The following is a 72,089-nucleotide window of genomic DNA, read 5'->3' as shown; positions in this document are numbered from 1 at the left end:
GCTGAGCTATTTTATACAAGACTGAAATTTGCTCCTATGCAAAAGCGTACAAAACCTAGGAATGTGCAATGCGGGGAGGGGGGGGGCAAGGCAGTGCTTCAGTTTTCTGTGACATATCAGGGGCTATGCTGTAAAATATAGGGGACAAAAATTAAATTTAAATTACATTTATACATAGGTTTTTGGGTTGGTTTTTTTTTTTTTGTGACTTCAAGTCATTGTGGCTCCTGGTTACTGCCTGGACCAATCCTTGCAGTTTTCTTAGCAAGATTTCAGAAGGGGTTTGCCCTTGCCTCCTTCCTAAGGCTGAGAGAGAGTGACTAGCCCAAGGCCACCCAGATGGCTTCATGCCTAGGGTGGGACTAGAACTCATGGTGATCCAGTTTCTATCCTGATGCCATAAGCATTACAAAACTGGCTATTTTAGTTAAATTTAAATATAAATATACAGTCAGGCCCAGAAATATTGGGACATCGACACAATTCTAACATCTTTGGCTCTATACACCACCACAATGGATTTGGAATGAAACAAACACAATGTGCTGTAACTGCAGACTGTCAGCTTTAATTTGAGGGTATGTACACCCAACTCAGGTGAACGGTGTAGGAATTACAACAGTTTGCATATGTGCCTCCCACTTGTTAAGGGACCAAAAGTAATGGGACAGAATAATAATCATACATCAAACTTTCCCTTTTTAATACTTGGTTGCAAATCCATTGCAGTCAATCACAGCCTGAAGCCTGGAACGCATAGACATCACCAGACGCTGGGTTTCATCCCTGGTGATGCTCTGCCAGGCCTCTACTGCAACTGTCTTCAGTTCCTGCTTGTTCTTGGGGCATTTTCCCTTCAGTTTTGTCTTCAGCAAGTGAAATGCATGCTCAATGGGATTCAGGTCAGGTGATTGACTTGGCCATTGCATAACATTCCACTTCTGTCCCTTCAAAAACTCTTTGGTTGCTTTTGCAGTATGCTTTGGGTCATTGTCCATCTGTACTGTGAAGCGCCGTCCAATGAGTTCTGCAGCATTTGGCTGAATGTGAGCAGATAATATTGCCCGAAACACTGCAGAATTCATCCTGCTGCTTTGGTCAGCAGTCACATCATCAATAAATACAAGAGAACCAGTTCCATTGGCAGCCATACATGCCCACGCCATGACACTACCACCACCATGCTTCACTGATGAGGTGGTATGCTTAGGATCATGAGCAGTTCCTTTCCTTCTCCATACTCTTCTCTTCCCATCACTCTGGTACAAGTTGATCTTGGCCTCATCTGTCCATAGGATGTTGTTCCAGAACTGTGAAGGCTTTTTTAGATGTCGTTTGGCAAACTCTAATCTGGCCTTCCAGTTTTTGAGGCTCACCAATGGTTTACATCTTGTGGTGAACTCTCTGTATTCACTCTGGTGAAGTCTTCTTTTGATTGTTGACTTTGACATACATACACCTACCTCCTGGAGAGTGTTCTTGATCTGGCCAACTATTGTGAAGGGTGTTTTCTTCACCAGGGAAAGGATTCTTCGGTCATCCACCACAGTTGTTTTCCGTTGTCTCCTGCATCTTTTGGTGTTGCTGAGCTCACCAGTGTGTTCCTTCTTTTTGAGAATGTTCCAAACAGTTGTTTTGGCCATGCCTATTGTTCTTGCTATCTCTCTGATGGGTTTGTTTTGTTTCTTCAGCCTAATGATGGCTTGCTTCACTGATAGTGACAGCTCTTTGGATCTCATCTTGAGAGTTGACAGCAACAGATTCCAAATGCAAATAGCACACTTGAAATGAACTCTGGGCCTTTTATCTGCACATTGTAATTGGGGTACTGAGGGAATATCACACACCTGGCCATGGAACAGCTGAGAAGCCAATTGTCCCATTACTTTTGGTCCCTTAACAAGTGGGAGGCACATATGCAAACTGTTGTAATTCCTACACCGTTCACCTGAGTTGGATGTACATACCCTCAAATTAAAGCTGACAGTCTGCAGTTAACGCACATTGTGTTTGTTTCATTCCAAATCCATTGTGGTGGTGTATAGAGCCAAAGATGTTAGAATTGTGTCAATGTCCCAATATTTCTGGACCTGACTGTAGTTTTTTCTTGAATCATTTTAAAAATTACTATTTGATAAAACACTTGGAGGTCGCACAGGCCACATCCAAGACTTTGGAGGACTAGTGTTTTGTAGTTATTTTAAATATGTTATTTATCACTATCATGAAGGGTGAAGAAAACCCTTATCCCCCTTCTAGCCTTTCAAAATGTTTTCTGGGACTGGTCTCTTAATTTTACCTCAGGCCACAGTGCCTCTTTGCTTACATGAGATCTCTCTACTCAGACAAGTTTCCTCATTTATTTCAACAGAGGCAGTCAATAGCTTGAGTATATATTCTTTTTCTTGCACAGTTGGCTGTCTCTAAATCACGACTTTTAAGAAATCAATCTCCATCTTCCTCAAAATCATGAAACTGACTTAGCGATTTGAGAGAAAATGTTCTTTTTTGCCAGTTTTGTTTTTCCAAATAAATTAACAAATTTGTCAGCACATTGACTTGACAATAAATTTGATTGAACTCTCTGTTATGGTCCAAAATCAGACTTCAAGGATATTTACACAAATGCAACATAGTTAAAATGTAAACAAACTATAATATCCCATTTTTAACAAAGGAAGAACTTCCTTTAAAATATCCTAATGGATTCTATAAACCTGCACATAACAGTTAGCTGCTTTGCAGGTGATATAAAGCTTCTTGACCACTAAAAGTGACGAAACATTACAAGGTTCTGAGCACTGGAAAGTGTAATAGAAGAGGTGAAATAAGTCCACATGGAGATCTCTGGCAAAGCACATGACCAATGGTTCTGACCATTTCTGATCCATTGAGGACAAATGTTCGTCATACATTATTTTACTGAATTTGCCTCTTAGCAAAGCAGATGACAGGCAGCATGCAAGGGCACCACCAGAGGCAAACTCATGCCTTTCATTTCATTTCCCACTCTTTACCTCCATAATTTTAGGGAGAATAAGGTAGTGACAGGTCAAGAATCAGGAGCAAGGTTCTCTGAGTTTCAGGAGCCCCAGAGAAGAGTTAGTACTCCCCCCCCCCCGCCAAGGGTCAGCTTAAAGGACATTTAAACCTGTCTACCCACCATCCAACTCTGTGGGGACTGCTTTAGGAAAAGTTCAGAGAAAACAAAATAAAAAAAAAAAAAAGATGAGCAGACAACCAAGGTACTCTTCCTGCTTCTGGAGTTCTAATGTTTTATTCTGTTGGATCTATCACTTTACAGCTCGACACAGTGTGTGCTAGAAACAAATACTGTATATAAACAATGTACTTCTTCTATAGATTAAGCTGCTGGAGGAACATCCAGACATTCTGTAAAAGTATGCCTTTTGCCATAGATATCCCACTGATATCCAGTATAATTGTAACCCCCAGAGAGATGTCATTTTTTAATGTCAGCAATCATTCTGTACCTTCTAAGACTTTAAAAAAAAAAAAACCTCCCTAAACCAGTACTTTCTGTAGAAAACAAACTGGCAGTAATTCCAAATCTGAATCCCTTCCCCATTGACAGTAGATCCTTTGGAGCATTTTAAAAGCTTATTTGCATGTTATAAGTGGCCCTTTAAAAATTAGTCTCTGTAGAAATCAACTGACCATGTGTTGTAGTGAGAAGCAGGCAAATTAAATTAGGAAGGCCTCCAAATAGCCCTTAATTATGTGCTAAAACTCTTCATGTAATTGGAAACTGTAGTTCAAATGGAGTGGAGAAGAACAGATTTTGACCCAGTGTTTACGATCATTTAAGAATCAGGTGGGAGTTTTATAAAACACATTACATGTTTTAAAAAAATACAAGTTATTTGTGCAAGGTGGCTTCTACCACCTCACTTAACTCTGTGTCTCTGTATTATTGTGCTGAGTTCTGAGCACCCCACTTTAACATGGAATTAGATCAACTGGAATAGGTTCTGAGAAGAGCAAAATGAATAATTAGGGAGCTAGAAAATAAGTCCTCTGAAGAGAGGTTGAAGAAGATGTCGTACAGAAGAACCTCACGTCCTATTATTCCAGAGTGCAGAAAAGAGAATAGTGGATTTAAGCTACAGAAAGGCAGATTCCAATTAAGTGTTAGTGAGGGGGGAGGGAAAACCCCACCCTTCTTAATACTAAGAGCAGCTTGGCAGAGAAACCAATTACCCAGAAAAGTGGACGCTCCTTTAATAGAACTGTTTAAGTGGAAGCTAGACAATCATCTGCCTGGAATGCTTTAGTTTTGAATCCTGCACTGAGCAGACAATTGGAAGTGATGGCCTAAACAGCTCCTCACAAATTTATGAATCTATGATTTTCTGGTAGCTAATTTTTTCCAACTGGAGAAATTGAAGCTGTCCTTCCTCTCGGCTACCTCAGTGCTTCCCCATAGTAGTCTTGCTATAAACCTTACAGTTACGTAGACCAGCAAAAACTCATCTCTTTCATCAAGTTTTTAACTGTTGGTTGAGCTGTGCCTTTTTATTTTATTTTATTATTTTATTGATACTGAGCTTAATTTTCCCTTAGCTTTAATTCTATTAGTTTTATTCTTAGGTTTTACAGTATGTATTTTGCTATAAACTGCCCTGAAAGTTGTATAGACAGGAAGATAGAATAGATATTTAAACAAATAAATAAATTACACATATAATATAGGTAAAATATGAAGTGTTACATTCATCAACTGGGGGAATGGATCCATGCTCCTCCATATATCCCATTTATCTGTTTTTTCCCAAAAACATTAAAAAGGCTCATCTATCACTGTAGTCTGATGTATGTTAACTCTTGAGCAAGCCTAATAAGCACAACTGCAGTCATTTTCAAGTAAACATGTCCAGGATTGGGCTGCAAGTGGCATAAAAAGTGGAGCATTTGGAAGCATGTAGTCAGTATGGAAAATTAAGCCTTCTAAGCACATAGCTGATCTTGGCTAAACGAAAAACAGGTAGACAGGACTGGAGCTCATTAGTACTTGGATGGGAGACCATGAGAACATCTCAGGGCTGTAGGATGGACTGAGAATGAAGAGGAGGAGCAGCAGCAGGAAGATGAAAAAATTATTTTGACATTGTTGCAAAGAAAACTACTTGGATGTGCCCATGTAATTGCCAGAAGTCACATAACTTGAAGGACTCCCTTTTTGAAACTTTTGGATTAATGTAATATTAATAATAATTCATGGAAAGAAAATTTATGCAGAGATTTCTTTGCAATTTCTTTGCACTCCTTCTCTCTTTTTCAGCAGGAATTCCCTCCATGTTTCAGGTCATTGGGTTCATAAGATGAGCGATCTACAAAACTCACGTTCCATCTTAAACTACAGAAAGTGGCCAAACCAAGGGACCCAATATCATGATCGGAAAGCATTATAAGTTGTTCAATGTGACTGCCTAAATTTTCTTTTGGATAATTTACACATATGAATCAAAAGGAGCTTGTTGGCATATATGCTTATCTTTGGGTTTCTGATAAGAAGAGGATGAGCACGGTTTATTGAGACTGTTCAAATTTGCCAGCAGTACATATTCTACAGAAATATATAGACATACACTTGGACATTATTATTGGAAAAGGGATAGTGGGTTTTCTTTGCATTATTAGAAGCCTACATCTTCAGCTCTGTTCCCGAAAGCAATTTCTATACCATCTGCTATTTAATAAAATAACTTCTGTAAACCCCCAAATCCAGCAACTTATCTGATACTGCATCATGAATTCATAACCAGTTGCTCATTAAGTAGTCTGCTGGTAAAAGGAATTGAGATTATAGTTTTGGGCAAAACTGGCTCCTTGACAAATTGAATTGCTCTCTTCAGCCCTTTGCTCCAAGTTGAATTAGGAATACTTAATTATTCTTGCATGGGAACGATAACTGGCAAATTCAGGATTTGTTTTAAAAAGTTTTGATATCTTATGGGGCCTGGTAGAATTTAGACTTGAGAAACCAAAGCTATCAGGCTACCTGATTTGGGGAGACAGTTTGGTCTAGTGGTTAAGTTCTAGTCCCGCCTTAGGCATGAAAGCCGGCTGGGTGACTTTGGGCCTGTCACTCTCTCTCAGCCCAGCTCACCTCATAGGGTTGTTGTGGGGAAAATGGGAGGAGGAAGGAGTATTAGGTGTACAGTATCTGCTGCCTTGAGTTATTTACAAAAATAATAAAGTCGGGTTAAAAAAAAAAACTGTTGCAGTTCTTTTAGGAAAGGTTTCAGCTAACTTTCTGGGTTGGTGGGCATATTGTAGAAACCTTGGATGCCAAAAATGGCTGCCAAAAAGTGATGGACATGACTAGTGACAGGAGGAGAGCAGCTAACCAAGATTTCCTTTGCAGAAAGCTTCAAAGTTTGGGAACAGCTATGGAGAAATGGTCGGTGAAGTTGACAGACTTTGCTGAAATGGATAAATTGACTTCTTTCATTAGAGAAAATACACTATCTACATTTATTGGTGACTGGAAGTCTCTTACGGATTTTTTGCATAAAAATGAAAAAAATGAACTTGTGATTTATGGTTTTGATGATTAGACAGGATAGATTATAAAAAGAAGAGTAATATGATGTAACATTAGAGAAAGAGGTTAAAATATATTTGTACTTAATAACTGCTGTGAAGAGTATCAGAAGCCCGTTCTTTATATCTTTTTCTTTTCTATTCTTCAACTTTTTTTCTTTTCTTGCACTTTTTGCCTTTTTTTATTTCTTTCCTTTTCTTTTTTCTTCCTTACTTTATCTTATTTTGTGTTAGTTTTTATCTTCTTGTTTTAAATTATATATACACACACACACACACACACACACACACATATATATATACACACACATATATATATACATATATAAAAACACAGTTTGGAAACAGCTTAGGATTCACCAAACATGTCATTGATGATAGGAAGACTGGGAAAGACTTACCCTGTAGATCTTAAAAATGGTCAGAGAATGCAACATTTTTTTTTAATTGGTCCTAAAGCATGTTAGAGTTTTCAGAACATATTAACACTTTATGCTTAGTGTAGCTGTCTTAAGAAGACAATCACATGATTGCTATAAGCAACCCTGAACAACTGTTTGTTAGTAACAGGGCACTTTAACATTTAGAGGTACTGATAAAATGTAGAGGCTGACTCTTAGCTACAGATCCACCTCATATCTTAGATTGCACTTACCTAGATGCCTGCAACAGAAGTTTCTCATGTGAGGCTATCATAGCACATCCTAGTTTGTTCTATAACTGGTATATACAAAGTCTTCAGATGCATAACTTGCTGAAACCAGAGCTGTAGATGTTAACATCATGCCCAATTGAATATATGTATATTTGTATATTCTTGCCTATATCTTTGCATTAGACTGGGTAAACTAAACGTATCTCAAGACTGTCCCCACCATTTATCAGAAGGGGGTAATTCTGGTTGCCATGAAAGGACAATGTTTATTTAAATTTTGTTAAAATAAGGCTTGTATATTTTACTGCTAGGGATCTTTTGTCTCCAGTGTCAAAATACCTTGGCTCACTTTAGATACAATGAACCCATGATTTTGCAGAGGGAGGGAACATCATTTGCTGATCCACCCTAGACAGTATAGTGTCATGAGCAAGATGTACATAAATTCCATGGCTGCACAGCATTCCGGACCCCCCGAATTCACATGGCTCCTTTAAGAAGTCGCATGCAGTTGCTATATTTGATTTCTGACATCCTCCAAAGCACCATTTGGAGATTGAATCTGAAATGCCGCACAGCCCTAATAACTATATTTTAAACAATGAGTATGATATCAGATAAATGTTCCCATAAACAGTTTCTTCTGGACCACCCTGGCTGCTGTATGGTCTCCCAGCCACCTTGCATCCACTTTGCTTAATCTTGCCTACTCTTTGATGCTGCTTTTCAAAATAGGTTTTTATCCTTAAAAAAAAAAAAAATTGAATTGTTTTATGTGTGCTTGTAAATTGCCCTGGGAGTAGAATGTAAGCCTTATATAAATAACTACTATCTTTCATTCTGAAAGCCCTGTGAATGGAGGGGACATAATATGATATATGAACTGTAACTTTAATGACGAAATACTGAGAACAATCTCATGAGAAAGGGCTTTACAAATGTATTTTAAAACCTACTTGATTGTAAGGAATTATTGCTCTCTTAATGGTAATTTATGGTTTATTAAATGAATTCCTTCACTGCGGGATGAAAGGAAGCTAGGAAAAATCCTTTTCCCAAAGGACTCCAATATGTTCACTTCTGATTAAAACTGCTAATACAATTACCCAGTGATCTCATTATCTTTGTCAAATTAACAATATTACCAAAAAATACACTTATAGAATATTGGAAGTTGGAAGCAGAAACCATCTGTGCTGATGGGTTGGTTCCCATAACTTTCTATCCCACATTTCTTCAAGCAGCCCCATGTCCATCTCTATTTGTGTGATTCTGTGTTGAATCCCGTGGAATGAATTTAACATGGTAGGGAAAATTATGTGAATTCTATGCCTATAACAATGTTTGTTCATATAGCTTATATTCCCACTTGCATCCAACCAGAACACAGTTACTCCTTGACACCAGCAATTTCCCTCTTGGTTCTACAACACTGCCTTGAACTCATCCCCAGTCCAGTAGTAAAATATTCTTAAATTGTCTCTAGCTACAGTGGTATGAGAGTAATATTTTCCCACTTATTTAGATATCATTCAAGGACTGCCTCAAGGTATGGAAAATATGTAAGGGTTCATCACCAAGTACCTAGAAGGAAAGTCAATGACTCGGGACAGAGGCAATAGAGGCAGCCTGGGGATTGACCATGGGCACAGCAAATTGCATAGCAGCATCCTGCTTATGGATAGACAGAAAGACAAACAGACAGATTGAGTCCCAAGCCCCTTCATATAATCTCTTTCCAATGTTCTGTTGGGTTGGAAAGAAAAAAAATTCCAAACTTAAATGGGGCTTGTAAGTTTTTAAAACCCAAGCAGCCTTTCATAGGGTTTGCTATCAAAACTTGGCCCAGGACTTTTTCCTCATCTGAGGACCCCTGTGACATATAGATTAGAATTTCATTATTAAAAATAAATGGTATAATTTTTTTCTTGCCCGGTCTTAATCTCCATGAAAGCATTTGTTTTATTCCTGGATGGCCATACTAATTAATTTTAACAGTCTGCAGTATCACAATGTTTAAGAAGCCCTGCGGAAGTCTTTTCACATAGAGGAATTACTCTAGCTGCATCTTTTCCAGCTCTACAATGTCCTTCTTAGAAGTAAGGTTACCTGATGTCCTCATATAAATCTATGGTGTTGCCACTATCTGCACCATAGATTTATGTGAGGACATTTTTAGACCGACAGTCATCAAAGTCAATTCAACCTTGTCATCTGATTACAGAAGGGTTAAGAGATTCATCCTATATATATTTTAGTCACTTCATAAATTGAAAGTTAGAATTAGGATCAGAATACAAGACCCTTTTTTAAAAAATTCATTCAGTGCTGGAGGTGGGGGGACGAAGCATGTGTAACCAAAACTGAGATAGTGATAAGTGGGGATTCTGTATTTTTGGAGATATGCATTCATGGTAAAGCTAAAAAGCATTATTTTTCAGTATGTGTCCTTCCTAAACAATAGCCTACTCCATAAAATTTGATGATGCCCTTGCTGATGGCTATGAGAAAGGCAATTAAAACAGAACCATTTTAAAGAGCATCTGATTTTTTTTAAAGTTGCTGAATGTGGATTCCAAAGGGATGTATTATTTAGTTAGGGTTTCATGGACTATTTGAATGAAGACTCTATAGTTTCTATTCTTTGTGAATACATGTAGAGTTGGCAATATAAAATATTGCAATAAATAAAATGCATAGAATAGAAATGTGTTGTACAAATAAAATGGGCACCAAGTTCTTTGTCCCAATATGTAGCACCTGTGCTTGACAGAGGGTGAATGTTGGAAAGGGATACTTTCTAAAGTATGTTCTGTAAAACATTTCTCTCACTGTTTGGAGGCCACAAGTAATTAGGTTGGTCTATCAAAGCCCAGGACAAGGAAGAGAGCAAACTCACAGAAGAACAGCCTGGTCAAGGTACTGGTGGGGACCTTCTTGCTTGCAGAAAAGGGAAGTGAGGCACCTCTAAGAGAGTAGCTTGAGAGGAACAGGAGACAATACACTGAAGATATTAAGTGCAGTTCCTGGGTACGCTGTAATATGTATTTATGTATGTATGTATGTGATTGTTATCCTGCCTTTAGTTTTTGTTGAGGTAGTTTACATACCTAATGCTCCCACCTTCTATTTTTCCCTCAATAACCCTGTGAGGGGGGTTAGGCTGAGAGAGAATTGACTGGTCCAAAGTCACCCAGCTGGCTTTCATGCCTAAAGGAAGACTAGAACTCACAGTCTCCTGGTTTCTAGGCCAGCACCTTAATCACTACACTAAACTGGCTCTTGTATATAATAACAAATAATAACAAAGCCCCTATACCTCATTAAGATGGGCCCATGGCCATAAATGTTCCTGCTCTGTTTCGTTTTTTGTTTTTTGCCTTTTATAGGATTATGATGTGCAGAAAATAATGAGGTTCCCAAACATATATCCCTTAGAATATACAGTATAGTACACTAGTGAGATGAAAAGTTGGCAACCTCTACATTAGAGGATCCAAATTGGGAGCTGACTGCAAATCCAAGGAAGGAAGGAAGGAGGGAGGGAGGGAGGGAGGGAAGGCAGGCAGGCAGGCAGGCAGGCTAGGCCTTTATTTCATTGTACCACAAGCTTTCCTTGCAACTGTTGCCATGGTAATAGAAATAGCTGTAGATTTTTGTGATTCCCCCCCTCTTTTTTTTTTTTTTTGAGGACAATGACTGCACAGTTTTGAGAAACATGCTAGCAAATGTAGAGGAGGCTGAAGAAAAGAAAGCAGGCGGGGGTGCTCCCCACCTCCCAATAGCCTCTTTTAACTTCCCATCCTCATGCTACATTGAATCCCTCACCACCCCCCTGGAAAACACAGGATTTGCCTCTAGAAAACATCTATTCCTCCCTAAACTCAGTGAATGTATTAAGCAAAGGCATCCTCTGGGTATTTGCTATTTGAAAAGCAAAAAATGTCAATAAAAATTAACATGATATTTAATTTGGGTGATACCCCCCCTTATTTCTAATCTGTACTTTTCTTATCTTAAACTCTCTAAACAAGATATTATTTGGACACAACTGTGTGACCAGTGGATAACAGAATACTCTGCAGGCATGTAATTAGTGCTGTTTACTTAAGGTTTCTTTCTCATGTTTCCCTCCCCCACCAAATTTATGAACGCTAATAAGTAGATCTCACTATAATTATATTCGTTCCCTTGCTTCAGCTCTTGCCCTTATTTGACGTTCAAGATAGCTTGGTTTTTACAGATAAAAGGCCCCACCTACTACTTCACTTCTGTCTGTCCTCTTTCACCCTTTTAAACAGTTTTTACCTAAAACTCTTCTGCAGTCCTTCTGAGGGCAGCAACATTTGGAGAAAATTCTTGATTGTATCCAAGAGAGTTTGGCAAAAATGGCCTTTCTAAATTGTCCAGCAACTTTGTGGGCAGAGATATTGGGTGGATGATTTCTCCAAATGTTTCCTGGGGAGGAAGACATTCTCCCATAATTTCTCAAGGACAAGGCGCTTCCATCACTGTGACCACAGTACTGCTACAAAACAAAATAATAATAAAAAAAAGTCAACTGGAGAGACTGTATGTGTGACAGACTTGAGCATAAATCTCAGAGCTATCATATTATAGGTACTGTATCTCCAAGTTGTTCTGTGAGCCTTTTTTGACTAACAAACAGAGGGGAGAGATGTGTGTAGGATTTACTGCCTTAAATTATGCCAGAATAATTTAACTGAGCCTTGGATTTTAAGCATCTTAATAGGCAGGGAGGGCTGGACCATTTGCTGTAAAGGCAGAAAAATATCTTGAGCAAGGCTAGAGTTTTCCAATCATTGTTTGGTGCCACTGACATTTTTTTGGAGGGGGGGTACCCAAAAAGTCAAGATGGCAGCATGTGATCCAAAGCTCTGCTCCTTTTTTACATGCATCACTAGTACTCTATTCTAGTATGCAACTGGTATTCTATTACACAGAAACTGGTCCACTCTATCACAAATGCATAACATTCTGGTTTTCAGTAGTATTCTAGGGGCCATACTTCAAGAAGTAGCTATGACCGGGGCAAAAACTAAATTGAAATTTAATTTAAAATGACTTAAATTACATTAATTTAGTTAATATGACCATTCCCTTTGGAAGTATTGAATTTTCCCCTCAGTCTTACTGAAATTTACAGTGCAGTATACATTTTGGAATAGCTTGGGAATGGCAACATTTCATTCTGGTCTCTCAGGATGTTCTGGATCCTCATGATCTGTGCACATCTCCATACTGATACACTTTCTATGTTACTGTATTTCATGGAAAGACACTTAAGTTTAAAGATAGGTTTCAAGATTGGAGACCTGTCCTGTGGAAGTTTGCCCCCTAAGATTTGGATCGCCCTATCTCAACTGGCCTTTCTAAGGTTCTTAAGACCTGGCGGTTTCCTTTGGACATTGGGCCAGAGTGTTGAGTGAGCCCATCTCTAGGAAGCATAGTAGTGTATTGGTTAGCACCTTCAGTTGCCAGTTTACCAGTATTGATAAGGACTGTTATTTTCTTTTTTTTTTTCATTTGTTTGTATGATGTCCAAAGTCTCTGTGAGTTGGACAGCCATACAAGCTGAATGACTGACTGAATGACTGACTGACTGAATGAAATAATAGTTGAGAAATTAGCAACATGGTACTTTCAGATGTTTTGCACTACAACTCATTTACAACTCTCATCATTAATCACTGGCCATATTTAGCCCAAAATGAGGTCACTGGGAAGCAAGCAATAATTACCAGTATATATAGAGATTTCTGAGCTGCTATTGTCCCCAGAAGATAAGGGGACTTCACTCTGCATTTGATCTTGATACGTTCCAGGGCTAAAGATATTCATTCTCTTTAAATGCCTTCACAGCTAGACCTGGCCAAATGACTGAAGCAAAAGAAAAGAAAGCTATTACTAAGCAACTGTATGTTGCTTTCTGGGGAAATGAAGATGTTTCATTTGTTCTGTAGGACAGAAAGTAGAAGTAACACTAGGAATCTAACAGTGAAGAATTACCACAGGCTACTCTTCCAGAACTGGTTTGATGCTTGTGAACCATCTTAAGACACAGCTTGCAATTAAACATTTTTGATAAGTCTGTCAGAACAAAATGAGCAGCTTCAATTAGGTTTCTGATAACAGAACAATAATTCTTTTCCAATCATTTAATTAGCACAGACACCGGGCCCATGATACATAATGTCATTGGTGTTGAAAAGAATTTCACTTCCCAATGATTGTTTATCAGTGGGTAATTGCAATGCAACTAGCAACTGCTCTTTGTTACAAACAGTCTCCTTTCCATGCCTTGGATCTAGAGGCTCTTTGTTTTAATTTATTTTGTTCTTAAATACCTCCCGCTATTTAAGCAATAATTCGCTGTAAATCAATTGTTAGCAGCAGTTAATGACTGGTTGGGTAATTAATAGCTGAAAGCAAAGCTGAGGGTGTTCAGTGCTCCAAGAATCCAGCAGGCATAAACTGTAGTATTACACTAATATACCCTATAATCAATGGTTTCTCCCAGCTTCAATTCTATCTATATTCAGAAAAACGCCAAATGTTATTGAGACACTCATGCTTTTAGAGGGAAGGGGGGAAATATGTTGATTAAAATTTGTTTGTCTTTATATCCTTCTCCCAGTTTTTCACCCTGTTATCATACAGTGTCATTTAGGACACTTTTTAAAGAAAATATTCTACAAGAGGTTCCTGAAGGGAGACTTGACTATAAGCAACATGATGCTTACTGCTATTCCTAAGGTTTGGTTTTATGCTTGTTGATTTACCTCAGCAACAGCAAATGGATTGGCAATTTCTATACCGTGCTTCATGGTTTGCACTGCCCCAGACTGGAGGGGTGCAGCTGCAGTTCTGTCTTCTGGCCCTCAGAGCTCATTGCACACTCTGTTGACTTTTAGTGGTACAGCTTAATGCTGACTCTGAGAAGTGTGATTTGCCATCAAATATCAGTTCATAATCATTAGAAGGGAAACATTAGTAAATGTTACTATTTGTTTTAAATTAATTCCTTTTCAACAACATTTATTTTTACTTGATTTTTCCTGGCCTTGCCCATTTATTTATTGATTTGGTCTGGTTTTGTGGGTTTTTTCCATTTCATTTTATTTTACTGTAACATATTTAATAGCCCAACCATAAAGAAAGGAACAAGAAGAGAGAGAGAGAGAGACAGATAGACAAAAAGAAAGAGATTTATATACTGTGTAAAATCCTGGCCACTTTTATATCTAGTTCCCACCTCTGCAGTATGGGCTCTACCATCTGCTTATGTGCACTTAAAAGTTTGCCAATCTCTACTCAAAGTGAGGATAATTCTGGGGCATTTGTGAGTGTGTAATGATGGAAAAGAAACTAGTTAAAATGCCTATGGATAATATATTTCTCTACTATAAGGAGATGGCGTAAGAATTGTTGGAGAAAGGAATATTTCCATATCAGGAGTCAGAGAGATTACACAACCTCTGCAGAAAACTGAAACAACACATCAGTAGCCAATTAAAAATATATCAATTAAAAACAGGCAATTAAAACAGAGTTTCATAAAATCCAGACCTGAAGTCTTCTAAGATTTTAAGAATGTCTTTTGAGAAAATGTAGTACCTTGAATTCAGCCTGAAAATGTGCATTTTCTGAATCAGTAAGAAAGATGAGATTTCTGATCAAGTTCAATTTGAAATTGACAGAACATGCAAGAAAGATGTGCTGCTTGTGATTGGAGACTAGAAGGTAAAGTTGGAAATATTCAGAATTTCTTCATAGCTAACATTGTCTTCAAACAATCAAAACAGCACCTGTATATATAGACATCACCAGAAGGAATGCACAGAAATCAAATAGACTATATTTATTTATTTAAAAGGTTTGTATGGCCACCCACTTTAGAGCACAACTCTGGGCAGCTCACAACAACAGAAGCCTCCATAGAAAAAGAAATGCCAGATGTTCAAGCTGGCTTTCGAAAAGGCCAAGGAACACAAGACATTATTGCTGATGCAAATTGGATAATTGAGAAAGCCAAAAAATACCAAAAAGGCATCAGTATCTACTTCATTCATGGTAGAAAGGCCTTTGATTGTGTTGATCATGTCAAGCTGTGGAACATGCTTAGAAAAATAGGAATCCCAGAACATCTCATTGTCCTCATGCAAAACTTATACACAGGTCAGGAAGCTACAGTATAGAGAGAACATAGATTGGCTCCAGGTTGGCAAAGGAGTAAGACAAGGCTGTATACTTTCCCCTTATTTATTCAATCTATATGCTGAAGGGAAGCTGGATTGGAAGAAGATGAGCATGGTTTTAAAGTTTGACAAAGAAACATCAATAACTTGTGCTATGCTGATGATACTACTTTGATAGCTGAACTTGCAAAGGATCTGCGAGCTCTAGTAATAAAAGTCAAGGAGCATAGTGAAAAATGTGACTAAAATTAAATATAAAGAAGATCAAACTAATGATGACAGGTATAGCAACCAGTCTTAGAACTGACAATGAAGATTTCAAAATGGTGGATAGCTTCTGCCTTTAAGGATAAACCATCAACAGTAAAGGAACAAGCAGTGCAGACCAGCACTTGGTAGAACAGCAATGAAAGCCTTGGAAAAGATATTCAGAGGTCAGGATATGTCTATACCTACAAAGATCAGAATCATGCAAGCAATGGTTATTCCTTGTGACACTCTATGGAATTGAATGTTGGACTTTGATGAAGGAGGACAGAAAGAATATTGATGCTTTTGAACTTTGGTGTTCTAGAAGGTTCCTGATAATACCATGGACAGCCAAGAAAACAAATGGATCATAGAACAAATCAACTCAGAGTTCTCACTTGAGACACAAATATTGAAGCTCAAATTATCAAGCTTCAGACACATTATGCAAAGATTTGGAGAAGGATCTATTGCTGGAAAGGTGGAAGAAAAGAGAAGGATGACCAGCAGCTAGGTGGATGGATTCAACTGTAGTGGCAATGGGTGTGCCATTGGAAGTTCTGAAGGACCAGGTTAGGGCTAGGTTGTCATGGAGAAAATCTATCTATGCAGTCACTAAGAGCTGACACTGACTTGATGGCACATAATCAATCAATCAAAACCCCAAGAACATAAAATAAGATTTAAGTTATATTCTTTAACCAAAGATTCCTACTAGAACTTGTCAGCATTCTTGAGGTTTCTAGATCTTTCAAGGGAAGACATCTGTAGCAAATGGAATAGCAATCAATTTTAATTGTCATCAGTCCAGACATTCATTTGTAAATCATCAAGTATTGGGTGTTGAAGCAATAATCAACCACAAAAAATATTTTTTGTCTCCAAGGCTGCATTTAAAAAGAAAAAAAAAACATGCTTCACAGGTTAATGTGGGTTATGATGACAATATCACTGAAATCTGGGAGCAGCAAAGAAAGAGGCCAGAGGAGACATATGGCTGACAAATTGCCTCTCCCTGCAATAAAATGTAAATGAATACACATGTCACTGTAAACCCATCAACTCTTCTAATGATGCAGCTTAAAAAAAAATCACTGTGGATATGAAGCTGATCAGCACTAAAACAAATCAAAAAGAAAGTAGGTAAAGTAAATTTTGCTGTCTAATGGAGAAGAGCAAGGGAGTTGGTTTAATGCTGAGCTGCGACAGGAAGTGTTGGCATCCAATTCCCCTTTTTCCCACTCTTTCCCATTAAGAACCAGTAAAGGAAAATTAGATGTATTGATTTGTGTATTGTCTGGATAACTGGCTTTTGTTTCAGGTTGGATTGCCTCTGGGGCTGAAGCATCAGGAAGCAGCAAATCCCATGTGGTGAATAAACATTCTGATGGAAAATATGTGCTGAGTTATTCCCACCATTTGCTGCTGGAATTGAATATAATGGTCAGAAGGAAACAACAGGCCGTGCAGAACTGGACATAACCTTTATATGCAACAATAATAACACCTTACTTTTGTATGATACTCCACACCATAACTTATAGATAATTCACAGCTAAATTTATTAATTTTCTCTCTACCCGTGTTCCTCAACCTGAGAAAGGCCAAATGTGATGGGACTACATTATTGCCAGCAGTTGTACTAACACGCTTTTGAGTTTTCAGTGGTAGGGTTAGGAGTGAGGTTTTTGCACCATTTTATTCCCTTGCTAGAAAGAGCTTCACTTGCTGGATTTTTTCCCCTGACAAACAGAAGGCCTGACTCTGTGGCAAAGAAACGTAATCAGAATAGGATTCTAATGTCTGGGCAACTGTTCCTTCTTCTCCCATTCAAACTCCATGCTGAACACAGAGGCCTGTACACAGTGTAATATATGTGGTTCTTCATATACTGGAGGGGTAAACAGTTCTTTGGTCTCTCAAGTGTCAGTCCAATTAGCAGACCTTAGTTATAAATTTATCATCCTTGTTCTAAAGGCAGGTCCTCACTTGGTGCCACTCACTACTTCATGAATGCAGGAACAGATCATGTTGTCCTCCTCCTACTCTAGTCCATTGAAAATGCACCCCACAGCCATGTTTCCAAGCTTTGATTCAAAATAGTAATTCTTTTTTTTTTTTTTATCCTGAGCTGTCTTAAGCCTCAGGGCAGATAGTCTCCAGTGCTTCAGTCTAGTAGCAGCCCCAGCTCTGACTGGCTGCAAGGTCTGGCACACCCTCTCCTCTAGCAGCTGGTCACTACCTTTGGCAGCCATTTCATCCTTGACTGCAGAGCTGTTCTATTCTCTGCTGTCTGGTAGTTGTTGTTTTTTTAAAGGACAATCTTGCAGTTCATCTAACAATGGCCCACTAAGTCAGTGAACTACCCTCAGGCCTGAAAGCTCATGTTTCATTCAGCACTTATATCTCCTAGCAGGCCCCCTTTGGTTTCTGCCCAGGTTGGGCAAAGCATGCTCCAGGCTGGAATTTCTGAAGTTGGATTAAGAAACAGTTGGAGATGAACAGTTTATGCTTATTCCCCTAAGTATAAAAGATTACGAAGTGACAGCTGAGTCTTTCTTTGCATTGACGGTGGAAAAGCATCTTGCATAGCACCTGAGAGCAGAGGCTATATTGGAGTACACAAGGCAAACCAAATTGCAAACAGTTTCCCTTATCCAAGAAACTTCTCAAAACCTCTTCCTAGTACTTGCTGTCTGAGTAACTGGCTTGTATTGCCACATGATCATCTGGTCTTACTACTGAATATTGACATAAGACTTTGTTCCCAGCAGGATGACCTCAGAATACATTGGAACTTGAAAACTAAATTGCTAATAACATGATATTGTCTAGTCCTGTTCTTCATCCTATTGTTCTGAATATACAAGACATTGTCATTAACTGTCAAAAAGGGTGGTGATGTCTTCTCACATACCAATATAATATTGTGTGAACCTGAAACACAGGTATCATAAATGGAACCAGCCAACACTGAACTAAATGTCCTATGCCATCATGGAGATTTCAGATGTACTTAAAATCTACTGCAGATTTTTACAGATCCAGAGTGCCACCCTTCAAGATCAGGTTTACTGATTATTTCAATAGTCATATTTAGATGAGATATTTGCAACTGCTGTTTGCAAAGCTAAGACTTCTGATCAAAATCCTTGGGTCTTATTCCTCCAATGCTCTATATTAATTTTAAAAAATCAGGATGAAGCTACCAAGAAAAAAAAAAAGCTCCTTTTTTTTGACAGTTAATGTGGATGTCTCCCATCAGCGTGGCTATAATCCCTGAATACAACTTGACTTACTTACTTACTTGTTTATTTATTTATGCAATTTCTATAGCTGCCCATCTCAATCCAAGTGACTCTAAATTGTTAACAGCATGATGTGTCTAATCTTCTCTATCACTAGAGATGTAGCCACTGGTTATATATAAGGACATCAAAATTAATTAGCAAACAAATACATGGGTGCTTTTTCAATCCAAAACCAGTAATAAGAAAATCTCTTAGGGAGCTTAATATTTCTAGAGAGATTTGCACAACTAGGTTCATTATCACCCAGGCTTTCCTACAGCTCTTATTAAACACCAGCTCTGGGCAATGCTAACTTCTGAAAATGAGCTTCCTTTCTGGTAACAGCAACCAGTCCTAGTTTTCACTGCCAATCTGGCCAATCTCCCAGTGAGATGTTTGTGTATGAGTGTGTTTGTGTACTAGCCTAATAAGAGCGATAAACATGTGATTAGTTCCCAGTGAGTCTCTCCCACACCTTTAATTGAGAATAACACCTGCTATTGGTCACTTACTGTCTTATCCCCATAGGATCAAAGATGTGCAACACGCAACGTGTGAGCTAGCATTTTCTGTCAAAGGCAAACTGCTGTTCCTCTTTTCATATAGTTCATCAGTCTTGGAATAGAGTGTCCCAGCAGTGAACAAAGGAGATCTTACGCTAACATTAATAGAGCATTTTTATGGAAGAATCACTAGGTGCCTACTCAGAAGTAAACAGGAATAATATTGCAGCTTCCATGTGCAGAGTATACATGTGAACTTTATGATAACTAATTAACAGTAAGTCCATGAAAACCACCTTGTCATGGGTAATGGTCTTAGTGATCCAGTTAATTCAGCATTCAATGAATTCAAGCATAATAATGGTTTGCTTTAATTAATTGTTGTTGAACAAGCCACAGCTGCCTGCTTCACAAATCCCAATAAGCTAAAAACAAATAGTAGCATCTCAAAATATCCAGTTTGCCTCTTTAAATATACACGGTTAGGTCTGCAAGTCTTAAACTGCATGCCTGGATGCATGGCAAAAACTTTTGTGTTGGCATACCACCGTGAAGCATAACAATACTTCCCTCTGCAGCTCACACCCCACCCTCTCTTGGCTCTCTTCCAACCCTAGGCCATTTTTCTAGCCAGGTCCAATCAAGAGTATCCAGAGGCACTTTTCTATTACGGCATTTCCCCTTGTGAGTCATCTGCCAGCACCCATTTTAGTTGTTTCCTAGGCAGGAAATCCCTCTTCCCTTCTTATGTTCAGTTTTGTGAGTATGTTGGAAACCTTAAGAAAAGGGTTTAGCTACTGCCACAATGCTGAAAGGAGTAGACCTCAATGAGCAACTCAGTCAGCAAATGGAAAATAAATACCACCAGAAGTTATAATAGTTACCCCAAACTAGATACTAGATTCATGCTTTAATTTTATTCATTTATGCGTGCTACCAGAGGTTGGTGGTTAATTCTCTCCCTAGACTAGAATTCTCCCAGCCCCTCTCTCCTTTTCCCTTCTACATTGGAACTGTCCCCCTGAGAATGAGGTCAACTCTTAAGAGGCCATTTATCACAATATGCCTTGTTTTACTTGAAAAAAAAACAAAACTAGAAGAAATGAGAGAATTGTTCTGCATGGAAAGCATAAGCATTTCCACAGATCTATAACCCATCTGGGGAATTACAGGAGATGGACAGCACGTGTAAATTAGAATCAGTTGCTTTCTACTGTCACGGAAAAGAAAACTAATTTGTGAGTTTGGGATTTCATTCTTTTGGGAGTGAGTGATCTGCCTTTTGTAATTTGTACTGCTTAAGTTTGGCAGTACAATTTTTGGCTTAAAACACAGAAGTAAAAGTGAAACAAGGAAAGTGTGGCCTCCAAGCGGAGTTGAATGGATCAATACACTCAACTAAATATAAAGATATTTTTCAGGTGAGATAAATAGAAGGCCATTGCGGGAAGACAGGCAGGAGCTGTTCTACATCTCTGGCTAGGGAAGCTGTGTCAGTAGTAATGGGAGATAAACATGGCCATCCACAGGGATAGGTGTCCATTCTTAATCATGATGATGCCAACATGATGAAAAGTACACCATAATATCTCACAACATGCATTTGGTCAGTGTGATAAAATCTCTGCCTTGCCCTGAAGATACAGTCCAAGACTTGAAAATGGGCCTTGTAAATTGACATTACTAAAGAATTCTAAGCTTAACATTTATACTGCAGTAATGTATCTGGCATCATTATAAAACAAAATTCAACTCATATGCTGATCACTAGAGCTGTGTATAGGCCTAGTAAGTAAGTAAAAGTAAATAAATACAGACAGACCATATATCTGAAACCTATGATAGGTGTAAATCTTAATAAATCTGCAATTAGCATTTAAGTGCTTTAAAATAAGTCCATATTTATCCTAAATATTTGCTTATTTATTTGATAGTTTTATATCCCATTTTACTCCAGGAGCAAAAAGTGACTTACACAGGCCCCTCATTTTATGGCTGTGACAGCACTCCTATGAAGTCAGATGACCTGTGAGGGAGAAGAACTGATCCAAAATCACCCCATGAATTTCTATGGCTGAGGGTGGACTTGAACTTCACTCTCCCAATTCCCTATTCAACATCTTAACCACAATACCACACTGCTTTATTTCATCTGTTTTGTTTTCTCCCAGGACAGAAACATGAGAGCCATCAGTTCATCTCAACTTGTATCATCCACAATTACAAACAGCTCCTGTCCCAGATTTTAGAGAAGGTTCTGCATGCTAAGCATGTAACTGATCACTGAACCATAATGGTGACACCTTCTCTATTCCCTCTTGTCAAAGAGGATGCTGTCCTAAAGTTACCACACTGCCTGGAATACTGGCAGTTGTTCTAACACATCAGCAGAATTCCAGGTTCAAAGCTGGCTGTAAGTTATGTTAAACTACTGCACCAGGCATCAGAAAGCCTTCTCATTTCTAAAATAAAACTGTCAACTCTGTGGCTTGAGACTAACATGATTGGAAGAAAACATAGGTCTATCTATTACTAACTTAATGTGAACTGGTTGGAACAATAAGAAAAATTAAGAGACTAAAAAAAAAAAAAAAAAACACCCTTCCACACTAGGCAGTAAAACTAGTAAGTTAAAATATAATCCTCACATAATTCCCCCACAGACTCCAATTTATCAGGCTATTGACCTCAATGGAGAAAACTTATAGAGAAAATAATTACATTGATATAAAATGCAGAGAGAATGAAAGAGTCCTCAGCTGGATATTCTATTAGAAAACTTCTCAGACTCTTGGAAACAGTTGAAAATTCAAAATGTTACATGTCCAAATGTGAGTTATAAGGGAATGATAACCTGCAAATATTTCCATGTGTTTATAGCATCATCAAATAGTAATGTAATGAGGGATTGCACACCCTGCTTGCTCCGATGTGAAGGTGCCCCATTAACTATTTACTGAGTGCCTGAGTACGCAATGTTGTATTTCTCTCCTCCTCAGCCCACTGTGAAGGTGGCCTCTGCCTATCTTCTCCATATCCAAAGTGATTTTTTTTAAAACTTCAGCTGGCACAAACTATGCCAAGGGAATTGTTCAGAGATACGTTTAAAGATCGCTCGTCTGAGGCTACTGTGGGCATGCCTGCTTGGTCCCTGACATTTTCAGGGTCATTTCCCTTTTGGCAGTAGAGCATCAAGTCTCTCCCACTTTGTCAAAACTCTATTGCTCTGCATTTCTCTTGTCAATCCTTGGGTATCAAGCAAAGCAAAGAGAGAAGGAGGGGAAGTGAATATTTGGGGGGCCAATACTTCTAGCACCCAAAAGGCCTACTTTGGCCCCCCCAGCACACACACACTAAGTTTTCCTTTAGTTAGTTATGCTACATGCAAGGACACTTCCCCCACAGTACAGCTGCCTGCTGCCCTCTCCACAGCTTCAGTGCTGCAACCCGTCAGGTGGCACATGACAAGAATGCCCCCTGTGACTTCAGCAAGGGTGTGCCAAACATGCAAGGGTTTGGGCAGGCCTTGCCCCATGCTTGGGTGCAGCCTGTATCTGCATAAGGGTGCAAGCTACCGAGCTTCTTCCCCAGGCTTCCCTTCCCCAGCTGGGTGAAGCAGTTCTGAAGCCTGAACTCTTGCTGGCAAGGCTGAGAAGTCCACTCTCCTGCCTTCTTTTCCTATGGGAGGAGAGTTGGGGGGTGGGGGGTGGGGCAAGAGAATAGAATGCGCAAGTAGTTCTCTCGCCTCACTTCCCTTGCCAGAAATGACAGAAAAAAGCAGTGGGAGAAAAGGAGAGAAGTGTTGAAGAATGACTCCTTTGATTCCAGTTTTGTGACCCTACCTATCATTTACACTTTTTTGAGCCAGCATATTTTGGGGTGGTTTCTGCACTGCATGTCAGTGTTGATGTGCAGACGAGTAGTAGGTGATATTAAATCTTGCTGCATCTAGGTGAATTAAAAGTGCTTTTCTAATTTTTTTAATTGATATGTTCCCTAAACCTTCCGTATCTCCCCCAGATTTCTCTGAATTTGTTTTTCTAGCTAGTTTTTCTGGGAATGTAGTTGTAAGTAATGCTGGAGCGGTGGGAGGTGGAATCTGTCTTGTTTTCCTAACAAATGTCATTCAGTTTGAAGAAGGAATTTGCTTTAGAATTTTTACCAAAACAGAAAAGGTTTTTTTTTTTTTTAAATAAATGGGTTTAAATAAATTGGGTTCAGATAATTTTGCACTTTCTCAATTAAAAAGTGACCATCTCTCATCACTCCAGTAGTGAGCTGTCTCCCTGGCTTTCCCACACTTTCATCAAATCCCAAGAAAAGACAGGAAATTATAGAGGATTTCCTCCCATTCCTCTCAGTAGCAGTGCAACTAAGTCCTGCCCTTGAGAAATTGTGAGATATTTTTTCTCTTCCCTAGAAAAAAAATGGAAGAAATAGTCCACTGAGTTCCTTTTCCCACAAATTTATTGGATTATTCCAAAATGCCATTCATATCCAGTTCTAGTCTTTACACAGGGCACTTCTAGATAACCACATTTTACATTGCCCCAATCTTTTGATAATCCAGCTAAAATACATCAGGAATTGAGAAGATTTCAACATCTATCGGCCTACAAATACAATACAGAAACAGGCATGTCTTCCAGACTATAGCACTCACAGAGAACTGATAACCAATTACCATTTGTCCTTCTTGGCTAGTATCTAAGCACATAAAATTATAATCCAATCCATTCTCATTAGCTGACCTGTAACAAATGTTTCATCCAACCTCTTCAGTTTTGCCGAAAAACACAAATTACTTTACCTCTTTGGCACAAAAGAGATTCACCACTGGCATTTCTCTATTCATCATGGCCAGCTTTGTCTTTCAAAGATACTACTATGATGACTATATTGGTTTTGGGACCTTTTTCCCAATCAAAATATCCTTTGACCTCATAATTCCAGGAGCTAAGAGCTGAGGCAAACTCAACATCTCCTCCAATTACCTCTTCAACCATCTCAGTGATACACTGCCATTTTGAAAGTAGTTTCTGGGACACTGAAAAACATATCTGGATCCAGAATAATCAAAGATTTATTGTAGTCATGATCTGCAGGAGATTCAACTCAATCTAATTTGCACCCAACTACAAATGGCCATCTTGCAAGGCCACAAATTCACAAAAGCCTGATGTAGCTTCAGTCCCACTGCATGAGATAGGACAAAAGTTTTCTTCTGAGAAGCAGGTTTGGTTCTTTCTTAGCTTTATTCCCTGAAATAATTTTGGATGAAAATCCTGGGAATAAAGCTTGGAACTTCAGTAACCAGTGCCACATTTTTTCTGCACTAGTGTTTGCTGTTTTAACCAAGGTTCAGCTCAAGCAGCCTCTCCAGAGAGATAGCCCAACCAAAAACCATGAGGTTACCTAGTACTCTTTGAAATGAAAGACTTTTTTTTGCAAGTAAAAGAAGAAAATAAGATCTATAAAATGGAGGAGACTTTGAAGAAAAATAATGGATCAAACTTGTTGATTAAATATAACTCATTCCATTAAAAATATTGCCATTTCACAGCATTAATGCTCTTTCAGAATTTCTTATTTCTACTGTATCTTATGCCCAGCATAGCTAATTGCCCCCACCCAAAGAGAGAGAGAGAGAGAGAGTGGTGGTGGTGAAACAACATTTCTCCATGGGTTCCTAGAGAGGTGTTTTTCAAACACGACAGAAGTAATGAATGCTTTGAATACCTTATCCTTAAATTGCATCCAATTTTCCCATATAATTTTTTATTTTTAATCCTTTCTCATTCTCCCCCTCACCCTGCTAACATACAATGGCAGGTGGGCCTTAATTTGTGCCAAAGGTGAGTGCCAGGACTTTTATTTCTCTCACTGTTTTATAGTAATAAATGTAGAACTGGGCATTTAGCAATAAATGGGAACTGTGCAACTTCTTGACTGAAGGTCACGTGTGGCCCTTGTGTGGCATGTCTGGGGCTATACTTAAACAAAACAGTGGAGCTAGGACAAAGCTCCAAACAAACAAATGTGGTCTCATTCCATTAAATGCAACTGACAGGATTACCTCTTAATCAAGAGGATCCTTGAGGAAAAGGGGATGCGACACAATTAGAAGAAAATCATACAATCTGAAGCTGGAGACAGATTTGCTTTTTGTCTCCACAACAGATTATATCCAGCTTCATTAATATAAAGGGTACACTTGCAAGCTTAGTTTACTTCTTATCATGTATCCCCAAAATAACTCTGTGCTAATAACACTCTTTGCCCTGTGTTTTCCGATCTTGCCCTGAAGTCACCACTACCACTTCAAAAGGAAATGATGGCTAGCGTTGTTTTTTTTTAACCTCAATTTATTTGCAAAGGTGTAATCTCTGAAAGCCTTAACAGCTTGCAATAGGCATTCTGAGTGCTCAGGTTCACAGTTTCAAGCAACAAAGGCAGAAGCAAGAGGGCTCAAATGCATATGGCATCTGTTTTCGGGGGGAAAAAAACACAAGGTGCCAACCTTTTTATTTTTATTTTATTTAGAGTAAAGCCTTTCCACGGAGAGTTGGAAAATGGTGGAGCGGTTGGCTTGGTAGAAAAATTACACAACCACTTTCTCCTGGGAGAAGATAAAGACATACTTGGACTTACCCAAATATTGGAATCTGCAACAATAACAACAAAAACAAAAGTCTGAAACAAAACTGATTCCATATGTAGTGTCAAAATATGCTGAGAAAATGTTTTCACTACAGATTTGGAGAAATCAGTGCTACAAAGCTTTTTAATTATACATGGGAAATAGCAGCCTCACACTTTTTTTTTTCTTTTTGCAATTTCCTATTAGTCTAAAAACTGGAAATGGCAATGGCAAAAACTAAGCATATAGCTCTGAATACCATGTCTGGGTGTATGGATGTGTGTGTGCCTGTCCTTCTGAAGTATCAAATATCTCCCTAATAGGTCTTTTTTCCCTGACTGGGTCACAGATCCCAAAATGAAAGCTGTTATCAAAGGACACCACCACTCACAGTCTCTCTCCTAAGTCTTTCACAGCTGTTGCCTCTTCCTCTTCTTTCAGACCCTTTCATTGGCCTTTCCTGATGCCAGAAGACTGCTAGAATTCCTGGGCTAGTCAGCTATGTGAGAGGAAAATTTTAGTAGCCTTCTATATGTTTTAATGTTAGTTTTGATTGCATGTAATAAAGCCAAGTTAGCTTCTTGTGACCTGTAGGGCAATGACAGGAAAAGTCAAATGCAAGACTAAGCAACTTACTGATGGGAAAAGACATGACAGGGACGAATAGAACAGGAAAGTATGGTAAAATTAGCACCAAGGACGTTACGAATCAGTTGCTAAACCTAGGAGTCATGTCTGTGGTTTGTGGTTTTTGAGGATAAAAGGGATTGCATCTGAGGGGGTCGGTGCCACACGGCTAAGCTGTCTTACCTGACCGCTTGCTCATGATGGTGGGCATTGCAATGTGAATCTAAGTGGGTGGTCCGCATTGAGGTGTGGATCTAAGTGAGTACCATGTATGCTATTGGTTGAACTTTACTTGCTTATTGAACTAACATTTAATAAAGCTTTTAGAACTTTGAAGTAACTTGTTTTATGATGTGTCTGCCTCTCGTGTTTAACGTGGTTTTTTCCCTGACAGCTAGTTCCATGGATACATCATTATGGATAAATCATTGGCTAGTGAGTAGGCAGAGAGGGAGAGAGAGAGAAGAAACAAGGAGAAGAACACAACAGCAAATCCTTATCATAGTAACTGATTCCCGTAAGTGGAATCTCTGTCTCCATCTCTCTAGATTAGTTTCCTTCCAGGCAGACTTGATTCCTAGAGACTGTATGGACTAGTCCATGCATTTCTCTACACAACATTTTCAGAAGCAGTTTGACATTGTCTTTTTCCTAGAATAAAAATCAGAAAGAGTCTTTTCAGGATAATAATTTGTGTTAAAAGGCATAAACTTTCATGAAGTACAGTTTTAGCCACTTCATGCATCTGATGAAAGAAACTGTATTTCACAAAAGCACATGCCTCTTATTAATAAACTGAAAGGGTATTACCAGATTCCTCCTGATGTTGGAAAAAATTAGAACCTTTTAGAGAAAATTCAATAGATTTAAATGGAAAGTATACAACTTTTTTGTGGGAAGAAAAGAGTTATTTTTTGTTACTATATATTTACTTACTGCAGTTATATCCTATATTTTTCCTGACAGCTCAAGATAGCAATATATGGATGTCTCCATAACTTTATTTCTACAATACCTCCACAAGGCAGATTGGGTTGACAGAGCTAGAGTCATCTAGCTAGATCTGTGGTTGAATAGAGTGGAGATCTGAACCTGACTGTTCTTCATCCAAGCAACACTTTAATGATTTGATCGTGCTATGCTGGATGTCTTGAACTGTAGTCTTCTTGAAGATCCCTTCTCTCGCTGCTTCTTTTTCTCTTTTTGGGGGGAAAAAACCCTCTAAAGTTGCATTTAACATCATATCTCAATTGCTCCTTAGGTTTGGTCCATACAGCCTTCTCAGTTCAAGGGAGAAGATTTTGTATGGTTGTTTTCACAGATTTCATCCTCACAGGCTGAGAATGCTGATTCAGGCCAAGTGGCTATGTGATTCATATGTCTGATATTTCACTGACATTTGCATGGCATCCCAGTTGGACTAAGGCAGATGGGGGCAGAACATAAATTATGATCTACTCATAAATCTCTGAGTGGTTTGCAGTAGATCATCAAAAAAAAAAAAATGATTCCCAAATGGAACACCAGTATGACTTTTTTCACCTAAAATGGGTAGCTGAAATGAAAAAGTTGGGATAACCATGGGTGGATTTTTATATGAGCAAAATATTCCATTTGGTGTTAGATATATATTCTTAAAGTTCATAATGTGCTCAGAGGCATCCTGCTCTTGAATGGATTGTATACATTTCATACTTGTTTTGGTTGGTGGATTTTAAAATCTTAGTACAGGACTAGATGAAATGGTAGATACTGTACCCGTCTGCTGATAAAACACACCTCTCTAGGCATTCACCAGGTTCTCTGCCCCATCTAACTTTAAAGATTTTTTAAATTAAACAATGAAAAAGAAAGTGGGCATGGCATATCCCTTTGCACTATAAATCCAATTATGAGATACAGTGGTACCTCGAGTTACGAACGCCCCTCCTTACGAATTTTTCGAGATACGACCAGCTCCGGCCCCAAAAATTTACCTCAACATGCGAACTCCGCCTCGAGCTATGAACCAGATCCGCGGCCATTTGCCCTGCTGCCACGTGGTCGCGGCTTCCTGTGGGCGAGATCGCGGTAGCAAGGAGACGTTCGGTGAGGCTTGTGGTGTGTTTTGTGGCGTTTGGAAGGTTTTTGGTGTGCTTGTCATCATGGCTCCAAAGAAAATGCAGGGCAGGCTTGGCAAGAATAAGGCTTTGAAGAAAAAAGTGACGATCGAACTGAAGAAGGACATTATAGAAAAGCACGATCGTGGTATTCGTGTGACTGATCTGGCCTTGGAGTACAAGATGGCGAAGTTGACCATCTCGACTATTTTGAAGAATAAAGATGCCATCAGAGGAGCTGATGTGGCAAAAGGAGTAATGATCTTAACGAGGAAGAGGACACAAGTGCTGGAAGAGGTGCATATGTTTCAGAACTGTTTAATCGTATGTATTTACATTGAACCTTATGGGGGAAATTTGCCTCGTGGTGCGACCAAATTCGGAGGGCGGATTAGCCGTATTTACATTGAACCTTATGGGAAAATTTACCTCGAGTTGCAACCAACTCGAGTTGCGACCAGAGTCACGGAACGGATTAAGTTCGTAACTAGAGGTACCACTGTACTGAGAAGTCACAAGCACATGTTTCCCAAAAGGCATATGTTTTTCCTTTCCCAGATGTCTATATAAATCCCCTTCTCTCTGCACAATGAGGAATTGAATGTGATACAGTACCACTGTGATTTTGTTTCGGTTTCTATTTGAACATAATGTAACAATAACATTTTGAAAATAAGATACATCTTGGATAAGAAAATATCTTATATTCAGCTCAGGAGAAGTTTCTGAAAATTAGAAAAAATATCTTAGATAAAAAGAGCCTTTTACAGGAACATTGAAGTGGTTTTTGAAAATAAAATACTGTCTAGGATAAAAATATCATTTGGCTGGAAATTTAATCAAGTTTTGACAATGAAGTCCTGTAGTGTTTCTCCTTCTACGGAGATGTCAGACAGGTATGTATCAAGAAACTTTTTTTATTCTTAGTAGGACAGCCTGCAAAAGTAAAAGAACATAGCAGAGTCAAGCAAGCCACCCATACAGTGTTCTGTCCCACCTTTTAAACATCACCAGTTTACATTGGGCATTACCTTTAACAGAACAGAAATGCTGTAGTCTCCCTCCATCCTTTTATTATAAAACCCCACTTTCAAAAGTTTTACATTGTATTATTTTACTTTAAGAGTTTATGGGAATCATTAAAATTCAATATAACAATAATCTTAAAAAATTTAAACAATCTTGGTTCTGGGTAATGAACAGGGACTTGAACTCAGTGTCCAGTTCTCACATGTTTAGCTTCTACTCTTGTGTAACAGTACTGCTTGATATGCTACAGTTGCTTCCATCTATTGACTTGGAGATTTAGGATTTAGGAACTTGTCCCAAATATCCATCTCTTTCAACTTCTGCCCTCTAGGAAGTAGAACCAACTGCCGAAGCCACGACTGCTGCTGGTTGCATGAACTCTGATAGTTGCTTGGTGCTCAGGATCTCTCTGTCCTGAATTTGAGGTTATTTGATCCCCTCTTAGATATCTCATGTTACATTTATGGTTATTCCCTGCTCTTGTCTCACCATTGAACGATGGCAGTTTTGGATATGGTGCTGTAATCCTTGCTAGTTGATATCCTCCCACTATTTTCATGTACGCTGAATCTCATGTTCCTATGCTAGATAAAAGAAGCTTTAACTTCAAGCAGCTCCAAGAATGCACTAGGCGATGTACTGGCCACTCCCACCTGCTCTCTCCTGATGATTCCATCCCATGATGCATGAGGTAGATCAGGCAGTGTTAGGGCAAGTGAGGTCCTTCATAAACAATGTAAAAAAATTGGGATCCTCCAGGTAGATGACTTCACTTTAGGATAATTTCCATGGAACTCATGGTGTAGGGGGAAACAGCTGGGTCTACTTGATTTTGGTTGCATGATTTTCCTGTTCCTGCATGAGTTTCTTATGGTGGGTTTTTCAGTGGGATGACCCACCAAAACTGGGAGTCCCTGGCCAAACTGGAAAAATGGGCAGGCATGTCAGTACTATAGACTACTGCAATGCGCTCTACATGGGGCTACCCTTGAAGAGTATCCGGAAGCTTCAGGTGGTCCAGAACGTGGCTGCGCGAGCAATTTTTGGGGCCCGAAGAAGGTCCCATATAACACCTTTGCTCCATGAGCTGCACTGGGTGCCAGTTTGCTTCTGGGTCCAATTCAAAGTGTTGGTTATCACCTTTAAAGCCCTACATGGCATGGGGCCAGGTTACCTGAAGGACCGCCTCGCCCCCACGATGTCAACCCATCCCACCCGATCTCACAGAGAGGGCATGCTCCGGATCCCCTCAGTAAAAGAATTTCAATTAGCGGGGTCCAGAAGGCGGGTCTTCTCTGCTGTAGCCCCCACCCTTTGGAACATCTTGCCCCCGGAGGTGAGACAGGCCCCCTCACTCCAGGCCTTTCGGAAGGATTTGAAGACCTGGCTCTGCCATCTGGCCTGGGGCGGATATCAGAAATGGGGTTGGCTGGCCCCTTAGTGGCCTGGTGTGGCCTCTATTGGCCTCTTGGATTTTTTAGTCTTTTTATCTTTATCTTTGTAACTCTGGTTTTTACAACTTTTAATTATGTATTTCCGATTTTAGTTTGTTGTAGGCCGCCCAGAGTCCCCCGTTGTGGGGAGATGGGCGGGGACAAGTCAAATAAATAAATAAATAAATAAATAAATAAATAAATAAATAAAACAGAGGTAGGAGTTCCATTTTTGCCCAGCAGAGGACAGTTATCATCTATGCCTGAGGCTAATATGTTTATATCATGATTTGCTAATTATCATTAGAACACCCACATCCATAAAGCAAACAAATGCAGGCAAATCTTTAAGCCTACAGCTTTCAGCAGTAGCTCTAAATGTATGCTGTTTTAATAGCCCTGCACTGAGAATAGCTCCCAAGTGAGATAAACATGTAAAGAAAATTAAGACCTTTTACTATCCTGGAAACATAATATATTTTCTCCTTGTCACTGCTAAATAATGAGAACATTAGCAAGGACCATCAGGTAGCATTTAACAGAACTTTAAAACGAAGACTTAGTATAAAACATGTAATGGGAAAGATTTTCCCTTTTCTCAGATTAGAAGAGATATATCTGAAAAGAAAGAGACAAAAATCACACATCTTCCATGACCTCCTCTTCTTTAGTTATATCATTTAAAACATTGTTACATTTAAAAATAACAGTAATGAAGGAGTGTGGGTTCAACCGCCCAGCTACTAGAAATCCTGGAGCATCATGTTTTGTTTTATTAAGTAGTTTTCATGCAGTTTGTTCAAGATTAGTATAGCTTACCAAATTTATTAGCATTAAATGAGAGATTACTTGATGAATGGAGGACAGGGCTGTTTAAAACTCTCACAGTTCTAGAGATTCTCTCTCTCTCTTCTCACCATTTTCCCTTGCCTACTCAGAATTAATCAAGCATTAGGCAGTACATTAGTTGCAGTTATTTTATTTCTAGGCCAGGGAGTCAGAAGAGGAATTACCAGAATAACAGTTTGTGGAGGAAAATCACATTTTCTGAGGAAATAATTAAATGGCATTACTTGGATCTATTTTGTTCCATAATATTTAGCTACAATAGATAGACAGAAAAACCAGAAAAATGGAATCACTGCTCCTTAAATAGTCTCCAATTTGAGGAAAGAATATAAAGCAATTTATTAGTTTCTGACAATCCAGTGATTTCTTCATTTTAAAGATACTCTTCAAACAACCAAAACAATGCACCACACAGCATCACACAGAAATCAAATTAACTATATTATTGGTACAAGGAGGCAGAAAAGCTCCGTTATAACAGCAAAGATATGGCCAGGAACTGTCTATGCATGTACCCACCATACTCAAGAAATAGAAAAAACCAAATAGGATGTCAGAACAGGAGGTGAAAATTGCCAAGAAAAAAAGAGACACCAAAGCCAAGAAAGATGAAGATTTCAGGAAGGTACTTAAAGAATTTCAGAGAGCTGTTAGAAGAAACAAGAACTGAGAACAGTATCACAATGACATCTGTAAAGTCGTTGAACACAGACACAAGTACAGAAAAAACAAGGAAATTTTCACAAAATTCTCAGAACTCAGAAGGAGGTTCCAATCTTGACATGGTATGCTAAAGGACACTAGTAACTGATTCAAACAAGGTCAAACATAGAGGAAAGTAGTATATTGAAATCAAGATTGAGGATACCTTAGAAAATATTCCTATTTACAAGAACCTCTAGTACTAGAAGATCAAGCTAGATAAGTACTCTAGTCATTATCAAGTCAGAAAGCTGAGGAATTAATGGAATGTCTACAGAAATATGATAAGCAACAGAAGAAGAATTAATAAAGGTCCTAAACAAACTATGCCAGCAAATCTGGAGAATGTCCAATATGTTGGAACAAGAGACATTATTGCTGATATACACTTGAAAGCAAAGAATACCAAAAAGAATTCAAATGTGTTTCATTTACTATAGAAAGAGCTTTGTTGTGTTGGCCGTTTCAAGCTGTGACATGTCCTTAAGAAAATGGGAACCCCAGAACATTGCACTATACTCATGCAAAACTTATACACAGCACAGGAAGCCACAGTCCAGACGTAGCACAGTGAAACAGACTGGTTCCAGGTCAACAAAGGAGTGAGACAACGCAGTATACTCTCTTTTTATTTATTCAACCTATATAAGGAAGCCTGAGTTGGAAGATGAGTGTGGTTCTAAAATTACAGGAACAAACATTAATAACCTGTGCTATGCTGATGACACTACTCTGATAGTTGAGAATGCAAATGATCTGCAAGCTTTAGTTATGAAGTCAAAATGCACAGTGAAAAAATGGGACTAAGATTAAGTAAAACAAAGACCAAAGTAATGACAACAGGTACAGCAGCCACCTTTAGAATTAACAATGAACAATGAAGATATTGAAGTGGTGGATAGCTTTTGGTTTTTAGAGTCAACTATCAACAGTAAAGGAACCAACAGTCAAGAAATAAATTGCAGACTAGCACTTTGTAGGGAAGCAATGAAGAACCTTGGAAAAGATATTCAGATATCATGACATGTCTATACTTACAAAGTTCAAGACTGTGCAGGCACGTTTTCCTTGTGACACTCTACGGTATCAAAAGTTGGAATATTAAACAGGACAGAAAATGTATTGATACTTTTAAACTTTGATGTTGGAGAAGAGTGCTGAGAATTGCATGGATATCTAAGAAGCCAAACAAATGGGTATCATAGAACAAATCCATCCAGAGTTCTTACTTAAGGCTCAAACTATCATATTTTGGACACAATAGGCAAAGGTTGAGGACTTCTCTTGAGAAGTTCATAATGCAGGAATGGTGGATGTAAAGAGAAGAGGATAACCAGCAGCAAGTTGGATGGACTTGATTACAGCAGATATGGATGCACCACTGGGAGACTGAAGGAGCAGGCTGGGGACAGATCATCCTCGAAAAGGTCTATCTACGTGACTACTAAGAATCAACACTAACTTGATGGGACATATAGTATGTGTGCCATCATGTGTATATATTTGTGTGTATATCAGCCGGACTTAATCTATTGCAAGACAAAATCCTCTTCACTGAAGGTTATGTGCCATATTCCACCATTATGGTCCATTGCAGGTTGACAGATAGATGTTTTTCAACTTCCCAGTCAAAGGATAAGAATGACTGGTCCAAACTCATCAGCTGGCTTCCATGCCTAACAGAGGATTAGAACATGGGTCTTCCCAACTCCAAATCCAAAATCTTAACCACCACTCTATACTGTCTTTTCTTCTCCCCCTGCCATTCCTCCCTCCCTCCCCTAGTCTGCAGCACTAGCACGTAGAAAGAGCCAACAATATGGCTATTGGACAGGACAGGAGGAATTCCTGTTGCTCAGAAATTTATCAGAAAGTATGTTCCACTGTAATGAATGTATTTGCAGCCATTGGCAAATTCTTCATCGGCTTCTTTATTTGCAATAGCCATGCTAGAGCAATATAGTACTTCCGCAACTTAGAAAACAAGTTGCATAAAGCATATGAACAAAGAGGCCGATGAATGGACATAAAGTACAGCAGCTCACAGATTCTTAGTGACAGAGTCACTCCTAGCATAAGACGGAGCAAGGCAACTGTCTTAGGCAGTAGATAGTGTAGGTCATAAGTGGCTGTGATTTGGCTTCTGCTCCCAGTGTTGAATTCTATGGGAGTTACTTATAAAACAATGCACATGATTGTGCTTTTAAGCAGGTAAATAACAGCAGAGCTTTGGTCTCTGGTCAAATGTCTAGCAAATTTAGGAAAAAGATTGATACCATCATAACGTCTTTCTCTTAGAAATTAATCTAAGTTTTCCTCTAAGAAATTAAGAGGAGAAGGAACAAGGACAAGGAATTTAAAGAGTGCATGGATTCACATATACAGTGTATGTGCTAAAAATTGCATAACTAGATGCACTGCACAGTTTAAGAAATGGTGGCTTTAATGTATACCAGAGTATAAGAACTTTTCACCACAACAGAAATGACTGTGATCAGGTGACCTACATACAAGTTCAATTTATTTGGTGGGCAATTTCAGGGCCCTTACTGTCACAGATGTTCAAACCAGAATTGAACTGCAAAACCCTTTAAATAAAAGGTATAGTAATTAGTGTGGGGCCTGGAGAGACCTAAATTCAGCTTCAGATCTAACTATGGAGCCCAAGGGGTAACTTTGAGGCAGTTATTGTCTTGCAGTCCAATCTACATTGAGCTGGTTGTTGGTTTTAGGATAAAATGTGGAAAGGCATTGCCCCCACTCCACCCCATCACGTCACTTTTTCCTCTAGCAGGAATGCAGAACATGGATGTAATAAAGAAAGAGCAAATACCTTAAAACAGTAAATGATCTTATGCCTGCTTTTCAAATAGAGTAGCAGTTTCCAATCTGTGATACCGCACTTAGTCTGTCATATAGGCACAGAAATATATTTTTAAAAATGGGCAAAATCCCAGTGTTTATGGCAAGATTGTTGACATCTTTCAGGATTTGGGCCATTCAAATTCTTTAAATTATTTTTTAGTGTATTTGGGGTCCTGCATATGCTAGCTAAGTTGGGAAGAGCTTCACATATATCATAGTGCTTGAGGCTGATTACTGGTGACATTCGCCTTCCATTGAAATCTTCCAGTGATGATGTAGTGGCCCACATAAAGAAAAAGATTGAGAACAGCTAAAACAAAGGACTATCCTCTGCAGAGGAAGAATTATAACCTCTGTAGTAATACTGCTACTGAATTCAGTGGGAGTTACTTATGAGCAAACATGTACTTGAGGCTTCCAACCCAGCATTTTTACTTTACTTTTTAGTGAGAAAATGGCCATTCTTAGGTATGGCAGGAGGGGCTGCTGAGAAATGAATAAAATAGTTTTGATAATCCTAACATAGTCACTCCAAAGTCTGACAAGGTAGCTAAAGCATTCTGTCTAAGAAGAAGCTGAAAATAATTACTTTTTAGAAAATGTTGACAAGTGCCAGAGATCTCTGTGATACATACTTATCACATTTAGAAACCATCTGGGAAAAAAAAAAACAAAATCACAAATGATCGTTAAAAAAAATAAGTAAAATGTTTCTATGGTTTAATCAGAGACTGAACAAAACTGAACTTAGATGTAAATGTATCAGTTGCAATACTTGTAAGATACTAATACAGGCCCATAACTAAACTACATAATCTGAATATCTGTAGGTTAGATGCCTGAGTTATTAACATACTATATAACCATGTATAACCAATGAACAGGTAAAGATATATTGGTACCTTATATTTTATGTGCCAAGTGACATAGAGCTTTGTTCCATATATTTATCTAAATGAACATGAATGGAAAATTGTGTGTGTGTGTGGTTTTTTTTTTTGGAGACCTGTTCAAAGCAGGCCAAAAGGGCAGAAATGTTCATTCATGCAGGTTTCAGCTTATATAACATATAAGAAAATATGAAAATATGATCATATAAGGAAAAATGATGGCTTGTTGTGAGGACAAAAAACACTCAAAACAAAATAAAATAAGGCACTTGCATTCCAGTGGGAAGGTACAGGAGGTAGGAGAAAAGTACCAGGGTCAAGCTTTGATAAAATTGTCAAACCTTGTTGGAAATTATGAAAGTGTATGAGAATTGTAGTTCTTTGGAATCACTACATAGAACAAAGTACTGTGTACAAAAGATGCCCTACCTTGGTTCTTCTGGAACTCAAACCTAGCCTACCAGCTCGATTATGAGTTGTGAAGATACGCATGGATGTGTGAATGTATTAGTAAGTGGAGTTTTCAGTTCAGGGAGTAAACAACACTTGTAAAGCTGCATTTGCTTCTGCATGTCTGAGACTGAACAAGAAGAAGCACTGCTGGTCTCATAAATACCCTCTTTATAACCTCCATTGTGATATAAGTGCGTATTTGCTGGATGAGGGTTGCCAATTTTCTTCTTTTTTCCAGCAGAACTGTTGGGTCATGAAAAGCATGGCCAGCAGAACATTGAGCGTGGCAAGCTTTTCCAATTTCCTAAATTGTAGCATTTTAAGAGTAAAAGGAAGCTTTTTTGGCAGCAGGCTTTGTGGGAGGGGGGGTTAAACCTATCCACAATTCATTTCAGTTTTAACTATTATTAAGTCTCTTTTTTCTTAAAAAGTTATACACAGATGGAAGGTGGGAGGGAGAGAAGGAAAATCCCAGAGAAGAACAAGGCATTATGAGACATGCCAACTCCTGAAGAAGAAAGTAGATATGAGTAAGATTCAAATAATGCCCCTCTCTAATTATGTACATGGTCCTGGACAGCCTCTTTGTCACCTCTGAAACTATTGATGAAGCAGCTGAAATTTCTTTGATCTTTTCACATATTTCATCTTCAGCTCCCTCTACCACTATTGCCCATCTAGAATCGTATTTGCCACATTGTGAAAGAATGAAAATGAATAGTTTATGAAGGAATGGCTAGAATATCAAAACTACAACTATTTATTTATTTAAACAACTGATATGGCTGCCTATCTTATATAGTGATCCTAGGTGGCTCACAATAACCAATAAAAACAGGAATAAAGCAAAACAACCCTTTCCACCAGGCACCAGACCAACCAAACTATTAGCCGCCTGGCTCAACCACCGTCCAAGCCCAATATTTGGAGGAAGGCCCAGGTCCTCATAGCCTTCTGGAACGTTAAAAAGAGGCCCTCAAATCTCAGGTGGGACGCTATTCCAAAGGGCTGGGGCAACTGTAAAAAAGGTGCGCCTCTGAAGTCCCATCAGATGACAGCATTCACAGTAAGGGAAGGTACCTCATGGGACAGATAGATAACACTGGGGAGAGGCAATCCTGCAAATTATCTGGCCATGTGCCATGTAGGGCTTTAAAGGTGATAACAAGCACTTTGAATTGCACCTGCGCACCAGTACAGTTCATGCAACAGTGGTGTAACTCAGGCAAACCCCAGGGCACCCAGAACTTCATGTACCACTACATTCTGGACCATTTGTAGCTTCGATATGGTCTTCAAGGGTAGCCTTATGTAAAGTGCATTACAGTAATTCAATCTGGAGGTGACTAAAGCGTGAATGACTGTGAGCACGTCATTCTGGTGCAGGAATGGGTCTTCTCTTCCAGCAGGAATTATGAGTCCAGTAAGACCCCCAAATTGCACACCATTTCTTTCTGGGGGAGTCTTACCTCCTCCAGAGTCAGAAGAGTCAACGCTCCTGGCCCCGCAGTGCCAAAGACCGACAATCACTCTGCATTGCTAGGGTTGAGTCACAGCCAGTTTCTTTCCATCTAGATCCTTACAGCCTCCAGCACTGAGCCTGAACAGCTTCACTTACCTGGTATGGGATAGAGATGTATAATTGCATATTGCTGATACTGAACCTCATGTTGCTGAATGACGTCACCCCCAAGGCACCCCACATAACAGGAGCCTAGGGCGGGACATCTCCTCCCCTACCAGTACTGACTGGTACCAGCCATGGAGAAAGGAGAAGTACACTGTAAAACAGTGCTCTCCACTCCCAACCCCTGGAGCTGGTCCAGCAGGATACCATGATTGCTGAGAAATCCAGGAGGCCAGGAGGGACATACCACCCCCATCTCAAGCTCTCCAGAGGTCATCCACAAGTGTAACCAATGCTGTGTCAGTACTATAACCTGGCCTAAATCCTGACTTAAAAAGTCTGGATAATCTGCTTTATCCAGAGCCCTCCACATCTGGGAGCCCACTACTCTCTCAATAACATTTTCCAAAAATTGGTAGCAGTTTTGGAAGGCACAGAATAAATGGCTGGGTTACTTGGACCAAGAGGTATGGACAAAATTGCAATGTTGGAAGGGAACAAAGAAAAGAACATGTCTTCAATGGCCAGTGCTTCTCACCTCCCACCACACAAATTCTATATTTCTGACAGAGCAATGAAAAGCTTTGAAGTAGGATTTTGTTTCAACAGTCTTGAAATATAACATCTCTTTGAAGTTGCTTTTCAAAGCAACGAGGCACCTCACTTCTAAAGAGCCAGTCAAAGTTGCCATCTTACTTTGCTTTGTGTTGCCCCCGGGGCCTCTTCTGGGATTTCCAGGACAGTGGAAGCTGCTCTGGTTACTGGGTGTGCCAGAGGGGGTCCCAGATGTTATGCAAAGTGAGCTGAATTGCATCATAGCTGCACCATAGCTGCACCTCAATAGAATGAAGCATGGCTGACTCACACAGGATCAGTTCCCGCTACATTGCATTTTATTTCATTACATTACATTGGCTCATGAATTACTATGAACCATATTACCTAAGGCTATACTTCAAAAAGTGTGAGAGGCCAGGACGAGGAAAAGTACCAAATTAAATAAAATTTAATTTAATCTTAATTCAAATGCTCAGTAGCTCCAGTGACTCTGAGGCTAATGAAAGTAGAATGAGGAGCTCCCGGTAGGACAATCCTTGCCAGTAAGATCAAAAGGGGGTAGGGTGCAACAACCAAAAAATAATTCACAATAGGACTGTGGGAGGAAAGTCAACTCAACTAGGAGAAGGAACTCCAAAATCAAAACTGTAAGAAGGTAATGACAGATCACTTCTATTTGTTGTGAGGAAGGTTGTACAGACATGGCTGTAACCTATAGACAGGTTTGGGTGGCACATCAGGAGACCCCAAGGAAGGATAGTCTCTGAATTACTGGATAAAAGTGTAGAGTTTTCACAAGTAAATCTGGAGCTCATGGAAAGCTGGGACAAATGTATGAGGGCATCTGGTCACTGTACTGCAAGAAGAGTTCTTCATTTTACAAGGATGCACACAACTGGAATATTAAAAAAAAAAATCACCATGAACCAAGGATAATTTGAAATTGTTACCGCAGAAATGTAATATATCAAATTGGATGTTTTAGAAATAAATGGAAGTAGGGCAGTGGGCACATTCACTCAGATGATTACATGATACCCTATTTAGAATATGTGTCCATATGAAGGAATGGAGTGTTAATGATATGAGAGAGGCAGAGAAAGTTAACTACGTGCTTAGCTATAACCACCCAAATGACAGGATCATATCAATTAGAATTAGTGGCTATCTAGTGAACATCAATATTATACAAGAGAACTAATTCTGGAAAACTTTACAAAATTCTATGATAAATTGCAAGAGACACTAAAGACATTATGTAGAAATGACCTAGAGCTACTAATGGATGAGTGGAATGCAAAAGTTGGAGAAACAGATAAATGTGGGATTACAATATTTGAAACATGTAAACACAATAATGTAAGAGATAAATTAATAGAGTTTTATGAAGAAAATTAATTGTTCTAGCAGCATAAAAGCAAATTCTACATGTAGACATGATGAAACGGACAATGCCAGCATCAAATAGGCTGCATAATAGGAAACAGAGGCTGGAGAGGTATAATTCAATCATGTGGGACACACATAAGCTTCACTGTATTGGTCCAAAGTTCTTCTGAATCGTTTTATTACAATGTGCTGCGACATTAACATTTATAATGAACAAATGCTACTGTAAAAACTGAATTTGCAGAAACAGACAGTTACTGATGTCCGAAGTGTCCTGAAACTTCTGTAGGAGGGTTCAGGGAGGCCAGATGAGGGCTGTTATGTTGTGCTGTTACAGTACAATTGCCACTTCTTTGAGCACATGCCAGGATGTTGCATGCACATACAAAAGTGGCAAAGCTTGCACTGCAGCAACATTTTGATGAAAGCTTTGGATCCTGCAGACATCCCTGGATGTGGCTGCCTTAAGGTACATGCTTCAATGAATTAGTCCAAACCTCTCCTGAATCATTTTATTACAGCATGCTGTAATATTTTATAATGAATAAATGCTACTGTAAAAACTGGATTTGGAAAAACAGAAGGTTCAGAAGAGAGTAAGACAAGGTTGCATAAGAGAAACAGGGTGATGTTGTAGTTAAGGTGCTGGACAAAATGTGGGCAGATCAAAGTTCTGGGTCACCCTCCATCACAGAAGGTCCCTGACCCAGTCATTCTCTTTCAGCCCAACCTACATCACAGGGGTAGTTGTGGGGAAAAACAGGAGGAGGGAGAGCTATGTATATTGCCTTGAGTTTCTGAACAAAAGTGGAATCTAAATCCAATAAACTAATACAATTATAAAATATGTCCCATCTTTGTTTAACTTATAAGAATGAATGCATTATAAAAGTAGTATTATTGAAAGTGATGGCAGCTGGAATCAAAAGTGGAGGTCAAACACTAACCAGCTGAGATATGCAAACAACATAACTCTGGTGGCTGATAACAAGGAAAATTCAGAAGAGCCTATTACTGAAGAAAAATGAAGGTGAAAATCTGGATTAATGTTCAGTATTAAGAAGACAAACGTACATGCTACTGAAACCTATTCAGTGGCATCTGTGGGATGGAAAGGCTCAAAACAGACAAGACAGTGGACAGCATCATGATGTAAGCACTGCCTTTTTTCTCTTTTTTTTACATTTGGGTGCAACACTGACACATGTATAAAAGGAGTGGGACCTGCTTTGCAATATTGGGTTCACAATCTTGCCTATTTTGACTCTCCCTGCAGACATTATTGAATGTATTTACTTCCCGTATAGCCTTCTAGTGTATTTCTATATAAAAATGTGTCACAAAGATTCAGTGTTCTATACATTAATAGGAATGAAGTCTCGTGGTGTTATTTGTGGACAGAGAAGTGTGTGTGAAAATATTGTAGTTCCAGATGTTTTTCTTTTTCTTTTAAACATTGATATTATGTTTAGCTACCAGGATCCAGCAAAACAGTTCTGTAGCAGTTTTAGAGAACAGCCAAGAATGTATTCCCTAGTGAAAAAATAAATGGGTTCTTGCTTTTCCAAGTTGTCTATTATTCAAGAGGGAGCTTTTAAAGACTTGAGGCTTTAACATTCTATTGACTTTTAATGACACATGCTCCTAAAGATGACTTAGGCATCTTGAAATTTTCCTATGAGTTCATTTATGGGTAGAAATATTCATTTAATTATTCTTACCTGAGCATACAATTTTGCCCTTCCTATAATGCCTTGAAAACTGCAAGGACTCGTCCAAGCAGTCATTGCAGAGTCGATAATGACTGAGCGCAGATTTAAAAAATATATATATATTCCAGAACAAATTTGTTCAAATTGGTATTTTTCATATTTGTTAGATTTCAATTCCCAAAATCCCCTACCAGCAGCTGGGGATCGTGGGAGTTTCAATCTGATATATCTGAAGGACACTGGATTGGAAGAGGTTGCTTCAGAATATTAGAAAGCCTTAGAATCCAAAAAACCAATTCTGCTTTCTACTCAATTGCCTAAATCCACACCTAGAGCTACTTTTGCATCATAACCACCAGAAGATCAATAATAGGAACCTTATGTCATGGACAGCCATTTTCATGATTTTTAACCAGCATGGGCAATGACAAGGTATTGTGGGTATTTTTCTGGCACTATAATATTCAGACTGAAATGAGTTACTGAAATATTTGGTTTGCTGCATCAGCCTTTTAGGAGTAGCTCTCACAAAGAGCAGACTTAAGGTGGCATTGCTTGAGTTTTATATTTGAAGGTTTCAGTTTTGTTTCAACCACTGTAAAAATAAAGATTCCACTGGATATCTTCTCCTGATTATTGAACCATACTTACTTTGGTGCTCATGGTTGGTCTTGCTACTTTATAGCATTAAATCTTGCTTGTCCATAACTTGGCCTGATGACCATTGGAGGTCTAAAGACTTCTGTTTGTCATAGGTTGTTATGAACACAATCTTCAAGCCCTACCTTGTCAGCCCTCTGACCTTGCTATCTCTCATTCTTTTTCCTTTGGATATTTTCCTGATTCTTTTAAATACAAGCAGTGACAACTGGATAATTGGTAACAGTTCAGCTGACAAATCTGTAGAAAGAAACATCATGATGCATAGTCTGTTCTTTGGCATTATATGAGATTAGCTCCTACAAAAATAACCCAATGGTCTCACCTTGCCATCAGTGATATGGACAATATTCTATGGCCAAATTTTCCCATTCATCTATGGTTTCTATGATATTGTAGTGTCTCTGCCAGAGGATATTGGAAGCTATTACACCTATGTTTAAAACAGTGCTTTAATACTACCTTGTATAAAAGAGATTTACATAAGGTGGTAGAATTTAGATAACTTTGGCTGATTCCGAAAAGCTAAGCAAGGTCAGACCTGGTTAGCAGATAGGACACCAAGAAATACTAGCTAATACTAGACTGTTGCTATACTGGAAAGTGAGATAGTGATAAAGATAGAGATAAAAAGAAAGCAGAAGCATGCAAATGCCAAGAAAAGTACATGGATATGTTCATGAAAGATCAGGCTTGGCTTGAGAAAGACTATTTAAAAAAGACATTAGGTATAAATATCATCCTGTACAACATCAGGATATAATTTAGGGTTAGAGTTAGTGTTCTTCAAAAACAGTAAGTAATCTCTCTCTCGCCCCCCTCCTCAAAAAGAAGGAAGGAAGGAAGGAAGGAAGGAAGGAAGGAAGGAAGGAAGGAAGGAAGGAAGGAAGGAAGGAAGGAAGGAAGGAAGGAAGGATCCTGTCACAAGTCTACATGTGCTTTTCCACTCATGGTTTTTTTTTTTTGGCTTAAATTTATGGTATTTATTATTTTTCAGATTCTAAACTGGAATTAAACTAAAAGACAAGCTTTAGATTATAGATCCCAGTGTTTTTCAGAAGGACTTGACTTGTACTTCCATGGAAACTAGGACTGCAAAATCCATTAATATGGCAATGCAGAATTTAAGCAACAGCCTTGAAAAAAAAAACAGTTTAGCTTTGAAAGACTTAGCATGGAGTCCTATCTATTACACCCACAGATTACCCACCTCCTTCAAACTGCTGCTTTTTCAAATACCCAGCAGTATTTCCTAGGTACAAACACACAGCAACATGACCGGCTTGGCTGCTAGATTTCAGGAACTGCTTGCAGGAATATGTAATGGAGGGCTTTCTTTCCCTTTCCCCCAGCTTCAAACGACACATGTGTTAGTATTAAAAGCAACACATTCTGTTATCCTGCTAGCATAGAATAATAATTGCATAACTTTTGCCTTATCTCTGTCTTTCTTTGCTTCTGAGTCTTGCACAGAAAAAATGAACTCAGTTTTGTAGATGGAAGTATCCCACAGACACTTTGAGAAAAGTATCAGGAAATTTACCAACCTGTATCACTAATTGGATACAATATAATTAGGGGTATTTTGGAGAGTTGGAGTGTTATTAAAAAACAAACAAACACGGGCTTCTGTGGCTACTGAAATTTGACATTTAAAAGAAGGGGATGGATAGATTCATACATCAAGAAAACATGGCCATAGTTTCCTAGCAGAGAATCCTTTGCTGACCTATTACATATCTTTAGCTATGTAAAGCTATATAACTGTTGTCTTTCACATTTGGGATTTTAAATGCCCAGGCTGAAATTACTTGTTTTGTTGTCTCAAGCTATTTGAAAGGCAAAAGATAAAAGGGATATCATCCTTGTAGAACACAGACTTTGCATTCCCAGGCCTATCTCATCTATTTCCTTTAATAAAGTTCCCAGCCCAGGGAGAAAAGCAACTAATTCTCATTGCCCTTCTCTGCACCTGTTCCAGTTTCCTGAATTTTTCTTGAAATGTGGCTGCTAGGACTGGACACAATACTTTGGATGAAGTCTGACCAATGCAGAACATAATGGAAATACTTCCTATGATACTTCTGTTGATACAGCTTCAAACTGCATTTCCTATCTGGCAACGTTATACTGCTGACTATATTGTTTGGTAATTAACTATTCCTCCAAGATCTTTTCCACACATATTTTTACTAAGCCAGCTACTCTCCATTCTATACCTCTGCATTTGATTTTTATTTCCAAGGTGAAGACTCTTGCATTTGTTTCTGTTAAATTTATTCTGTTATTTTTAAACCACTTCTCTAACCCAGCAAGATTTATTAAAGTGTTGTTCCTGGCTTCTAAAGTAATAGCTATTCCTCTCAGAAAAACCGTGAGGAATTGGCAAAGAACAATCAACAGTGTAAGAGTAAGTAACAAAAAAAAAGAAAAAAAGAGTAAGATTTAAGATTTTGCAAGATTCGAAAGAAAGCTGCACCATCAAATGCCTTTTACTTTACCTTACTCTGGATAGAAACCAACAGAAGTTAGTCCATCTTCAACAGCTACTATAATTGTCTAGTGCATTGTAGTCATGATAGCATAGCTAGATGCCAGTGAGCTTCTCCATTACTCAGCTTGTCCTCCCCAGAATTCTCTCTGATCTTTATGTGTCCTCCTGGAAGCTTTAAGACTTCCTTCCATAATGCCAGCTCCATAGCTGTTCCTTCTTTCCCTGTGAGCACAATGCCCAAAGAAGCCAAATCACCTTCCATTCCCAATTCCTTATCAGCAAAGCAAAGCGAAGCAAAGGAAAAATGGAAAGCAAAAAAGAAGAGAGCTTGTTTCAATAACTCTTCTTGCTCCCAATATCCACTCCAGAGTTCACACGACTATAGGGAAGTGTGACTAGCCAGCACCAGAACATGGATGACTGCTGGCTTCTCATAACCCACCTCAAAGCCAGCCAAGTTTGTGGCCATAATTAATTCACTAATGCCCCACAGAAGACAAGAAACATTATGCCCACAGTATTCCTAAAATCTACTTTAGGAGATTATCCATTCAAAAATTGAAATAAGAGGGCCTGGCAAGACTTGTTCTTGATGAATCCATGCTGACTTCTAGTAATCACTGCATTGTTTTCAAAGGCTTTATGATCTGCTCTAAAATCTTGCCAGGTATTGATATCAGACTGACTGTTCTATAATTCCCTGGGTCCTTCTTTTTCTTCTTTGGAAGGGCATGGCATTAGCCTTTCTCCAGTCATCTGGTACATTACCCATTCCACAGAGATCTGGGAAATAGCAAGTACCAGATCTGTGGAGATCTGAACTCATTGAAGATCAATAAAAATTCTCTATATTTTTATCAAGATTGAGTTGTTATCCTGCTCCTTCAACCAGTTCTTCACAGCTGTCAAGTGGAGTGCTTATCTTCAGAGAACACCAAGCCCAAACCAGAGTAGAATAATTCTGCTTTTTCTTTATTATCTGTTACCCTTTTTTATAATCATCGAGCAGCTGGTAACTCTTTATTTTGTCTTCTTTTGTCTTCTTTTTATAATATAATTAGTAATTAATTAGTAATATAATAACACATAATAATAAGTCCCATGCATTATTCTTAGCATCTGTGGCCATTGTATTAAGGCAAAATCTGTCCTGGGTCCGAGAAGCTGGATTCACTCTGAGATTTGTAAGCGATCTCCCCCAGCTTCCTAGCAGTTCATTTTAAAAGAAACCCCACCACTGAATCTCCAGCCAGTCGGCACCAATGAATCAATTTTCCTTCCCCTCCTGAGAAATCTAATAAAATAAGAAGCTCAAATGGGTGCCAAAGGACTCTGTCCTGGGCCCTATGCATGGTCACCATTTTTATTCGTAGTCTGAATGAAGTGGTTCCAGGGGATGATTATCAAATTTGCAGATGATACATAATTAGGAGGGATGGCTAAACCTTTAGAAGAGAAAGAGAAGATTCAAAAGAAGCTAGACAAGTTTGAGCAGTGAGCCAAAACAATAAAAAAGGGTGAATTGTAACAAGGAGCCTGGCATCTGGGGAGAAAGAAAGGAAAGCCACAAGTACAGGATGGAGGAGATCTAGCTTGGCAGTAGGTCATGGGGAAAGTATCTGGGGAAACATTGATAACTTGGGCTCCTTGATTCCTTGCAAGCCCAGGGTACCCTTCTGCTCCCTGTTGGCCACAGTGAGGGGAACCCTTGCTAGTAAAGAGCTTTCTTCCTTTTATCCTTTGCTTTCTTGCAAGCCATTTTTCCTTCCCTTCTTTTTCAGATAGGAAAAGTTTGTTTCTTATCTCTTTCTGCAACCTCCTTTAGGCAATCTTTCTTCATTTACCTTCTTTTTCCTTGCTCTGATACCTCTTCTCTAGCCACTTCACACTTCTCTGCTGCCCTTACACCTTTGCGTCTCTCTTTTGTACCAAGAGCTCACTCTCTTTTAAAGCCTCCTAATTCTATTTTGTTTCTGCCTCTTTACTCCTTAGGAAAAGAACCCTCCAATTTTGGAGGTGCGTAGCCTTATTTCCTCACTGAATCCACTCTGTTTATGCATTTTGAAAGCAGCATCAGCAGCTTATCTTCTCCTTCGAGCTTTACTATTTCTGCAGCTTATTTTTCTCCTGATTCTTGACAGCCTTTAGTTATAGATCCTTGCAGTCAGATTTTAACTTTACTGCTTAGTCCTTGCAAACTCCTACCAGTCTGCACCAAACTTATTAATTACTCTATTGTAAGTATCTGGGTTGCACATCTTTCACTAAATCCAATCTGAGCTTTAGCTTTCCTGACACCATCCAGACTATATGTATGTACCCGTAATGTGTTGTTCCTTTTCCTATTCCAATACGTGCACTTTTGGAATGTCTGGTTTTTACCAAACTTTTTTTTATTAATCCTCTGGCTTTTTCTTCTATCTTCCTTTTTTCCATCATTGAATTGTGTGCATTTATGTTTGCACTATCTCTTCTAGTAGGAACCCCTGTACATATTGGGCTCTTTTTCTACTGACGTTTCCTGCCATGGAATTATACTTTTTGCTCTGAGTTTTATTAAAATCTGCTCTCTTGAAGTCCAAGACATACATTTGACTGGGTTTGTGTGAAGTTGCTTTGTTTCCATGAGAAGTTTTTGTATCTCAAATATGACACTATTTGCCTCATTGAAATATAGCAATGAAGCAGTGTATCCTGTAAGTAGCCCATCTTACTACTGGTACCTCTTGACACTTCCTGTAGCCAGGAAGGAACTTGGAAATGATGTGAAGTGAAACAACTTGACAGCTTTGCTTTGTTCTTCTAAAAAGCAGGAAACTGCATTGTTTTGAAAAATAGATTGGAAAGGCAAATTAAGGGTCCAGACAAATTTGGAATATTGAAACTACTACTATAAGATTTTGGAATTAACTATATTAAATAAACAGTTTTTTTGTGAAAACTGAAATTGTTTTGGCTACCACAACTCATAACAGAGATAAGAGACCTTATGATTTAAATTGAACTTTTTTTTTTTTTGTCTGCGCTCAGTCATTACCGACTCTGCAGTGACTGCTTGGATGAGTCCTTGCAGTTTTCAAGGCAAGGTGTTTCGGAAGTGGTTTGCCAGAGCCTCCTTCCTAGAGCAGAGCCCAGCTGACAAGTGCAGGAGGCGGGGCTTCCGTTGCTTCGTGCCCTTTTTGGGTGCGCACGGTTTTTTGCGCTTACCGGCAACTGCTCCCAACTCCTTTTTGCAAGGCGCCGCCAGCATTTTTCCTCCCACCGGAGTGAGAGTACCCATTTATCTACTCACGTGAGTTTTTGACCTGTTGGGTTGACAGGAACTGGGGAGGAAACAGGAGCTCACCCTGTTTAACGTGAAGGCTGGGCTCGAACCGCTGAAGCATCGACCATTTCTGGCCGGCAACTTTCAGCGTCATTAAGCTGCTGCGCCACCGTGTCCCCCTTAAATATTATAGGGGACTAAAGTCCAGGCAAAACAGAAAAAAACCTTGCCTTCTGGATTGGGATCTACAAAATGACACAAAATACTACAACATTTGAAATATTAAAGGAGATCTTTGATGAATGGGGCCAGAAATTAGCCACAATATCAACAATATCAGTAATGATGTCTGCTTCTATAAAGAGACCATGTTTAAAATGAAGGAATGACAAATGTGAAACAAATTTTGCTTGATGCAAAAATAGTGGAATCAGAAATACTGGATAAAAAAAAGTGTGAATTAAAAAACAGACAAGGCTTTCAAACTGCAAATACAAATGACAGGAAAAATTGTGGATTACAATATAGAGAAAAGCCAAGAGAACAACCCTGATAAGAACTTTTTACTGGCTACACAAAAGAAGCTGATGAAGGCTTTGAAAATGACTTTCCACTGGATTTATAAAAGAGATCTGCTAAAGCCTTGAAGAAGCCTCTGCAATAGGAAAAAGAAAGACAACATCCAAATGAACCAAAGATCAATACTGTTAGAAGTATAAGAAAGGAATATAAAGTTGGCTTGTTTGATCAAGGTTAAAATAAGACATGTTTTTATAAAGCTCTGGTAACCATTTATGGACTTTTTTCTGTCACCAGGACTGAAAAGTTGATGATTTATGGTTTTGCAGATAGAAGGGATGGATTATGGGAAGAAGAGATATTTGTTTGTAACTTTATATGGGGGTGATGAGTTATCAAATTTGTTTTTACTTGTGATGAAAAGTGGAAGTCACTTCCTTGAATATTTTTTTCTTTTCCTTTATTCTATTTCTTTCCTATTTGTTTTCTTTGCACTTTTTATTCTTTCTATTTTTTTCTTTTTCTGAGTTTAATTTGTATTTTCTTTTACAATTGTACTTAGTTTCTGTTTCATTTAATATTAACAATTCCAGCACCACATTATCAAATCTTCTCCAAATTCCCTTATCTTCTCTCTATCTATAAAGGAGAGAGGAGGAACACAGGTCAAGAATTTCCCAGAAGGACAATGCTTTGCAGACTTGGCCTTCAACAGATGTCACAGTAATGAAAGTTTCCATCACTACTACTACATGGTTTCAAAGGGCAAAGGAGAGAAATAACATACTTTCATACAAGCTATTAAATTAAGTCCACAGTTTAAAGCCACTTCATAAGAAAAGATATTTTGAAGAAGAATTGTTGCTGTACATTTTACTATTTTAAAATCAGAAGAATAATCTAAAACTTTAATAGGAGACAAGGAACATCTATAATTTTCATTGTTAAGTGTAGTTGGGTGGTCAGGAATGCAGGGACAGCATTTAACAAGGAAATGACCAAAGTTATTTGTAAAATGAAGTTTTAAGGCCCTGGAGAAAGCAGGCAGAGGACAGGCAGACAGGTAATTCTCAAAGTCAAGGTCAGAAATAAGTTCTGTTTGCAGGCTGAGAACTAATGAAGGCAAGCTGGACATTTCAAGGAAGGAGCGCTGAGTGGCAGTTGGTTAAAGTTGCTGATTCTGGACAAGGAGAAGTAGCCAACTTTCTATCAGCTACTACTGAATCCTCCACCAGGAATGCTGAGAGCTTGAGGCCAGAGAAGAAAATTAAGGCCGATTTATACTAGCAGGATAGTATCTGGGATAACTCAAACATAACCGCAGAACAAAAACTTACTAACCATCACCGACAAATATGAATAAACTTGGGAAAAATAAATTCCTTTAATGACTCTGCCTTTGGCTGAACAAAGTTGTTTCTGACTCCAGCTCTCTAATTTTTGTTGGAGTACAATTTCCATTACTCCTAGTCATGTAGGCTATGATATATATTTAGAGTTGCAGCTTAACAGTATCTGTGAACTATTGGCCCAACCTCTCACCCTCCTTAACTCAAGCTAATCCCCAAAGTTTAACCATAGATGTGAATACCAGTTAATCAGCTCTGCCTTCATCATGCAACTAACTTGTTACAGTTTTTCTTGACATTCACAATCAGCTTGTTGAGACAGTTGCTCACTGCCTAATGGTAGGCTTGGCAGGGTCATTTTGTCACTTCTAATCATCTGACAAACCTTTTTGAAATACTTTGCAACAGTTCAGATTGGCTGCTTCCATCTGGGCAATTTAATAACACATACTTTAAGTACTCCAGGTTGCCCTGAGAAGCAAAATAATGAGAATGATATCTGTGTGTCTGGAAAAAAAATGGAATAGACAACCTTAGTGGATGATCAGACTGGCTATTTTTTCTTTTGCAAATAACATTCCAGTTTTTCTTCTTCTTCTTTTTTTGCCCTTGAAGCAGACATACTCTGGAGAATACTATAAAGTAAAAGTTTGTCAGATTCACCCACCTGAAGATGTGAAACTGTGCTAAATTGGCCCTTTGGTAGGCTGCTCTTTTCTTATGTGGAGACAGACATACTGTGATAGTCCAGAGATCACAGGAGGTGGTGGAGCAGTATTGCAGAACATCTAGAAGTTTTATTCTCCTGAGGTTTATTGGATGTCCAAAAATATAAACCTTGAACAACTAATGCTTCCACATGGTTGGTCAACTGAAGGTGGCTGGGGATAGCTGTGAAAGTGGTCTGTGCTAATGATGCCATGGCATATCTTGAGGTCTAAGGATGCAGTGATGGCTCTTTATCATTATCACATCATTTTATCAAACTTCATTTTCTTCTTCTAACGTTGGTGACTTCTAAAACAGATTTATAGAAGCACAGAAGGCCACTTTTTTGTTGTGTTGGTGACTGTGCAATCTTGTGAGATTTACACAGAAGTTGGTTGGCAGAAACCTCCATTGACAGGGTGGACAGGGGGTCAGGTGACAAAAGCACCACTATGATGTCATGATGCAACTCTGCTCCTTTTCTATATACATTGTGATGTTGCACACATACGAAATGGGCAGACTTTGCAGTGGAACTGTGTGATGCCGTTTTTATCATTCTGATAAATAGATGCAGGGGCAACTATTGAACTTGCAGTTTTTGAGCTGGTATGGATGCATTTCAAAGAGGAAGGCTTTCTCTGATCTCCAATATTGATTGGTTTATTCAAAAGACAGCGGAAGTACTTGGCCTAGCTCACACTATGTTTGCAAGCAAAACATTTACGTTCACCCAACTCAACAAATGCTTGTGAAAGCTTATCCTAATGCCAAACGTGCAAGGAGGTATATGAAAAGCACTTTGAATCAATTACAGTGCTTGGTATATGTAGAATATATGATTCTTTATATTTATTTTGGTCTGTTTACTGCAGAAATGTGCTTAAATGCTACTTGGAAACCACCAGTGAATCAGTGGAACAGAAAATTAAAAAATACATATTTCACCAAATGTGTTCTCTCAGTACCTTTAGAATCTTACAGCAACTCCCTGCCCCCCGCCCCAAAGATCCTCTGTATATACTTAGCAGTTCAGTTCCCATCTCACAAAATACACTGAGATCTCTTCCACTCCTGGATCTTCCATCATGCACTGTTCCCCACTTTTATTATTTTTCTTCATGTTTATGCCTGGTAACAATAATGGTATCCAAAGTATAGCAATTAAAGTAGATAAAAATAACTATTGCATTCAGTGCATGACAGACTATGAAATTTGCTACTAAGAGATGCAGTGAGCACTTCAGAAGATAAATTTGACAAATTCACGGAGAATAACATTATTAATGATGATGATTATGTATAATCTGCAGTATGGCAGCCCATATTTCTCTGAGTACCAGTTTCTTGGGAACATGAACAGGAGAACCCTATTGTACCTATGCTATGTTGGTGGATAGACATCTGGTTAGAAACACTGTTGGACTAGATTGGGAGTGGAGAACTTGAATCTTTTTTATGGTCACTGAAGACCCCTCCAACCCAATGGCCAAAAGTCATTATAACATTTTCCCATGTATTTTCAAGTTGGAAACATATAATTACAGTATTAGAAATAGGAATATAATTTAAAATACAAAGATTCTTTCACCGCCATATACTGCTCCAAAATCCCAGTGGGGGAAAAAATTATAATCCTGGCCTAGACTACATGTCGATATGACACGGAACTACCAAATTAAATTACCATTTAATGCAAACCCTAGCCATCTTGGACTAGGTATTCACAACATCTTTTTATACCATTCCCTAATTCAAAATATGCATATGGTATTCCAGACAGCTAAACAACAAATCTTTTAACAACTTCATAAACCAATCATAATTATAGAATCATCCTTCTCAGTGTAGGATCCATTAGAACATCTCTGCCAGGTAACCATCCAGCCTCTGTTTGAAGATATATATATTTTTGCCTTGGAATCAGTGTTGCAGTTTTGTCAGCAAGTTTTCGGAAGTGGTTTGCCATTACCTTTTTGAAGTTGTCTAGCAAAGGAGAATTCACCACTTCATGTGGTAGCCTGTTCCATTGGCTGACAGCTTGTACATTACGAAAGTTCTTCCTGATGTTTAGCCCGAATCTCCTTCCTTATAGTTTTAATCTATTAGTTCCTGCTCTCTGCTGCAACAGACAATAAGTCTACTTCCTGTTCTGTGCGATAGCCCTTCAGATATTTCAAGACTGCTATCATATCCCCCTTCAGTCATCTTTTCTATAGGTTAAAGTTACAGAGATTCTTTAATCATTCTTCATGGAGCTTGGTTTCCAGATCATTCACCATCTTGGTAGTCCTCTTCCAAACTTGCTTTACTGTCCTTTTTGAATTATAGTGCCCAGAACTGGACACAGTATTCCAAAAGATGTCTGACCAGGGAAGAGTAGAGTGGAAGAATTACTTCCTGTGCTCTGGACACTATACTCCTGTTAATGCACCCCAAGATAACATTTGCCTTTTTAGCAACTACATCACACTGCTGTTTAACTTGTGGTTGACAAGGTCACCCAGATCTCTTTCCCATGTACTACAGGCAAGCCAGGAGTCCTTGCATCCTATATTTGTGCCTTATGTTTCCTTCCCTGATAGAGAAATTTAAATTCTACCCTATTCATTTCAGCCCACTGCTTAAGCCTGTCTTTTGAATTTTTTCTCTTTCAGCTAAAGTATTAGCCACCCATTACAGCTTTGTGCCATCTCCAAATGCCCTCTCCACTGTGGCACTTCTCTTGATACTTCCCTCTAAGCTGAAGTGGAACCATTAATAACACTCTTTGGGTACAGCCATTCAGCCAACTGTGATCTCATCTAACAAGAGCATCATTTAGCCCATATTTTACCATTTTGTGAAGGAGAATATCATGGGACACTCAGCTGAAAGCTTTGCTGAGATCCAGGTTCATTGTGTCTATGACATTCTACTACTAAGGTAGTAACTCGCAAAGATGGAAATAAGGTTAGTATAGCCTTATATACATTATACACATTTTCTCTTTCCAATAGATCTTCCATTTCTTTGGCTTTCCTTTTATTTTGAAAATACTCAAAACACATTTAAAAAATAGCTTTGGTATCTTTTGCAACCTCTTTAATTTTTCTGATGGAGTTCTTATAATTTCTGGAAATTACATTGTAGTATTTGTTACTTATCTTCTCCTCCTTCCATTTCCTATACATTTGTTAGAATGTTAGGTCCCCAACAAATGTCAGGATAACTGAAAACCCCAATTATCACTAGTGCATGCTTCTTTGAAAAAGCTGGTCATCTGACCCTGAAAGACTTCATCTGTATCTTCTGCCTTGCTAAGTGATCTGGAAGAAACTTCCACAGTGGTATTCCTTTTGTTTCTCTCGCTTTTTATTCTTACCCAACTGCTTTCAGCAGGATTTCCATGCTCTGATTCCTGAATTTTTGTCCAAGTTTTTTTTTTCTTTGTGTACAGTACAGTGTAACACACCCAGCCTTTTTCTTGGATCTGTTCCTTTTGAATAAACTGTAGAATGCTGTGTGCTAATCATGAATATCTTTCCACCTACTCTCAGTGATGCCGATCACACCATATTTTTCTTCCTGAAGTAGGATCACTATCTATGAAATAGGATCACTATCTCCCATACTCTATGCAATGGTGTGGTGACATCTGAGGTTTTAAGTATTACTACTGGTGTCTTTGTTATAAGGTCTTGCAAAACTCTAAATCCTCATCCTGGTCTCCGGTATATACTTTTGTATTCTTTGGCCCACAGGTGCCATGTGTCTTCTACAATTTTCTGCGGTGTGGCTTGTTTAAGTTCCTGAGTTCCACTGGCATTAATTGATTCCTGATCTTTTTTCTCTGGATCACATTCTTCTGTGTATTCTCTTCACTTCTGTACCCTCCTGGGGAGTTTCAGCTTTCCCATCCAGGCATTTCCTGTCTTCTCTGATGCATTTCAGTGTAGCAACTTTTTTCTCAAGTCTTGTTTATTTTCTCCTCCAATGAAGAAATAAGTTTGCATTTGGAGCTGATGTAGCTTGGGTCATCTTTAGATAGGAAGATGAGTGTTGCACAGTCCTTGCAAGTCACAATAACACTTTTCTTTCTTGGGCCATTCCCTACTAACTCTCCTAGTCAAACTTCAGTACAAGTCATTTTTGTTTGCTTATTCTAGCTGTGAGCTGCCAGAAGCTGTTATTTGGGATAAGGACTAGCCTGAATCAAATAAAATAGATGGGGAAAAAAAGGAAAAGAAATAGGGGAAAGTGCCCCCCCCCTTTCCTGCTAGCCTTTCCAAACTCCTGTTTACTATCCTTATTCACCTGCTCATAAAAGCAGGATGTAGATTTTTTAAAAAAAATTACCAACAGAACATTACATTATGTGTAAAACAAAATAGCTCCAAAAATACTGAGAATTAAAAATATCTCAGGCGGCAATATGGTAATAAAAATGTTGCTTCAATGTGAACATCCAATTGCTTCGGCCTTCTGTAGACGGCATACTTTTGATGTTTTAGAAATGCAAAGGATGCACCAAATCAATTTTTATCTCAGTTTTTAGCATTCCCCACAGTTAATCCATATGAATATGGATTATCTATTTCATTGTTGAATTATATGTTTGTGCTAATTATGACCTCCTGACCCAGTAACATAAACACATCAGACTGTAATGGCAATATAGGTAGTAGAAAAAAAAGTCACTAATTATGATTTGAAATCAACAAAACTGTTGTAAATTGCATGTTTGGATAGTATAATGCATCACAATATTGAATTCATTTTTTTTCAAATTATTTACACATAGAATAAAGTAAACAGATTAGCCCCAATTTTATTGGCTTCTGGAAACAAGTTAAAGCAGAGCTCTTCTGAATGGCCTTTTTAATTAGTTGAGGGAATGCCGTATGAATGTTTATATTGTTTCAGCTAACTTGCTGTTGTTGCTGTTATTAATTTCTTACTTTGTATTGTTAATCATGGGATAATTTATTATCATGTTTGAAAATTATTCCTGTATACCACCAAAAATTGTATGCTTGCATAAGATTAGAAACCAAACAAATCAATGCTCACTGTCCAAAAACCTTCAGTGCCTCCATCACAAAGAAGTGGTGGTACAGTACATATGCTGCTAAGAGCACTTATGTCATCCACACCACTGTTTGTTTGTATTTTTCTGCAACTGATGCAAAAATATTGAAAACTGAAGCAATCCTAGCTAGTTCTTCAGAATTAGGAATTGCTCACTGAAATGGTTCCAAATTCCCAGCTCTGTTAGAAGTATTGGTACCTGAATATTTTATTCATGCCTGAAGCAACGCCTGCATTATTTTTGGGTGTCCTGGCTTCTCCTTTTTTAGACAAGCTGCTTCTCATCAGTTGTAAATCCCTATAGAAATGACCAAAGACCTCGATAATGAGCTATGTGAGACATATCTTAGGGGTATGATCACTAGTAGCTTCATGGACTCTTTGTTGATCAGTTTAACCCAGCACATTCATTCATTGTTCATAGCCACATTTTCATAATATGAAAAGTGATGGAAACTATATCTTCTACCAGCTTTTTCAATATGAAAGAAAAATATCAAATGGTGTGATAGTCAAGATCCTGTGCATTTGACTGGAGGGATGGTACAAGAAAGAAGCTTAGAAGGGAAAGAGCCTAATTTTTAACCTCTCCAGGACAGAGATCACAGTGTCTGGAATGCGGAATTCCTCACAAGAAAGAAATTTGTCAACCCAACACTTAGAAAACTTCTTCCCTTCCATCCTTTAGTCCATGTATGCGGCAATCTAAATGTGTAACTGGCCTTGACCTCCCCTTTTGTTATTCACAGAACCATGTTAATACTTATTGATCATTACTAAGCCAGCACAGGTATAAGCGTTATTCAGATTCCAATAAATCCCATGCATATCCTGTCTTGAGGTAGTGTCCAATGTAAATTCATTGTTTTAGATTATATAGCCCTAACCTAATGTTGAGATTATATAACTTCACCCAGGTATCAGCAAATATGCTACACCAGTGGCTATAAGCAATAAGATAGAATGCTAATTGCTAAGAAAACATTTTTTCTGTTTTGTCCTTCCTAACATTTATACAAAACCTAACCCTAAGCCAATCATAAAACTTAAGGCAGTATACAAAAATAGTAAAAGCAGATAATCTCATTGCTTTTTCAGCAAAAACAAATAAAACAAAAACAAAAACAACTATGGGTTGGTGTAGAATATAATCCACATTAAAAAATCCATAATTTCATCAAAGACCAAAAGCCAGCCTCTCACCCCAACAGTAGCTTATGTCACTGTTAGCATTCAAATATCCATTTAAAAAGACTCATTTTTCCAAGACCAATAAAGTGGGAGCTGATTGAACCTCATGGGCTGAGCTGTTCCAAAGTGTTGAGGGCACCATCAAGAAGGTCTCTCTCCTGGTCTACATGCTCTATTAATTTTTTTTTCCATTTCTATTTCCACTCAGTAAATATAGAAATATGGAAGACATCTGTGTTTTAAACCTTACCATTTCTTCTGTCCTGTGTCATTAATGCCTTTTTAACACTTGGCCAGTCTAGCCTGATGCTCTGCAGTCAGCTGCTCTTCCCTCAAATATGGTGCTGATGTTTTGACAACAAATCCAGTGTTGATTTTGGCATATTATACAGAGATTCTTGCCACAAACCTAGTCAGAAATGTTTATTGATGACCTGATCTCATTTTTACACCTGCATTTCTTACACTGTCCCTTTTCTTTCTCTTCCTTGAAGTTATTTGGCAGCACTTCTAAACGCTGCTACTACATCCTCAAGGCATCTTTGCTTCTCTGTTGCCTTCCTTTTTATGCTAGGATTTATGAAATATAAAAGGTTATGAATGGTTTATGGAGTAGCACAACACACCCAGTTTTTCTGCTCTTTCTTTTCAGATATCATTGCTCCATCACAAGGCATTGGCGTGAGTACACACAAGTCTTCAGAAAACCTTGAGCTTCTGACTCAGAGTGAGTTGGCTTCTACCTCATGAAAAGAGCATGGCGCTTCCATTGTTGGTCTATATTCTACTATCAGAAGGTCACTTTTCTTCATAAAATCTCTGTAACTGCAATCCCATGTTAAAAACAACATTTTTTATCCCAATCCTTATCTGTTCCATAAAAAGGATTGCGAAGAAACACACCTACATTATGTAATGTGTGGTTTGCCTCACATTGTGCCTCCTACCTGGAAATACTCCCTGATCCCAAATTGGGGTTAAAGTAGCTGTAATATTCCGGTGGTATAGAAATTAATGCACATGGATTCCAAAACAATCTCGTCTTAGTTACTGCATATGCCCAGGACCTAGATACTGGTTCTAATGAGTCTGGCTGTTGTGTAGCTGCTAGTTTACTTTTCATTGTATTTAATTAAACTCCAGAACAAGCATCTTTATCTATATTCCTGACAAAGACTAAGCAACTCTGGAAGAGAACCACATACTATAAAATAGTGAATTGTGCAAATAGAAAGAGATAAACCATTGTCCATAGCATCCCTCTCTTATCAACAGTTTCCCTCCCCCCATCTTTAAAGGATAATAATAATAATAACAACAACAACAACAACAACAACTTTCAGTGATCTAATTACTGAGCCATATAGTTCCCAGGAAGGAAATGGTCATCAGGGAAAAAGCAGGGAAGATCTGCAATGTAGGCTTTAATAACTTGTCATACAGTTAATCCTGGTGAGAGTATTTGTGTTCAAGAGATTATAGGAAGTGATTGAACATAAACATGGAAGAACAGATCTGCTTGATGAACCCAAGACCTGCCGTAGTCCAGCAATTTATTTCTCATAGTGGCCAACTAGCTGCCTCTGAAGTGCACACAGACAGGAGATGGAGACATACCCCTCTCTCACCGTTCTTCCCCTGCACATGATATTTGGAATCATGCTGCCCCCAGCTCAGAGGTAACATTGAATCTTCAAGATCAATAGATTCTGGGTAGACCTGTGTTCTGTGAATTTATTTACTCCTTTTTAAAGCCATCCAAGTTAATACTCATCAACATGTCATGTAGTAATATGGAAATAAGTGTTTTGTTCAGTCAGTTTTAAGTCTCCTTCCATTCCACTTACTGAATGGCCTGTGGTCCTAGTATTTTGAGGGAGGGGGGAAAAAAACCTTCTCCCTTTTAAGTTTCTCTATGCCACCCATCATTTTCTGCACCCCCATCGTGCCCCTCCTTGTTTTTCTTCTTTCCATACTAGGCTTCTCAAAATTCTAGCCTTTTCTTAGGGAAGGGGGTGAATCCTCTTGTTCGTTTTGGTTGCCATCTTCTGCATTTATCCCAGCTCTCTTATATCCCCTTCCAAGTGTGATGACCAGAAGTTTAGATAGAACTCCACATGTGGATGTACCATACTTTCCTTTAGAGACGTTATATTGCTGTCATTTTTATTTTTAGACTCTTTCCTAATGATTCTACACCTGGAATTTACCTTTTTCACAGCTGTTCTACATCTTCATTGGGACATCTACTGTTATTCAAATATCTGTTTGCTGTTATTCAAATATCTGTTTGTTAATTACAGACAGTTCAGACCCCTTCAATATGTATGTGAAGTTAGGGTCTACCTCCCCCCACATGTGCCTCATGTTACACTTACTTGAATTGCATTCCCCATTTTGGTTGGCCATTCACCCAGCTTAAAGAAATCCTGGAAGTCTTCACAGTCACTTTGAGTTTGTATGGCTTAATGCATCTACAAATTAGGCCAACTCACTACTTACCCACAAGTCAAGATCATTTATGAACAAATTAGAAAGCAGCATCGCCACCATGCATCCTCGAGAGACTTCACTTCTAACTTCCTTCATCTGAGGAGATGGACTGTTTTTAACCAATTAGAAATCCATAACAGGGCAAGTCATATGCTTTCAAGTTTTTTTTTTTTATTTTTTTGTGCTTATTTTAACCTCACACTTTTGTGTGTGTGTGTGTGTGGGGGGGGGGCAACGTTTTGTGATTCTTTTTATTCTCCTCATTAGGACACATTTTCTGAAGAGGCCCCTGCCCTGTGGATCTCCCTTCCCCTTGTGATCTGGCAGGGCCCCATCCTCTTAGCTTTCCAGAAAGGTGTTAAGAGCTGGCCTTCCCCGCAGGAACTGGGATAGCAGGTTTTGAGCCCGGGGGTCTGCAGCGTTGGGTGGATGTTATTGGATTGGGCTCTGGGTTTTTCTCGTTTGTTGAATGTGTTATTGCTGTGTTTTTGTTATAGCTGTTTATAGTCCAGAGTTGCACATTAGAAACTGCTAGCAGGGTTAAAAGGGCCATCACAAAATGAATGAATGAATGAATGTTTTCATTTCTTAAAGGAAACCTTATCTTTTACAGCTTCCTGGACTCTACTAGAAAGCCACACTGGCCCATTCCTGGATTTAGCTGGCCTGTTCTCACATTGTGGAACACATTATAGTTGAGCCTCAATTACTGTGCCCCTTTGAAGCAATGTGGAGAGCCATATGGTCTAGTGGTTAAGGCACTGAAGTAAGAGTAGGAAAACTCGAGCTTTAATCCTGCCTTAGACATGGAAGCCAGCTGGGCCAGTGACTCTCTCTCAGCCCTATGAAAAGGCAGTCGCAAGCCACATCTAAAAATGCTGCCAAGAAAACTTTATGGAGTTGTCCATACAGTTTTTAGGAGTCAAAACTGGATCAAAAGCATGCATGCATGGACACACACAAAACAGAGTTGGCCCTTTTGACCCTGCTAGTAGTTCCTAATTTGCATGCATGCTACATGTAATAGCATTATGGTCTAATAATAGCATTATTGTTTCCCATTGCTCTACAACAGCTACATCTCACACTGAATACTGCTTATGATTAAGTCTAGGGTTGCCTTCCTCTGGTTGCTTCCAAGGCCAACTGTTCTAAGGTGCAATCCTTTAGGGCATCTAGATATCTGGCTTCTTTTTCATGGCCTGAGCTTGCGTGCTTGCTTGACTTCATTCATTCATTCATTCATTCATTCATTCATTCATTCATTCATTCATTCATTCATTCATTCATACAGAACAAACAGGGAGAAAAGGAAGGGAAAAAAGGAAAGGAAAAGAGCGCAAATGTATCCAATCTCTATGAGGATTATTGAAGTTCTCCATAGTGATTCTATGGAGAAATTGTTTTTTGCCCCCATCATGATCTCAAACTGAACCAAGATTTAACATTTATAATGGACTAAAGTTTTCAATGGAGTCAATGGGAGCTAACACCTCATTTTCCATTTTCTTATTTATTTAATCAGTTTTCATACCACTTCCCATATCTATCGGTGTGATGTTCATATGTGGGGTGTGATTTGGAAAAGTTGAGGTCTCTTGCCCCTGTGGGATCCATGCTTGTTGTTTTTTAACAAACAAATGGAATTAAATTTCAGAAATGCTATGAGGAACTAAAGCATGGTAAATTTCATAGAAACTATGCAGTATTAGTGGTGTCTCCCCCCCCCCCCAACACCACTATGCTCATTGAAAATCTATTGTTTTAGAAATGAATGTGACAATAGCCCTTTGATAGAAAACATGTCTGCCAAATTTCAGTTAGGGTACATGATTTCTGTGCCCTTTCCTGGGAACTGATTTTGGCATGAATACAGATGATAAAATGCATTTGAAATTAAAAAAAAAGGAGAAATGCATTGTCTTCCAGAATTTGCATCAAAGGTTGGAAAAATGTGTGAAGATCAAGTGCTAAAGCACTAGGTAAATGGTAAGTATTATTATGACCTTCTTAACATTTGCGGTGAGGACAGTTCAATACCTAAAAGTTCACATCTCTTTATGGTTCAGCTAAACAGTTAATTTGAAAATGCAGTTTTGGACAGGAACTGACACTTTTAGAAAGCTCTGGTGTCACTATGGCAACTGACTTTGCTTAAACATAACTGTGAATGGGAAGCATAGTCTCAATTAAATGAAGAAAATAAAAACCTGAGGTACCATTGCTATTCACAGATCATTGAACTTTGATATCTGTGTATGTATCAAGCTATCAAGCCATTTCTCATGGTTGCCCCATAAAGATATTTTGCTCTGTGAACCTGACATTTTTTCTTTAATCCGTTAAAACTAAAATACAGTCTATAAGGAATGTTGAAAAAAAAAGAAACATATCTGTGGCCTGGTTATGACAGAACAAGTTTCTAAAAAGCCTTAAATTAATTGTCATTTTAACTTTTTTTTTGTTTTGCTGTCAGGAACAGACTTAATTTTTATTCTTTTTAGTTTTCAAGGTATTTTGGAAGTTTGGGCAAAGAGAAAAATTGATGCTTTAAGATAGTTTCACACATGCATTTTCCCACTTAGTTTGTAAAATAAAAAGTGGGAGATTGCACCACTAAAAATCAATGCTTTTGTGTGCAAATTTCAATGGTATAATTTGGGTGACTTGCCGGAGATGCAGAAATTGGTCTGGAGTGTTGCTTGTTCCAGTTTTAGGCTGTTATTTTATGCATTTTCTGCTGGTTAACTTGTTACATTTCTACTTCCTTCCAACCCTTAAAATGATAGTAGGTAATTTGTGAATTAGGACATCTATTCTCCAGGCAGAACAGAATTCTGAATTTGCCCCAGCTCAAGATTGCCCATAAAAGTGTTTACTTTTATGTAGGCGGAATCAGCACATCTCAGGCAAAATTAAGAGCACTCATTAAATTCATGAAGAATGTAAGCACTTATAAAAAAAAAGTTTGTTTTCTTTTCACAAACATCTTCAGGCTGGTTCTTCTCCTGTTTCTGAAAAGTTAAAATATGTATGCTAACCTGAGAGACCTTGGGCAGCATAAAATAGAGCCACACAGGCAAATTCTAATTTTATTTGTACCTTTCTCAGAGTGCCTTTTTCACCATTCTGGATCTATAGCACAAGAAATAAATTACATGTTTATCTGACAATATCTAACAATTTTATTAAACTTCTTTTCCATCTGATTTCTTTCAAATTATCCATATTTTAAGTATTTCATTATGGAAAATTGGAAGATTTGGGGTGAGGGGTGAGAAATCAAACTTAAATTAAAATGTTTTTTTCCCAATTCCCTCAAAACTAGGAGATTCTCTGAACCGTTTCAGATAAGCTTGTAGCCCCCACCTCTGATGGAGATAATATCATTTTAAAAATAGTGTATATTTGCACTGCTGAATTTGAAGCTAGAGCAAATGTTTACTTTGTTGTGATTATATATTTAAAACCAGGAATAACAGCTTGAGATATTTGTGCAGTTGGTCTGGCTCTGCTTTTTCAAACAAATCAGCTCTCTGTACAAAATACCCCTCTGTGACAATGACCCCAATACACTTCACTATTCTGCTAATAGTTCCATCAAAATGAGAGATGGGGGAGGAGAAGAGGGCAGCCTTTACACAATATGCTAAGCCCAAAAGCTTCACTGATGAGTGTGTTTGCTGTCATCTTACCCCTATTTTGTATGTACTTTACCTAAGGTTTAAGGTTTACTCAACCCAGAAGGGCCATCATTTATTAAGTGGTTGAAGAACAATGTGCAACAGAATCAGACTCTCATTAACTGAGCTTTTAACTCAATGTGTCATGGGAATGCAGTCATCTTGAACTTTGATCCAAGAAGTGTCCATGACACCCTCCAAGTTTGGCTTCAGTAAGGACAGTCCAAAGCTTGATATATCTTTAGTGACATCACCAACATTTGGTGGCTAAGTAAGCCAGGTTCCAGAACTAGGCAGACCTCCTGTATGAGTGGCTGATAAACAAATTAGAATCCTTTCAGATCAACCAAAATCAGTCATGATAATTATTTTACCCTTTTAACAAACATCTAGATCCTTCCCCCAATTCAATATGGTAGCATTATTTACAGGTTGCAGTACTATAAATATAAATGCAGTAGCAAATAATGTTCCCCCATATGTGAACTTTTTAAAGGAAGCACCTCCAAGCCACTAATGCAGTTTGTTGTCAGGCTAGGGTTTGGGAGACACAGGTTCAAATTGGATTCAACCATAAAATGCAATGGGTGGGTTCATGCAGTGCATTAATGCCCAGTGTGCTTTAGCTGGCTTTGGCTTAGTAGGAGGTATGAACCAGGCTCCTGCTTCCATAAAGTCAAAGCAGCTTAGCATGAGGTATATACCAGACAATAGGTCTACTGGACTGGGGGACCATAACAAATGTAATAAAATCAATCAATCTCAGTTTGTGGAGTCCTTGGGGTTCTCTGAGCTTGGTTGTTTTCTTGCAAATGTTCAACCCTGAGCTACATATATTCTCACAGTAGTGACACCAGTCTTGCAGAGGAGATGTTGAAGAAAAGTGCTTTCTTCATGTTGACATATTTTAAAGAACACTCAGTTTGCGTTCACATGTAACATATCATCTGAGCCACAATTTATTGTGTAATTTAGTTCCAAGCTCATATGCTCCCATACAAGCCACCCCACTCACTCAGGTTAGTTAGTTAGTTAGTTAGTTAGTTATTTATTTATTTATTTATTTATTTATAAGATTTAAGTATATTGCTGCCCATCTTATACAATATAACCCTGGGTAACTGACAACCATCAAGTCACAATGAATATATGAAAAAATAAAGACCCAACCCGCCCACCCCCCTAAATTTTTTTAAAAAGCATCACACTTCAGCCAAGGCCCCATAATAATCCCATACATGTGCTGGGATCAATTTATCAGTATACTTCTTCTGGGTCCCACCATAGGTATGTTTGACATCAACAACCAGATCTGCTTTTTCCATTGTGAGGCCCGTATTATGGAACGAACACCCAATGAATATGAAGTAAATCCTTGTTTCACAATATCCTTATTAACTCAGACCTTTAAATTCTACTGTTCTAGTTTCATTGGTTTTTCATAGGCAACACTTCCAGTGTTGCTTTTACAGATGTTTTTACTGTACTTTGGTGAACTGCTGAGATCCATTAAGGGCATGAACATCATATAAATCTAAATAAATAGTGGCCTGGTTGACATGTAATGCACTATCTTTAGGGCCGGCCAAAGAATTCAAATGAGTGTTCTTTAAAGTATGTCAACATGAAGAAAGCACTTTTCTTCAACATCTCCTCTACAAGACTGGTATCACTACTGTGAGGGCTGTCCCTGGTGGTCTGCACATGCCTTTGTGTGCAGATGGCACATCTATTACAACAGCCAGCAAAGCAACCTGGTTGGGGGAAGAGCCTTTGAGGAAGCAGTGAAAGTCTTGCAGAAAATGTGCTGCTGTAATGTTTTGAAGAGAGGTGATTCCTTTGTCTTAAGGTGTTTTGCAAAGCATCACTTTCAATGCTTTTCACAGGCCCTTAGATTATAATGGGAAAATAGTTCTGGCTTAATGGGATGTGTGAACTAGGTGATTGGGTATTCAGATACTTGGATACTTTCAGCCTCAAGTATCATGCTAGTTTTAGAGGATAAAATGTTGGGGGGTAGGGGGAGGAGACATGAATTCATTTGAGCAAGAGCAAAATATAAACCTCATAAATTGACCTGGAAGGCCATTTGGCTGTTTTCACACATCATGCTAGTCCATAGTTAGTTAAATTGAAATTTACTGGGTTTGCTCAATGTATCAAAGCATGAATTAACTGCAGTGGCTGGGCTTATACAATAGTCAGACCCACAAACTAGCTAATTTTAACCAAGAATGTTGTGCAAATCTAGTATATGAGTAACAAAACTATCTTTTAGCTCTGCCAGATTCTTTAAAATGCTCATGCTTGCCACTAATAGATGCAGAACAATTGTGTGGAATCTTGAAATATTATAAAATCTTGAAGTCTTATAAAAACTGCATTGAGACACTGAAAGAAAAATGAAAATTAAAATAGCCGAGTGTATGGTATAGTGCATTGAAGATGCTGTGTCCTGAATTTTCCCAAACTGTTTGCAGATTGTGGTCTTCTGTGATCAGGGAAGGGTGCCTACCATTGTTCTCTTTCCATATGCTTCAGATCTCTGTGGTGCCTCTTATGCAGGATTCAAAGTGTGAAATATCAAGCAGTGGCACACTCAGTACCTTATGGTGACAGATGCTCCTGTGCAATAATCTGTCTGTATAATTTCATTATTCCAAAAATACAGGAGGAGGAAGTGTGGCATGTTTGGGACAGAGTGACTGTATCATGTGTGACATTAGCATAGCATCTCACATTCAGTCATGATTTTTTCTGTGATAGTTCATTACTGATAACTGGAGAAAACAAAACAGAAATGGGACTTTGTGAGTAGCATTTGCTCCATCTTACCAAGGGAGAAAATTGCTAACATCTCAGAAGACAGACTCAAGGTACAAAAGGATCTTGATAGATTTGAAAATTAGCCCGTATTCAACAATTTGCACTTCAATGGCAAGAAATGTAAAGTTGGAAAAACTAGATCCAGAGATACAAGATAGGCAATACCTGGCTTAGGAGTACTACATGTGAGAAGAATCTCTGCATCCTGGTAGAGTACAAATTAAGCATGAGCCAAGTGTGTTGCAGCTGCCAAGTCTTGGGCTTCAATAACAGACATATAGTGTCAAGATCATGGGAAGTGATTGTTCTGCTCTATTCTGCATTAGTCAGACCACACCTGGAATACTGTGTCCAGTTTTGGTCACAATACAAAAAAGAGGCTGAAGAACTGGAAAAAGTACACAGAAGAACAACAAAGATTGTAATGGGCTCGGAAGCTAAATCCTATATAGAACAATTAAAAGAACTGGGTATGCTTAGCCTAAAGAAGAAAAGGCTAAATGGGGATATGGTATTAATTTTTCAATGCCTGAAGGGCTGTCATAGGCAAGTGGGTTGTTCTCTATAACATCTGAGGGTAGGATAAGAATCAATGTGTGAAAGCTTTACAGAGAGAGATCCATAAACTCAGATAAGGAGGAACTTCCTGACAATGAGAACTATTAAGCAATTAAGCTAATAGCTGTGAGAGTTATTTAGCCTGCATTCTGGAATCATGGGAGCTCCATCACTGAAGGTTTTCAAGCAAAGATTAGATAGCCATTTGTCTGGGATTAGAGGATGCACAGGGTTCCCCTTCCAAGTCTATTGTTCTATAAGACCTTGTTGACTGCTGAAATAAAATTCTTCATATCCAGGAATATATGAACCCAAGCCTCCACTTGAGTGGTTTGCAGGCTTGGAATAGACTCACCTGAAAGGAAGTAGAGAGCCAATTTGGTTTATTGATAAAGTTACCAGGCTACAAACCAGGAGACTGTAACCTCTAGTCCTGCTGTAGGCACAAAGTCAGCTGGCTGACCTTGGCCTGTCATGTTCTCAGCATTAGGAAAAGGCAAACCATTTCTGCAAATGCTGCCAAGAAAACTGCATAGACTTGTCCTAGACAGACTGAAACATGTATCCACTCACTTCCTGTTCACAACAGGAACTGAGGAATGAATTTGATTAGTTTATCCTAAATTTGAGAGGTTTGATGAGATTAAAATTCAGTTCTCACAAACTGTTTTTAACTGTAATATGATTTGGTGATTTCAACATAGGGTATTGTGTATAATGTGTGAATGTAGACAATTGTGGCTTATTGAACAACAGCTCTAGGAGTACATATCTCATAATATTTGTGTATATTAAAATCATGATTGGACGGAGATTGCTCAACCTGTTTTATGAAATTGTCATAGGCTTCATTCCTTTCACGAACTGCAGGCCTCATACCAGTTTTAGGGGGAGACAATGCTAGAAGTAAAAAAATTACAAAGGCAAAAGGATTATCCTTTGTCTACTTCCACCCAGTAGCCATGAAAAGGATGAAATTACTGGTTGCAGATGGCCTCTGATACGAAGTTGTATGTAGGTATGCCAAGACCGAAGCTGGAACCTTGGTGCATGAAAACATTTACAGTGGCACCTCGAGTTACGAGCGCCCTCCCTTACGAATTTTTTGAGATACGACCAGCTCCGGCCCCACAAATTTACCTCGACATGCGAACTCCGCCTCAAGCTATGAACCGGATCCGCGGCCATTTGCCCTGCTGCCATGCGGTCGCGGCTTCCTGTGGACGAGATCGCGGTAGCAAGGAGACGTTCGGTGAGGCTTGTGGTGTGTTTTGTGGGGTTTGGAAGGTTTTTGGTGTGCTTGTCAGCATGGCTCCAAAGAAAATGGAGAGCAGGCTTGGCAAGAATAAGGCTTTGAAGAAAAAAGTGACGATCGAATTTAAGAAGGACATTATAGAAAAGCACGATCGTGGTATTCGTGTGACTGATCTGGCCTTGGAGTACAAGATGGCAAAGTCGACCATCTCGACTATTTTCATGTTTTTGTGGTTTAAAAATAAAATGCATATGTTTCAGAACTGTTTAACCGTATGTATTTACAATGAACCTTATGGGGGAAATTTGCCTCGTGGTGCGACCAAATTCAGAGGGCGGACTAGCCGTATTTACATTGAACCTTATGGGGAAATTTGCCTTGTGGTGCGACCAAATTCGGAGGGCAGAACAGATTAACCGTATTTACATTGAACCTTATGGGAAAATTTAACTCGAGTTGCGACCAACTCGAGTTGCAACCAGAGTCACGGAACGGATTAAGTTCGTAACTAGAGGTACCACTGTATATACATAGTATCTGTATGCTGTGAGTCTCCAGTTCCATTTAAATAGAAAACAAAGGAAGATTTTACATTCTAATTGTCTAAAATGTAAGAAAAATTATATATATAATATTGTTATATCAGCTAATATAACAATATATGTATGCAAAGTATATCAAATTAATCTAGCATGGCAATCAAGCAAAGGAGACCCAGGCACTTATTATCCACATCCATTGTGTAATTGGTTGCCAGTGTAGCATTAGGTTACGGTACTGGACAGGACTGGGAGACCTTGGTTCAAGTCTGCCCTAAATCTTGGAAATTCAGTGAGTAACTCTGGCCCAATCACACTCTTTCAGCCCAGCTGACCTCCCATGTAAGCCACACTAAGCTTCTGGAGGAAAAGAAGATGCCTGTCACAAATACAATAAAATAGGATGTGTCAAGAATGTGATGAGGAGGAGGAAAATGATGATGGGTTGTATGGAAATATCAGTATATATGCATTTTTAAAAAAATCTGTTCAATTGATTTTCAGAGACTGTGTGGACAAATCCCTGCAGTTTTCTTGGCAAGGTTTTTCAGAAGTGGTTTGCCGTTGCCTCCTTCCTAGGGCTGAGAGAAGGTGACTGGCCCAAGGTCATGCAGCTGACTTTGTGCCTAGGTGGGATTAGATCTCCTGGTTTCCATGCGTTATAGAACCCAAATGTTTGGAATGAACCTTCTTAAGATGGGCAAGATATTTCACTGCCTGCCATTAGAACTTGGAAAGGCCATTCTGTTCTAGGAAGGAGTGAGGGAACCTCTGGCATGCGATTCCAGACTAAAAGCTGTGTTTTTCCTGTTACAAATATGCATCTCAATAAAAGGCATACTGATAATTCTGAAATCAATTTTATTTTAAATGTCTGCTCTTCATGGATATAGTGGATATTATAGATTTCCTGTGCTATTTATTACTTGTTATATTACTAATAATAGCAATATAATAATATATAATAGCAATATAATAATTATATAATCATAATATATAATGATATTGATTTATTTAGAAACATTAAACAGCGCTCTCAGTCTCAATTGAGGAATATGGATTATTGGGCAGATTATAAATTCAATAAAAAAACCCAGCAAATGTGGAAAGTAGAAGGTTCCCCATTCAGTTCCCTGGGATTTTAAAAGGTGTCTCTCTGAGACTAAACAGGCAATTCCCTGTTGCCAATAGACTAGCCTTCTTCAACCAGTTCACTCTTGGTGTGTTGGATCTCCTATTCGCAGACTTGTCAGTCAGCAGATAGGACAACAAAGGCACTTTTTTGGGCAAGTCAAAGGGCTTGTGGACTAGGAGAGGTAACACACAACCCAAGTAATAAAGAGGTTTTCTCCCCCCACAAAGAAACCCAAGTGAGTATTAAATATGTACTATCACAGACTGGAGATTTAACAAGAGAACTTCTAGGTTCATGCACATTTTTATTGAGTAGTAATATAAAATGCTTTTTTTTTTTCATTGTTACAAGTGCATGCTTTGATTGCCAACATTTCATAAGTCAAATTACAAAGGCAAGGCTGTAGGCTGTAGTGAATTACTTGGGCACTTATACAATTGATAAAAAATATCAGTGGACTGTTTTGTTGGTTTTTCCTCCTCCTTTAAGACTGAACCAGTTGTAACCCGTAACTGATATATAAAGGGAAAAAAAGTGAAAAAAATCACACATTTTGTGGCACATGACAGAACGTAACAAAATGACTAACTCATCATGACGTTAACAGTTCTCATGCATTTAGTTTCACATGTAACTACAAACTTAGTTTAAATTTCACAAGGTTTGCTAAACATGCTAACCATCTATATGTGCACTGACAAGCTTATATTAAAAACTTTTAAGAATACTCTCCCCCTTAGATTTTTTCAAAGCTTTTTTTGATTACAAAATTTCAAAGGCATTAGCATTTTCTTTTTAGAGAATATAAAGTACGCCAGTATACATACATTTCCAGTATAAGTCAGACCACTAAGCGCATTACAGTCCCATACAGGCCTATACAGCCAATTTTTTTTTCTTAAAAAACATGCATAGGCAGATTTTTTACAGAATATAGATGCTTTCACTGCACTTAATATGGTGTCTTGTTCACTATACTTAAAAATGCACCACTCATAAATATTTAAATTCAGCAAGCCACAACCAAGACTTGATTTACCAAAAAAAAAGAAAAGAAAAGAAAAGAAAAAGAAAAAAGAAAAAAATCCTAAATATAAACTGAAACAAGTAAAAGAAAAAAAGGGTATCATTATTCCAGTTTTTTTTCCTTAAAAACATAAATGAAAATGATTTCTCACTGCCAAATTAATTAAGGTAAATGTTATAATTAAAGAAGGGTTTTCAAGCACACTAAAGAAACCTGAGGTAAGCATAATGTGTACAAAATTAAATTGTCTTTTTTGGCATTTTTAACAAATTTGCAACATTCTTTTTTTCTTCTATATATATTTTTTAAAGATTGCCTAATTTTTTGTTTTAGATAGCCATCGTCTGACAAGAGTAGCAAAACATTATCAATAAATAGTCTCCTTATTTAGTTTGTACATCACTCTGTTAAAAATGGTTTGGATGTTGTCCATGTATAGTGCTGCAACTGTAAACGTACAATAGTTAGTAAGAAATCAGACAAAGTTGTCATGTCCAGTAACATAATAATAAAAGGCCTTTCAGTTAACATATCTAGAGGTTTCCAATGCAATAGGAAAACATGTTCATTCCCCTAACTTTGCAATATAGACCAGCATTAGCTTTCGTTTATTTCTCTACAAGCATTTTAAAGGCATGTCCAAGGAGGTGTTCCACCTCCACCCCCACCCCACCAAAATAAAGTTTACTATCTCTTCTTAGATGATATTGTAAACTGAATCCAACATCTGGCCCCAGAGCAGGTAAGCTACTGTCAGAGGCAAGAAAATCCAACTGCCGTTGAGCAGCAGTCCCACGGCGCCCTGCTCAAAAACAAAAAAATCCCTGTAAGTCAGAAGGGTCACTGAATATTGCTGCTGTTACTGCCATTGCTGTCGGTGCCGTTCGTCTCTGAAGAGATTCCCTTGTTGATGGAATTCAGGTTGGCATCAGAAGGCATGGCATCCCTGCGCGGGGGCATC

At 38.5% G+C, this 72,089-nt stretch overlaps 1 protein-coding gene across 2 annotated transcripts in view; it reads right to left on the bottom strand.

Annotated features, from left to right (window-relative positions):
- Positions 1-70,391: 70,391 nt before the first annotated feature.
- The window catches only part of PPP3CA (protein phosphatase 3 catalytic subunit alpha), a 203,473-nt gene continuing 201,775 nt past the window's right edge, over positions 70,392-72,089 (bottom strand). For both annotated transcript variants that reach the window (XM_007421652.3, XM_007421653.3), the window contains one exon: positions 70,392-72,089. This exon is cut by the window's right edge and continues 76 nt beyond it. In XM_007421652.3, the coding sequence (XP_007421714.1) occupies positions 71,969-72,089 (121 nt within the window). In that variant the 3' untranslated portion in view covers positions 70,392-71,968.

The sequence above is a fragment of the Python bivittatus genome, unplaced genomic scaffold, assembly GCF_059951505.1.
Source record: "Python bivittatus isolate LINGU-HERP-01145 unplaced genomic scaffold, Pbiv_v1 ctg000070_np1212, whole genome shotgun sequence".
NCBI lineage: Eukaryota > Metazoa > Chordata > Lepidosauria > Squamata > Pythonidae > Python > Python bivittatus.
Note: the sequence above shows the minus strand (reverse complement) of the source record. Positions and strands in the feature narration are given on the sequence as shown.